This window comes from Eleutherodactylus coqui, chromosome 1 (assembly GCF_035609145.1).
Source record: "Eleutherodactylus coqui strain aEleCoq1 chromosome 1, aEleCoq1.hap1, whole genome shotgun sequence".
Lineage (NCBI taxonomy): Eukaryota > Metazoa > Chordata > Amphibia > Anura > Eleutherodactylidae > Eleutherodactylus > Eleutherodactylus coqui.
In genome coordinates, this window is record NC_089837.1 from 456,443,555 (window position 1) to 456,515,643 (window position 72,089).

At 43.6% G+C, this 72,089-nt stretch overlaps 2 protein-coding genes across 2 annotated transcripts; both read right to left on the reverse strand.

Moving 5' to 3' along the window:
- Positions 1 to 1,452: 1,452 nt before the first annotated feature.
- Positions 1,453 to 32,412, reverse strand: LOC136582846 (aquaporin-2-like). The gene is made up of 4 exons (XM_066584114.1): positions 31,913 to 32,412; positions 11,753 to 11,917; positions 4,689 to 4,769; positions 1,453 to 2,934 (listed from the first exon to the last, which is right to left on the reverse strand). The coding sequence occupies exons 1-4, from the start codon at positions 32,273 to 32,275 to the stop codon at positions 2,737 to 2,739; spliced, it is 807 nt and encodes a 268-aa protein (XP_066440211.1). The 5' UTR covers positions 32,276 to 32,412; the 3' UTR covers positions 1,453 to 2,736.
- A 17,274-nt stretch (positions 32,413 to 49,686) lies between these two features.
- Positions 49,687 to 55,073, reverse strand: LOC136612937 (aquaporin-2-like). The gene is made up of 4 exons (XM_066593711.1): positions 54,705 to 55,073; positions 53,319 to 53,483; positions 52,100 to 52,180; positions 49,687 to 49,908 (listed from the first exon to the last, which is right to left on the reverse strand). Exons 1-4 carry the CDS (start codon positions 55,071 to 55,073, stop codon positions 49,687 to 49,689), a joined length of 837 nt encoding a protein of 278 aa, XP_066449808.1.
- Between the last annotated feature and the right edge of the window lie 17,016 nt (positions 55,074 to 72,089).

The window sequence follows — 72,089 nt, forward strand, 5'->3', positions numbered from 1 at the left end:
GACGAGGTGATATTCCCAGAGACGTGCAGCATCTTTACATAAAAACCACAAGAATGGTGGAATTAAGAATGTCTCAAAGAATTGTTGTTGCAGATTTCTAACATACAGAGGGCTCAGTCACATGGGCGCCGATCCTCTCGTGTTCCTGCATGATTAAGACCGCTGCATTGCAGGTGCGGACAACACATGGCCGGCAATGGAGCCGGTCATGCAGAGAGTTGCGGCTGTCTTATCGAGCAGGAACACGGGCGGATCGGCGCCCGTGTGACTGAGCCCAGAAGATGTAATTTCGAAATTAAGGTCTTCAGTTAAAAAATGCAAGAAATGCTGTCCAGAACTTGCACTCTTTCGGTTCTGAATCTCGTCCAAACATTCTGCAGTTAAGAAGACAACAAAATCCACATTATTTGACAATATCTTGCAACTAAATTGTGTGAAAGAATCTGAAGAAGCTTGACCACATACCCACCAGTTTCTATAGAGGTCTAAAAAACAATGCTACATGAAGAATAATCTTGTCCAGATTCGAAATACGTTGTTTCCTGTACTTTAATAAAACAAATATATGACTGCCAGGCCTGATTGATCCTGTCCAGACTTGCGCCATTCAGTGCTCTGTTCTTCTACAGCATCTATATGATCACCTTCTGCACAGCCTGTGCTGGGAATCCATGCACTTGATGGCACTTTAACAGTATTATGTGAGATACAGCTATATCAGATAACCAGTGATGAGCAAACTTTTGAAAAGTTCGGTTTGACTGGTTTGTTGTGCTTTTGCAAAAAGTTTGGTTCAGTCCAAATTAGTTCAAACCCAACTGGAAGTTCACCAGAAGCCCTAAAACGTTTAGGGTTTCTATGGCTCTTAAACAGTGTTATACACCAGTGTTCAGGACTAGTGTTGAGCAAATTGAACCAGTAGAACCCTGTTTTGGGTAGAACATTGCTAAAGCCTTGCTTCAGGTTTCTACCGAACCAAACTTTTAGCGAGGTTTTAACCAAAATAGGAACTGGTTCAGTTTGCTCAACATCACTCATAACATTTACCTTACTAGTGGTTCCTTGGGACTCTTTACATCATCTGCTTGTCTCTTTCTCTTATAGGAAAGCTTGTTATCGTTCATGGAGCTAAGAAACCTGTATTTTTCAAATTCTACAACTTTGGATTGAATTAGAATGTTGGGCAGATGTCCATCAACATAAGCTCGAAAGAAGTTGCGTCTTGCAGGAGAGCACACGCAAAAGAACAGAGAGAACTTCAAGCCAAAGAATCATTAGTATTATAAAATGTGGGACACTGTTCCAAATAAACATTGGTATAAAAATAGTTTAAAAAATGCATGCTTAAGAAAGGACATTAAGGAGTAGTGACCTTGAATTACAGTTTATCAAGTGTGTAATTTCACCAGTTTCATTCCAGACAATGTCAGACGATTAAGTTTCCAATGTTAATTAAGGAATTGCAGTTTTATTACAACACATCAAGCTCCCATTGTTCCTAGTGACAGAATTTTCTTGTGTTTTTAACTTTTTCTACCATTGTATATTGTTCTCCGTTTGAGAAAGTATGTAAAAAATCAGACATGGCATAAAATATGGCAAAAACGTAATTGTGTTAAGTAGATAGTCTACTTACATTCCTAATTGCCTAATACCTAAGGAGAGGGCCAGTGACCTGGGACATAAGTTAAAGGGCCCCTATTAAACATAGACAGAAATGGGAACCCCTTCTGACTGACAATAAATTGAACTAAAGTAATGCAAACATCAGCATAACTACCCTGTTTCCCTGAAAATAAGCCATACCCTGAAAATAAGACATAGCATGATTTTCCAGAATTTTTGAGGATGCTTGAAATATAAGCCCTACTCTAAAATTAAGCCTTGCTAACAGTTAATTAAAAAAGTCAATTTAAATAGTGTCCAGGCCGCTGTACATGTAAAAAAGTTAAACCTCTTTGAACAAAAATTAATATAAGACACTGTCTTATTTTCAGGGAAACATGGTATTTCAAGGGATGGATAGTAGTGTCATATAGCAGATCTTCTGCACCAAGAGAAACCATATAATAGAGCTGTATACCAGAAAACCCCCGGCTTGTATTTGTCCTCACAGATCTGTACAGTGTTCCTACACCTCAGTGGCCACAGTACAGTCATGGAAGATTAATAAAATGGCAATTTTAATGACACCATTTATATTAGAGACTGATTCACACTGATATACATTTTCACGATTATGTCTGTTCACCAGTTTAATCTAAAAATGAGGCAACTTTGCAATTTTTACTTCTTACTGTCAAACATTTGGAAGGTGAACAAGAAACGGAACAGATGGAAGTGAATGTAGCTGCAGGATCAGACAACACAAGGTTTGTTTGTAGTCTGTTGCCATGGACACACTTAGATTTGCATAACAGCTATAGACACAAACCAGGATTATTTGCAGAGTTGCTTTGTCATTTTAAAAGCCTTAGAGCAATACAAAAGGTTGGTTGTGAAGGCAGACATAGCCTGTTTCTCACCGTAGGCACTGCATCAATGGCGCCCACTGTTAACATACTACCTTCACTAACTTTATACAATGTGCAGTGATATGGTACAAGTCTGTATTTTATGTCCTTCATCTTTTAAGATTTTCTAACCTATCCCACATCTCACACATCGTTTTCTATATGATATGACAAGTTAGAGTGACATCACAGTTCTTTTTGCACAAATCAAATGCAGTAGATGTTACAATGTCTGAAGTTCCATTGATTTCCTTCTGGGCTGTTCCTGTCTTTCTTCCCAATCTTCTTCATCTTGCATAGCTGGCATTCTGCCTAGGAGCATAGACAACTTCTCAGAGAAGCTTTGCTCCTGGGGACATAGTATGTAATTATAGATCAAGGAAGCTAGGATAGCTCCTACCAATGGTCCAATCCAGAAGATCTGCAGAGATAAATAAGATGTTAAGGTGAGGCCATTAACATGTAAGAAAGATGAGCATAAATATGCTGATACGAATAAGGGACAATTTACAATGAACTGTAAGCCTGAATACACAGATTGTCAGGTACATGAGAGTACTTTTACATGGGTTGACTATCGGCCAAAAACCTGTTCAAACCAACGGTAGCGTAAAAGCCGAACCCAACAGGATTGTGAGTGAGAAATCGCTCATTAGTCGCTAGTCACTTCGTTTCATTAAGCTGCAAAGAAGAAACTAGTGAGAGACTTCTTGCTCAGTATTAACAAGCAGTTGTTTATCTATGAGTGGGCAGCTGGGAGAGATCTCTGGCACGCTGCACCTCCATTCACTGAATGATTGATAGTCATTGAGATGGCTGTTGGGCGCTTAAGAAACCAACCGTCATCCTGTTTAAGAATATGTTTTGGCTCCACTCATCAAGTTGCCACACCTAAATCCATGCATGACTTTAAACTATTTTCCGCTCTTACAATATAAAGCAGAATATTGGAGCACACTTCTTACAACACCTAGGATCTTCTGCCATCTTCTCCTCGTCTATCAATGCACTATAAATGCATAATTAAAGGGGTTCTATGAATGCCACAAAATGGCTGTCATCCATGCACCATGTGGCAACCTGTCCTAGGATTGGGGGAATACATATTAGACCAGATGGAAAAGGAGGCAGGGCTGAGGGTGGATTCAGAATAGTGTAGCATTAGGCTCCCCATCTTACTAGTGCCCCACTCTCAACCCCACTCTTTCCCTTTCCAGTTGGCATATGTGTTCTCCTGTTCTAGAACAGGTTTCTATAGGCTGCACAAATGACAGACATTTTGTGTAATTCTTAGACAATTCCTTTAACTTAAAAATAAACATACTAATAAACATAATAATATGAATACAGCCCTTTCCTAGGACTGACTGTAGGGCACAGGCGTTCTGTGCCTATTGGTAAATGTGGCTCTCATTAAAGATGCCAAATTTGCTTTCATGTTTTACTATTTACCATGAAATATCGGTAAAACGCAGTAGTTCTTTTTCTCAAGCTGAGACCAGCATGTGATGCCATGTTAATATGATGCTACACCAACTGATGATACAATGCCGATGTTTATGAGCTGGTACCTTTTATATTCATAAATTTCCAACCTATCCAGTGTCGAACGAGCCGAACCAGAAGAACCCTGTTTTGGGTCAAACTCTCCTTAAAGTACAAACCCGAATCAAACTTTTAGCAAAGTTCCACCTGACACAGGGTTCTACTAGTTCGATTTGTTCAACACTAGTTCTGAACACTGGTATATAACACTGTCTAAGCCATAAAAGCCCTGTATAACACTCTCAAGTGTTATACAGGGCTTTCATGGCTCTTATACATTAATTTTGGGGGTTGTGGTGAACTTTCCGTTTGTTTTGAACTAATTTGGACTGAACCGAACTGGCCGAACTGAGCTTTTCTAAAGTTTGCTCAATACTAAATCCATTATTACCATAGTTCAATGGCATACTTCTGTGCCGATACAGAGTTGAAACACGTGGTGCAAGGAATAAAAAGTTATGCCCTTTACTTGATCATCTCCATCCATTTAGTGGAAATATCCAGCAACTTTGAGCAGCACACAGTATACAGTAGTTGCCTTTTTGTAGATCCAGGATCATAAATGGTAAGATAGTAATTGTCACACATCATTATATTGTTAAGGTCATTATATTTCTTCATTTGTCTTACCCAGTGTGTGTTAAAATTTCCAACTACCAGAGCTGGTCCAAATGAGCGAGCGGGATTCATTGAACAGCCAGTGAAATAAATCTAAATCCAAGGACAAAAGAACAGGTTATTTTCGGGATATTACATCATGGATTGAGAATGATATTGATGTTATTGTCTGCAACAGTGTTGGTGGCGATACAATCAATCCACACATATTGTTCATTACCATTATTCACAGAGATAACCATGAAGAGCAGGGCGTGATAATGTCTTACATGTACTGCAGATGACAAATTCCATCAAAGCCTGAATACTATTGAGTCTAACAAAATGAATAAAGGTACCAAACGTAAGTGGACACCTGAGCAAGAATCAACAGATATTAATACTTAGTGAGGCCTCATTTGGTCCTAATGATATTAAATACTGTCTGTGGCATACTTTGTATAAATGACTGATATGCCTCAGCTGGTATTTCTCTGTATTTATCCTGCAGATGTCTGGTGAGTTCTCCCAATGAAGACGCATTGGCCCATCTACCGTGGTGTAAGGAGAGTCATCACTGGATGGTTGAGCAATGAATGAATGTGCTATGGAGTGATGAATCACGCTGCTCCATCTTCAAATCAGATGGACATACCTGGATGTGGAGGAGGCCTGGGGAACGCCATTTGCCTGAGTGTGTTGTGCCAACAGTTAGGTAGGGCACAGATTCCATTATGGTCCAGAGATATTTTAGGTAGCATGGTCTTAGTCCACTGGATGTAGTCATAAGAACCATGAACATGGAGGTGTACCTTGACATTCTAGACAATAATATGCTGACAACAATCTGGCAATACTATGGAAACGGTCAACAATATTTCTGACAAGACAAAGCGCCGTGTCCATAAACCCAATGCTGTTTTAAGTTGGTTTGAGGATATGGATGTTTCACGATTGGACTGGCCTGCATAGAGTCCCAACCTGAACCCTACTGAACATCTTTGGGATGAACTGGAATGTCAGGTCAGGAAATATGAACAGCGTCCATCTTCCTTAAGAGAACTCGTCAGACATTAGTAAGCTGAATGGTGGGAAATACCAGCTGAAGTGGATCAGACATTAATAGAATGTATGCCATGGAGATTTTCCGATGTCATTAAGGCCAAAGGAGCCCCACTAAGTATTAACATATGTAAAAAAAAATATACTACATTTGATTCTTGCTTAGGTGTTCAGTTACTTTTGGTAGGATAGTGTATGTGCGGAACTGACAGAAAGTGTTCAATTTTCCTACAACTGTGCCCTAGGTGAAAAGAACAATTTCTTAGTTTGCAAACAAATCAGTGAACTGTCTGTGTGAAACATGGATATGTCAATGTCTGTATGATGCAATGATATGCCAAGTCCTCCAGAAAGAAGCCAGTCTCTGTTGTGGCTAACAGCTAATGGTCTTCAACGTGAAATTTCCCTCTATTAACTTAAAATTCCCCAATAGAGTTACTTAGAAGGGTTTTCCAAAATAATAAGCTCATTATTAACTTTTCTAAATATACATGTATTATAGGGTGTAATTGATCTTAATTTTAGCCAAAGGGAAGTATGAAGAGATGCAATGTGTAACATAACTCACTTCTAGAGTAGTCAACTATTAGCAAACTAAAGCCCCATTTACACTGGAGGAATGTCGGGCAAACGATGCCCGACACTCGTCCCTGTGTGTCCTCGTTCCCGTGCTGCTACACAGGAGCAAGTATCGCTGGCTTGCTCAGCAGGGGTCTGGGTCGGCTGGAGGAGATTTCACTCCTCGCTCTTCCCCACCCCTCTCCATTCACTTTAGCAGCGGCCGGTTCAGTACTGAATGGCTGCTGTTTACATTGAATAATCATCGTTCAGGATTTTATGCAGCTTGAAGGATGATCGTTCAGTGTAAACAGCAGCCATCAGTACTGAACGATCGCTATGTTAAGTAAATGAAGAGGGGTGTGGGAGAGTGAGGGGAGAAATCTCCTCCAGCCCCCCAGACCCCTGCTGGCCACTCTGTGAGCAAGCCAGCGATACTTGTTCCTGCGCAGCAGCATGGGAGCGAGGACACACAAGGACAAGTGTTGGCCATCATTTGCCCGCACAGTTGGATCAGACCCCACAAGTCCCATTGTTATCCCATCAGCTACTATGGTGGGAAATTCCCTTTACCCCTTAAGGAGCAGGGTGTTTCTATACTATAGGGTTAGCACTTTTTACCGATGTTATGTATGTGGTGGTTTTAGGGCTGCCAAAATGCTTTTTGCTGCTTTTTTTGTGACATATAGGGCTATTTTTTAATAGCTTTTTTCACTGATTCTTTTTCCTTCTTTTTTTATTCGGGGTTCTGTGTTTTTTTAATTAATAGTTTTTATATTTAAAATTAGTATATTTACTCTAAAATCAAGTACAGGAATCCGTTCCTCATTGTGTTTTGTACGTTTTGATATATGATTTATATATTTATGGGATATGGAAATGGCTTAGGTTAGAATGGGTGGTGAGTTTTTTCTTTTTTTTTATATACATTTATATTTTTTTAAAACCTTTTTGATGTAACTATTTTTTTACCATCTATGTCAAATAAGACCTCTGGGGGACATTCACAGTACCATTTTTTTTTCTTTTAATTTTACAGTTTTCCAATGTAACTGGGACATAATAATAATAATCTTTATTTATATAGCGCCAACATATTCCGTAGCGCTTACAAAACAGGGGAAATAACACAGGACAACAGTTACATGAAGTAATCAATTGATGGAAACAGTAGGGGTGAGGGTCCTGCTCCAACGAGCTTACATACTACAGGTAATGTGGTGATACAGAAGATAAAGGGGCTGGCGGTGTGCACAGTATGGCGAGGTGGAGAGTGAGGGATGCTATACACATAGACAATGGTTAGACTTGTGTGTCAGGGATTGCCCAGATAGTTTTTGGTAGCGCGTTCCAGAGGACTGGTGCTGCTCTGGAGAAGTCTTGGAGGTGGGAGAGAGGGGTTCGAATTAAAGGGGCACTTAATCTGATTTCATTAGTGGAGCAGAGGGTGCGGGCTGGATGGTGGATTGAGTTGAGGGAAGCAATGTAGGGAGGCGCGGTAGTATGGAGAGCTTTATGGATGAAGGTAGTGAGTTTGAATTTAATTCTATATTTGATTGGTAGTCAGTGCAGTGACAGACACAGGACAGAGGCATCTGAGGAACATCCCTCTTTGGTGACATTAATCACTGGCAGAACTGATCTGGGTCTGCTAAGACCCAGCAGCTCTGCCATGTCGGGAATCGCTGGTGATCATGTGATCACTGGGTCCAATAGAGGAAATGGCACTCCCACGTCCTCTATTCTCTAAATAGCACTTAGTGAATGTTATGCAGGTTGAATAAGAGAGGGCGGAAGTGGTTATAAACTACTTCTTCATTCCCCTCCAGGTCCTTTGCTGTCTCTGATAGCCAAGCACCCAACCTGGTCTTGCAAGATAGCAGGAGCTTTAAACTCATGCAGAATATTTACAATGGTGCAGGATTAAAGCCCAGGACTAAGCACCTTATATTTACAACACTTGGTCGTTATTGGGTCAATCACCTAATATAAGGTTGTTTTTGAGGTATAATCTAACATAACACCATGCAATTGCATTAGTATGAAGCAATAAATCACAAAAAGAGAATCAGAACTCTAGAAGGTCACTTTTGTAATTCATTGTGACTGCCAAGAGAGTTGGATGGACACTGTTAAAGGTTATCTGCTTTTCAATGCTCTTTGAAGGCTTGGAAACAAGCAGATCAGCAGCTCAGTATCAATATTATTAGCTACACGCTGACATTTTAAGTCTCACATTCATCACATAAAAATATAGTATCATTTATTAGAATTGGAACATCCATTGCAAGAAATATGGAACATAGTAATGTAAAGTTATGATGGGCTCTAAACCTTAATGGCAAATTCAAAGACGATCTGACAAGTAAATTCTCATCTCTCTTCCACGATTCCATATGTTTGGATCTCATACTGTGTGATGTATTGTGGGCAGAATAGTTTATATAGCCATCATTGACATGTGGGATTTATTACATGCTATTAATGGATGTTTAATAACATGCCTAAGGTCTCCAAGAACGTGTGTGATTTACCAATGCTGATGTCAGAACTCACTGCGATCATACAGTGAGCTATTAGCTTACACAATAGATGTAAGATTATAGTAGGACGTAGCACAATGCATTGCACAACTTTAGGAGTTTCTTGGGAACTGCCTGCAGAAAGACTTAAGCAACTGAAGGAGAAGTAAAGTTTTGAAAAGGATTCATCTCATGTCCCAAATGTGATTTATTAGTCACTATTAATATGACATTAAAATGTATGCATGGAAAAAAACAGCAAGTTTGCCATTACTTTTTAATTTTTTAGGTAATTCATACCTTGTTCCACTGTCCCACCACTTAGACATCAACTTTTGCAGAGAGGTAAGCCTTACCACCTTTTGCAAACTATGACTTTTGCATGTTGTAACGTTTTCTGTTGTTTCCCCTATATACTGGCTATAGAAATTGTTGCAGGCTGCCAGTAAACTCCCTAAGGGGTTAATGCTGCCACTGAAAGGCTTAGAGATGTGCTAATGCCTAGTGTGTGCTGGGCTTCCAAACTGAACTGAGCATACTCAGTAGACACTAGACAGAGAGGAACAGTAACTTCATAGACCTGGGTGAGTGGAGTGCAGCAGCTACAACAAGTCCCCCTATGTGGAGAGGAGCAGAGAGTAACGCTGTCAATCCTGGACAATCTTATGGAAGAGATCAAGTCAGGAGAAGCTGCAACTCTCACATATCAAACTGTAAGTGAGGCCAGTCTCAGCAGAGCCATTAGATGTGCACACCAATAGTGTTGAAATAGTACGTCAGCAGGCCTGATACAGGGATAGGCAGAGACTACACTGGTTAATTGTCTATGAGGACCTATGGAGGTGCAGAGCATAAACCCTTTGCAATCCAATATTGGTTTCAGGGTTTCCTAAGGGGCTTTCTCTTTCTGCCATTTTACAATGGCGCCATCTGTTGGCTAGAGCCAGTACTGTGGTATTGGACATGCTGGAGAGGCCCCCGACAACAGAGCAGCCAGTAACATACAGTAAGAATACCTTGTCGGACGTCTTCCGACATCAGAGCTGTACAGCTGTCAATCAGAATGTCTTCAGAGGTCAGACAGTGGATTGGAAAGGATAATATTCTACGGCTGCATATAGGCAAGGCAGGCTGTGGCAGAGCTTGGTACAGCAGGATGGGCAATAGCTGAGCAGTTTGCCTTTTTTAAGAGCGGAATATAAAATGAAAGCTGCTCTGTGATTGGTTGCTATGGGCAAGACAGTTTTTTATTTTTTTCTCCTAGACATTCGTCATTAATCTGCTCCATTAACAGCAGGACACAAAGTGTTGTGCCGGTCATGTGAGCTGGAGACCAGGAGAAAAGTACAGAATAAGCAGTCTGGAAGGGATGAGCTACAGAAGCTGTGATGGGGTTCTCAAATACAAAAATGAGTGCTTCTCTAATGTCTGTGCCATATATAGACTGGATGATCAGTAGGCCACAATTTGTTTGGAACCAATGTTAAAATTCCGAGGTCATCCTTGGAAAAATTACAGAGTGCTTCTCTCTAGGTTCTATGAGCAAACTCGTCACCGGGATACCAATTACTCTGGCGCCAAAAACTCATTATCGTAGTCTCTTATCGGCAATCTCTGAGATAGTAAAAAGACGGCAATTTCGTTCTGTGGTGATGGTGGTGGTGATGCACCTCATGTGCTACAGCTGCACAGTCTGAAAATTTGGTTTGCTTGCCCCTCATTATGATAGCAACCATTTGGGGAAAACTCCTTAAATTACATGTGATGTAATTGCATCTATTAAATGGCCCTGCATGTCAGTTAAGTATACCAGTGGAAGAGATGTCAAGGTTTAAGGCCATCCTGTACATACATGGTGCATATCGAGTGTTTGCATATGGACCTTGCTCATGAGCTGAGCCCGCTCCATACATGGAGAGTGTCAGCTATCTCTAACAGCCGACACCTGCCTACAACAACCACGATCGAATAGCACCAACCATGGCTATTAACCCTTTAAATGCCTGAAGTCCCGAACAGCCGCCCCATAATGAGATCATGGACAGGATGTCATAGCAGCCGGGTGGCTTGCGAAGGCCCCCAGGGCTGCCATGAATGATAGATTGCTGGTCAGAATACAGTATAACGCAATACTATGGTATTGCGTTATACTGTATGAGCGATCAAACAAACGCAAGTTCAAGTCCCATATGGGGACTAAAGGAAAATGTAAACATAAGAAGAATAAAGTGTTTTAATAAATATAAAAGATATAAAAAGTTTAAAAAAAAATTTGCAGTTGTCCCATTAAAAAAAACATAAAAAATGGTAATGCTGCATCTGTAAGAGTTCAAATTATTAAAATATCACATTATTAATCCTGCACAATGAATGCCATCAAAAAAATATGCTAGATTGGCAGTTTTGTGGTTTCCTGTATCCTAGAAAAAATGTAATAAAAAATCCTCAAAAAATCATACATAGCCCAAAATTGTATTAATAAACACTACTGGTCACCCAGCAAAAATTCAGCCCTCACGCAGCCCTACTGACGAAAAAATAAAAAACTTATTGTGTTTAATAGATGGCAACAAAAAGCAAGTGTTTGAAGGTATTTTATTTCTTTTAGCGTAGAAAATATCGCCAGTGGGTGGGAGCCCTTACTGTCCCCTACATGACATTGGTGACATTACCTCCCAGCTGCCGACAGGTTTCCTTTAACTTGTCAATGGTTTTCATGGAGATTTTGGCCCCAGCAGCGACATTTTCCTGCATTTTATAAAAACATTTCTGGCATGCAGTTTTTTGAATATCTTCTATGAGTTTTTTGGGTCCACTGATATGAGACTTGCAGAACTTTAAAGTATATGAGAATTTACTACTGTTATTATCTACAGCTTTTTGCTCTAGAAAGGACGTAATACAATACAGTGTATATAACACTTAGCAAGCCTAATAATATATAACAGCACTTACCCCAACTAAGTGACCCAACACAACAGAAAAACCAATAGAAAGTGCTGGAGACCCCACAATGTCATCCCGTCTGTCATCAGTAGAGGCATAAATGCAGAGCACTAGTTGGAGGGTCAAGATGATTTCCACAGTCACAGCTTGTCCTTCTGTTGCATTATTAGCAGGCTGGAAAACAGACATATTAAAAGCTTAATCACATCTCCTATTACATTAAAATATGGTTAAATTCCTTGCTATTTACAGAGAGAAGGGCTTCATAGCAATAATAGTTTTTGACTCAATAACTTTCATTGAACTGTCCATGTCAAGCAGCCTTCACACGGACCAATTCATAAATCCCGCCTCCACAACACAATGGCTGTTGATTGGTTGTTTGAGTGCCATGGCTCAGCCAATCAATGGATGAACGAATGCAATGGCTGTGATTGGTTCATCGGGTGCTGCATTGATTGGCTGAGCATGGCGCTCGAGAACAAATCACAGCCATCACTTCCTGGAGGCGGGATTTATGAATCCTGTCACCAGGAAATGATGATGTACAAGTGGCTAGGACTGCGGGAACAGTACAGAGCTCCAAGGAATGGCGTAAGGGACCCAGACCATGCCTGCTAGGTAATGTATTCCTGAAAAATCAGAGTAGGGCTTATTTTCCAGATAGGTCTTATTCTTAGTAAGGGAAACAATGTATGACTGCTTTCACATCTGCGTCGGCAGTTCCATTGTCCCATTCTGTTGGGGAATCCCTGTGGTCGTACATCTCCGTTTCTGGACAAAACAAAACAGCAGCTAAATGACCCTATAAACTGTAGTGGGGTACGTTTAGTTTCCGCTCAGCTGTCCGGCATTTTCTGGACAAAAAAGGGCTGCATGCAGCGTTTTTACTTCTGTTATTTTGTACCAGATCTGCGGCAAAACCTCCGAGCCAGCGCAGATGTAAAGGCGATCAATCTTAGGCTTCTTTCACACTTGCATTTTGCCTCAGTTGTGCCTTTCTATCTCTGTTCCGGAAATGGAATTAAAACTGAAATAAAGGTTTCCATTTTTCCCTATTAATTTCAATTGGTTTTCACGAAAACAGAACGGTTACGGTTCGCTTCAGTTCTTTTACTGGAACAAACAGCGCAGCAGACTGGGTGCACAAGAGCGGTCATACACATTATTAGATACCTATATGGACAAGCGTTTAGGTGAGAAGAGATAAAAGGAAAGCCCAGTCATTTTACTGATGGCAATCACTATGTCAATACTTTCATATGGACTTGTATCCTCAGAATGTATCCACCTATTATTTTTAAACCTGGTACTGATACATTTTCTTTTTTTTAATCAGTTTTTATGTTCTGATTGTAGATTTTTTATTCCATTTTCTCTCCATGATTATGGGGCAGCCATCTTGTCCGTGCTTCAGTTAACATTCGGATATACAATATGCTTTACAGCAGCCGCATGGCCATAGGAATCTATAGGTTGCAGATGTTTACTGATTTCTATAATAGAGTGTTGTGGGCATGCTCTGTGACCTGTGCAGAGGTCATTGTGCAGGGAGGGGGAAGATGTGAGCTGTGACCATCAACTGAAGTGAATGATGGATCCTGAGTTATTTCGATATACTAAAGGTGTTAACTTTCATAGCAATCCTGCCTGGAATGATAATAAGATGAACAATGAAAAAAAGAAAATTAAAAACTATTTAAAAAAAAAGCTTAACATAAAAACTTGATTTATACAATAGGCTATTTTCTCATGACACATATTCTTTAAGACTATCATTCCAAGGGTAATTACTCTCAACTCCAACTAATTATCATGTAGGTGTTAGTCAATGGGAGTTGTTGCAATAAGCTAAGTTAAAGATATAATTGAAAGCCAGACATCAGCCCGTTAGGATCTATAATTAATAGCCTACATGTAACTTCTCAACCATATGAGGTCATGAATGATGCAAACCTGAAATTTCACCTTAAATTAAGGAAGCACTGAAGAAATATATCAAAGATGAACATGGGTAACAGTAAATTCTTTCTGACATACCTACAGGTACAACATTGTGATCCATCATTACAGCCTCATTTTGTGAGGTCTCCCATGGGTCAGGGGTGAGTTACAACACTGGCCTCTCAGAATCTTCACTGTGTAGAACAAAGTTATATCATTTTTGCCTTCTGTTAAGCTGTCTATGGACAGGGGTGTAATGATCGCAGTCACAGGGGGTGCAAGCCTGACCAGGTCTGGAGCGGTAGGAGGTCTGTGCTGCCCCACAGCAATCCAGAAAACGCATTGGCACCCTGGAGTCCTGCTTTGCACGTTGCATTGAAGCCCCCGGTAGCTCCGTACATGATAGCAAAGAGGCTGTTCAATTGGGAGGGGGCCTGAAGCACCTGTTTGGTATAAAGTATGGTGCTGCCTGAGCCATCTGGGTAACTGTATCTGGAGGGTGCCGGGTGGTACAGTAGAAAAGTATGAGGAGAGTGGGCCAGCTGGATAGGGGTGGTAGTGTGAGCAGAAGACTGATTGGCAGGGATAGAGTGCCGTAGACTCCGAAGGGAACATTATCTCCCAGGCTCCTTTAGCATAGGGTATATGAAAGGAAGTGGAAAGTGGTGATAGGGCACTATGGTCTTCACTACATGACCCTGGGTTATCCTTCAAAACACTTAATTACAAAGTTCAACCTTGAATGTAGGAAGGCAGAAATGTGTGATGCGTTTTGTTTGTTGGCATAAGAGAAATGACCTGATGTCAGTAATAGACACTGCTCCTTCCTATACCAGGTGTAGCTACAATTACGGACACCCACAACATCTTCCTTTAGCTTACCCTAGCAGCATTCTTCCTCTTCAACTCTCCTACACCACAATTGAAGAAAAAAGCCATATAAACTTCCTTATCTATCCTGACTAGAGATGAGCGAACACCAAAATGTTCGGGTGTTCGTTATTCGTAACGAACTTCCCGTGATGCTCGAGGGTTCGTTTCGAACAACGAACCCCATTGAAGTCAATGGGCGACCAGAACATTTTTGTATTTCGCCGATGCTCGCTAAGGTTTTCATGTGTGAAAATCTGGGCAATTCAGGAAAGTGATGGGAATGACACAGTGACGGATAGGGCAGGCGAGGGGCTACATGTTGGGCTGCATCTCAAGTTCCCAGGTCCCACTATTAAGCCACAATACCGGCAAGAGTGGGCCCCCCCCCTCCCAACAACTTTTACTTCTGAAAAGCCCTCATTAGCATGGCATACCTTTGCTAAGCACCACACTACCTCCAACAAAGCACAATCACTGCCTGCATGACACTCCACTGACACTTCTCCTGGGTTACATGCTGCCCAACCGCCCCCCCTCCCCCCCACAGCGCACACCAAAGTGTCCCTGCGCAGCCTTCAGCTGCCCTCATGCCACACCACGCTCATGTCTATTTAGAATTGCGTCTGCCATGACGAGGGACCGCAGGCACACACTGCAGAGGTTGGCACGGCTAGGCAGCGACCCTCTTTAAAAGTGGCGGAGCGATAGCCCACAATGCTGTACAGAAGCAATGAGAAATAGAATCCTGTGCCACCGCCATCAGGAGCTGCACACGTGGGCATAGCAATGGGGAACCTATGTGCCACACACTATTCATTCTGTCAAGGTGTCTGCATGCCCCAGTCAGACCGGGCTTTTTAATTCATAGACACAGGCAGGTACAACTCCCTATTGTGAAGTCCCTGTCGACCCACAGCATGGGTGGCTCCCTGGAACCCACTGGCGGTACACAGAAATATCCCATTGCATTGCCCAACACAGCTGAGGTAGTAATGTCGTGCTTAATGCAGGTGGGCTTCGGCCCACACTGCATGCCCCAGTCTGACTGGGGTTCTTTATAAGTGTACAGATGTAGTAAAAACTCCGTGTGCACCTACAGCATGGGTGGGTGCCAGGAAGCCACCGGCGGTACATAGAAATATCCCATTGCATTGCCCAACACAGCTGAGGTAGTAATGTTGTGCTTAACCCTTTCCAATCCAATTTGTATATGGTTTTCCTAGGGGGCTTACTCTTTTTCTGCTGTTATACAACGGCGCTATATGCTGGCTAAAGCCAGTACTGCATGAGCTGACACGTAGGATAGGCTCCGACAGCAGAGAGGCTGGCAATATACAGTAAGAGAACCCCGACGGACGTCTACCAACAACGGAGCTGTACAGCCTTAAACCCTAATGTCTTCACAGGTCACACAGTGGACTGGAAAGGGTTAATGCAGGTGGGCTTCGGCCCACACTGCATGCCCCAGTCAGACTGGGGTTCTTTACAAGTGGACACATGTAGGTTTAACTCCCTGTGGACCCACTGCCTGGGTGGGTGCCAGGAAGCCACCGGCGGTACATAGAAATATCCCATTGCATTGCCCAACACAGCTGAGGTAGTAATGTCGTGCGTAATACAGGTGGGCTTCGGCCCACACTGCATGCCCCAGTCAGACGGGTTCTTTAGAAGTGTACAGAAGTATTAAAAACTCAGTGTGCACCTACAGCATGGGTGGCTCCCTGGAACCCACCGGCGGTACACAAAAATATCCCATTGCATTGCCCAACACAGCTGAGGTAGTAATGTCGTGCGTAATGCAGGTGGGCTTCGGCCCACACTGCATGCCCCAGTCAGACTGGGGTTCTTTACAAGTGGACACATGTAGGTTTAACTCCCTGTGGACCCACTGCCTGGGTGGGTGCCAGGAAGCCACCGGCGGTACATAGAAATATCCCATTGCATTGCCCAACACAGCTGAGGTAGTAATGTCGTGCGTAATACAGGTGGGCTTCGGCCCACACTGCATGCCCCAGTCAGACGGGTTCTTTAGAAGTGTACAGAAGTATTAAAAACTCAGTGTGCACCTACAGCATGGGTGGCTCCCTGGAACCCACCGGCGGTACACAAAAATATCCCATTGCATTGCCCAACACAGCTGAGGTAGTAATGTCGTGCGTAATGCAGGTGGGCTTCGGCCCACACTGCATGCCCCAGTCAGACTGGGGTTCTTTACAAGTGGACACATGTAGGTTTAACTCCCTGTGGACCCACTGCCTGGGTGGGTGCCAGGAAGCCACCGGCGGTACATAGAAATATCCCATTGCATTGCCCAACACAGCTGAGGTAGTAATGTCGTGCGTAATACAGGTGGGCTTCGGCCCACACTGCATGCCCCAGTCAGACGGGTTCTTTAGAAGTGTACAGAAGTATTAAAAACTCAGTGTGCACCTACAGCATGGGTGGCTCCCTGGAACCCACCGGCGGTACACAAAAATATCCCATTGCATTGCCCAACACAGCTGAGGTAACGTCAGCTGTAATGCAGGTGGGCTAAAAATTAATTTGATTACACTGTAGGCGAGGGCCCACAAAAATTGCTGTATCAACAGTACTAATGTACATCCCAAAAATTGGCCATGGCCAGCCAAGAGGGCAGGTGAAACCCATTAATCGCTTTGGTTAATGTGGCTTAAGTGGTAACTAGGCCTGGAGGCAGCCCAGTGTAACGAAAAATTGGTTCAAGTTAAAGTTCCAATGCTTTTAAGCGCATTGAAACTTATAAAAATTGTTCAGAAAAATTATTTGAGTGAGCCTTGTGGCCCTAAGAAAAATTGCCCGTTCAGCGTGATTACGTGAGGTTTCAGGAGGAGGAGCAGGAGGAGGAGGAGGAGGAATATTAGACACAGATTGATGAAGCAGAAATGTCCCCGTTTTGGATGGTGAGAGAGAACGTAGCTTCCATCCGCGGGTGCAGCCTACGTATTGCTTACGTATCGCTGCTGTCCGCTGGTGGAGAACAGAAGTCTGGCGAAATCCAGCCTTTGTTCATCTTGATGAGTGTTAGCCTGTCGGCACTGTCGGTTGACAAGCGGCTACGCTTATCTGTGATGATTCCCCCAGCCGCACTAAACACCCTCTCCGACAACACGCTAGCCGCAGGACAAGCAAGCACCTCAAGGGCATACAGGGCTAGTTCAGGCCACGTGTCCAGCTTCGACACCCAGTAGTTGTAGGGGGCAGAGGCGTCACCAAGGATGGTCGTGCGATCCGCTACGTACTCCCTCACCATCCTTTTGCAGTGCTCCCGCCGACTCAGCCGTGACTGGGGAGCGGTGACACAGTCTTGGTGGGGAGCCATAAAGCTGGCCAGGCCCTTAAAGACTGTTGCACTGCCTGGGATGTACATGCTGCTCGATCTACGCACATCCCCTGCAACATGGCCCTCGGAACTGCGCCTTCTGCCACTAGCGCTGTCGGCTGGGAATTTTACCATCAGCTTGTCCGCAAGGGTCCTGTGGTATAGCAACACTCTCGAACCCCTTTCCTCTTCGGGAATGAGAGTGGGCAGGTTCTCCTTATACCGTGGATCGAGCAGTGTGTACACCCAGTAATCCGTAGTGGCCAGAATGCGTGCAACGCGAGGGTCACGAGAAAGGCATCCTAACATGAAGTCAGCCATGTGTGCCAGGGTACCTGTACGCAACACATGGCTGTCTTCACTAGGAAGATCACTTTCAGGATCCTCCTCCTCCTCCTCCTCCTCAGGCCATACACGCTGAAAGGATGACAGGCAATCAGCCGGTGTACCGTCAGCAGCGGGCCAAGCTGTCTCTTCCCCCTCCTCCTCATGCTCCTCCTCCTCCTCCTGTACGCGCTGAGAAATAGACAGGAGGGTGCCCTGACTATCCAGCGGCATACTGTCTTCCCCCGCCCCCGTTTCCGAGCGCAAAGCAGCTGCCTTTATGGTTTGCAGGGAATTTCTCAAGATGCATAGCAGAGGAATGGTGACGCTAATGATTGTAGCATCGCCGCTCACCACCTGGGTAGACTCCTCAAAATTACCAAGGACATGGCAGATGTCTGCCAACCAGGCCCACTCTTCTGAAAGGAATTGAGGAGGCTGACTCCCACTGCGCCGCCCATGTTGGAGTTGGTATTCGACTATAGCTCTCCGTTGTTCATAGAGCCTGGCCAACATGTGGAGCGTAGAGTTCCACCGTGTGGGCACGTCGCACAGCAGTCGGTGCACTGGCAGCTTAAAGTGATGTTGCAGGGTGCGCAGGGTGGCAGCGTCCGTGTGGGACTTGCGGAAATGTGCGCAGAGCCGGCGCGCCTTTACGAGCAGGTCTGACAAGCGTGGGTAGCTTTTCAGAAACCGCTGAACCACCAAATTAAAGACGTGGGCCAGGCATGGCACGTGCGTGAGGCTGCCAAGCTGCAGAGCCGCCACCAGGTTACGGCCGTTGTCACACACGACCATGCCCGGTTGGAGGCTCAGCGGCGCAAGCCAGCGGTCGGTCTGCTGTGTCAGACCCTGCAGCAGTTCGTGGGCCGTGTGCCTCTTATCGCCTAAGCTGAGTAGTTTCAGCACGGCCTGCTGACGCTTGCCCACCGCTGTGCTGCCACACCGCGCGACACCGACTGCTGGCGACATGCTGCTGCTAACACATCTTGATTGTGAGACAGAGGAGGAGGAGGAGGAGGAGGGTGCTTTAGTGGAGGAAGCATACACCTCCGCAGATACCAGCACCGAGCTGGGGCCCGCAATTCTGGGGGTGGGTAGGACGTGAGCGGTCCCAGGCTCTGACTCTGTCCCAGCCTCCACTAAATTCACCCAATGTGCCGTCAGGGAGATGTAGTGGCCCTGCCCGCCTGTGCTTGTCCACGTGTCCGTAGTTAAGTGGACCGTGGCAGTAACCGCGTTGGTGAGGGCGCGCACAATGTTGCGGGAGACGTGGTCGTGCAGGGCTGGGACGGCACATCGGGAAAAGTAGTGGCGACTGGGAACTGAGTAGCGCGGGGCCGCCGCCTCCATGATACTTTTGAAGGACTCCGTTTCCACAACCCTATACGGCAGCATCTCAAGGCTGATGAATTTTGCGATGCGGACGGTTAACGTTTGAGCGTGCGGGTGCGTGGCGGCGTACTTGCGCTTGCGCTCGAACACTTGCGCAAGCGACGGCTGAACGGTGCGCTGAACTACACTGCTGGATGGGGCCGAGGACAGCGGAGATGAGGGTGTGGGTGCAGGCCATGAGGCGGTAGTGCCTGTGTCCTGAGAGGGGGGTTGCATCTCAGTGGCAGGTTGGGGCACAGGGGGAGAGGCAGGGGTGCAAACCGGAGACGGTGAACGGCCTTTGTCCCACCTTGCGGGGTGCTTGGCCATCATATGTCTGCGCATGGTGGTGGTGGTGAGGCTGTTGGTGTTGGCTCCCCGGCTGAGCTTTGCGCGACAAAGGTTGCACACCACTGTTCGTCGGTCGTCAGGCGTCTCTGTGAAAAACTGCCAGACCTTAGAGCACCTCGGCCTACGCAGGGTGGCATGGCGCGAGGGGGCGCTTTGGGAAACACTTGGTGGATTATTCGGTCTGGCCCTGCCTCTACCCCTGGCCACCGCACTGCCTCTTGCAACCTGCCCTGCTGATGCCCTTGACTCCCCCTCTGAAGACCTGTCCTCCTGAGTAAGCGTTGCACACCAGGTGGGGTCAGTCACCTCATCGTCCTGCTGCTCTTCCTCCGAATCCTCTGTGCGCTGCTCCCTGGGACTTACTGCCCTTACTACTACCTCACTGCAAGACAACTGTGTCTGATCGTCATCGTCCTCCTCACCCACAGAAAGTTGTTGAGACAGTTGGCGGAAGTCCCCAGCCTCTTCCCCCGGACCCCGGGAACTTTCGAATGGTTGGGCATCAGTGACGATAAACTCCTCTGGTGGGAGAGGAACCGCTGCTGCCCAATCTAAGCAGGGGCCCGAGAACAGTTCCTGGGAGTGTTCCCGCTCCTGAGCAGGTGTCATTGTAGTGGACTGAGGAGGCTGGGAGGAAGGAGGAGCAGCAGACAGAGGATTCGGATTGGCAGCAGTGGACGGCGCAGAACTGCGGGTAGACGATAGGTTGCTCGAAGCACTTTCTGCCATCCAGGACAGGACCTGCTCACACTGCTCATTTTCTAATAACCGTCTCCCGCGTGGACCCATTAATTGGGCGATGAATGTGGGGACGCCAGAAACGTGCCTCTCTCCTAATCGCGCAGCAGACAGCTGCGACACACCTGGATCAGGAGCTTGGCCTGTGCCCACACCCTCACTTGGCCCTCCGCGTCCTCGGCCACGTCCACGTCCACGTCCTCTAGGCTTACCCCTACCCCTCAGCATGCTGTATTACCAGTGATTAGATTTCCCAGGCAGGAAATAAATTGGCGCAAGACTGCAGGCCAAATATAATTTTTGCCCTTTTTGGAAAACGAAAGGCCCCACTGCCTCTAGTGAATGAATTATCTAAGTTTAATAACTGTGCTGTGTCCCTGCTTATGTGTCACAGAACGTGAGGGTAGCAGAGTTATTATAACTCTTGGAGAGCAGGTATTTTTTTTTCCCAATTAAGGAAAGCAAATGGCGAACCCAGCAGTAAAGCGTAGCTGGCTGCGTATGATTTAGCAATGTTTTTCACGCAGCTCACACGTCTACACAGGCGTAAGGACGGACACAGGCTGGACAAATAGATTTCTTTTCAGTTTTTTCCCACCAACAGGCAGCACTGCGTATATTCAATGAACCTGCGAAGTTTAATAACTGCGCTGTGTCCCTGCTTATGTGTCACAGAACGTGAGGGTAGCAGAGTTATTATAACTCTTGGAGAGCAGGTATTTTTTTTCCCAATTAAGGAAAGCAAATGGCGAACCCAGCAGTAAAGCGTAGCTGGCTGCGTATGATTTAGCAATGTTTTTCACGCAGCTCACACGTCTCCACAGGCGTAAGGACGGACACAGGCTGGACAAATAGATTTGTTTTCAGTTTTTTCCCACCAACAGGCAGCACTGCGTATATTCAATGAACCTGCGAAGTTTAATAACTGCGCTGTGTCCCTGCTTATGTGTCACAGAACGTGAGGGTAGCAGAGTTATTATAACTCTTGGAGAGCAGGTATTTTTTTCCCCAATTAAGGAAAGCAAATGGCGAACCCAGCAGTAAAGCGTAGCTGGCTGCGTATGATTTAGCAATGTTTTTCACGCAGCTCACACGTCTACACAGGCGTAAGGACGGACACAGGCTGGACAAATAGATTTCTTTTCAGTTTTTTCCCACCAACAGGCAGCACTGCGTATATTCAATGAACCTGCGAAGTTTAATAACTGCGCTGTGTCCCTGCTTATGTGTCACAGAACGTGAGGGTAGCAGAGTTATTATAACTCTTGGAGAGCAGGTATTTTTTTTCCCAATTAAGGAAAGCAAATGGCGAACCCAGCAGTAAAGCGTAGCTGGCTGCGTATGATTTAGCAATGTTTTTCACGCAGCTCACACGTCTCCACAGGCGTAAGGACGGACACAGGCTGGACAAATAGATTTGTTTTCAGTTTTTTCCCACCAACAGGCAGCACTGCGTATATTCAATGAACCTGCGAAGTTTAATAACTGCGCTGTGTCCCTGCTTATGTGTCACAGAACGTGAGGGTAGCAGAGTTATTATAACTCTTGGAGAGCAGGTATTTTTTTCCCCAATTAAGGAAAGCAAATGGCGAACCCAGCAGTAAAGCGTAGCTGGCTGCGTATGATTTAGCAATGTTTTTCACGCAGCTCACACGTCTACACAGGCGTAAGGACGGACACAGGCTGGACAAATAGATTTCTTTTCAGTTTTTTCCCACCAACAGGCAGCACTGCGTATATTCAATGAACCTGCGAAGTTTAATAACTGCGCTGTGTCCCTGCTTATGTGTCACAGAACGTGAGGGTAGCAGAGTTATTATAACTCTTGGAGAGCAGGTATTTTTTTTCCCAATTAAGGAAAGCAAATGGCGAACCCAGCAGTAAAGCGTAGCTGGCTGCGTATGATTTAGCAATGTTTTTCACGCAGCTCACACGTCTACACAGGCGTAAGGACGGACACAGGCTGGACAAATAGATTTGTTTTCAGTTTTTTCCCACCAACAGGCAGCACTGCGTATATTCAATGAACCTGCGAAGTTTAATAACTGCGCTGTGTCCCTGCTTATGTGTCACAGAACGTGAGGGTAGCAGAGTTATTATAACTCTTGGAGAGCAGGTATTTTTTTCCCCAATTAAGGAAAGCAAATGGCGAACCCAGCAGTAAAGCGTAGCTGGCTGCGTATGATTTAGCAATGTTTTTCACGCAGCTCACACGTCTACACAGGCGTAAGGACGGACACAGGCTGGACAAATAGATTTCTTTTCAGTTTTTTCCCACCAACAGGCAGCACTGCGTATATTCAATGAACCTGCGAAGTTTAATAACTGCGCTGTGTCCCTGCTTATGTGTCACAGAACGTGAGGGTAGCAGAGTTATTATAACTCTTGGAGAGCAGGTATTTTTTTTCCCAATTAAGGAAAGCAAATGGCGAACCCAGCAGTAAAGCGTAGCTGGCTGCGTATGATTTAGCAATGTTTTTCACGCAGCTCACACGTCTCCACAGGCGTAAGGACGGACACAGGCTGGACAAATAGATTTGTTTTCAGTTTTTTCCCACCAACAGGCAGCACTGCGTATATTCAATGAACCTGCGAAGTTTAATAACTGCGCTGTGTCCCTGCTTATGTGTCACAGAACGTGAGGGTAGCAGAGTTATTATAACTCTTGGAGAGCAGGTATTTTTTTCCCCAATTAAGGAAAGCAAATGGCGAACCCAGCAGTAAAGCGTAGCTGGCTGCGTATGATTTAGCAATGTTTTTCACGCAGCTCACACGTCTCCACAGGCGTAAGGACGGACACAGGCTGGACAAATAGATTTCTTTTCAGTTTTTTCCCACCAACAGGCAGCACTGCGTATATTCTATGAATAATAACTGTGTTGTGGCCCTGCCTATACAATTCTTTCCCTGCAGTATCAATGGAGGGTGCAATGCTCTGCAGAGGCGATTTTGAGAAGCCCAAAAAAAATGCAGCACAGCCAACAGCAGCCTGGACAGTACTGCACACGGATAAATATGGCCCTAGAAAGGACCGTTGAGGTTCTTGAAGGCTACACTCACTCCTAACACTCTCCCTGCCTATGCAGCACTTCTGTCCCTAATGCCAGGTGCAACGGTCTGCAGAGGCGATTTTGAGAAAGAAAAAAAAATCCCACTGCTAACAGCAGCCAACACACAGCTATCAGTGGCCCTAATAAGGACCTTTGGGGGGTCTTGAAGCCTACACTAACTACCAATTCTTTCCCTACAGCAGCTCCGGTATAAACAGCACTGTCCCTCATCTAACTCACACCGCATCTGAGGCGAGCCGCGGGAGGGGCCGACTTTTATATTAGGCGAACACCTGATCTCGCCAGCCACTCACAGCAGGGGGGTGGTATAGGGCTTAAACGTTGCAGGGGGAAGTTGTAATGCCTTCCCTGTCTTTCAATTGGCCAGAAAAGCGCGCTAACGTCTCAGGGAAGGAAGTGAAAGTAACCAGAACACCGCATGGTGTTCGTCACGAATAACGAACATCCCGAACACCCTAATATTCGCACGAATATCAAGCTCGGACGAACGCGTTCGCTCATCTCTAATCCTGACCTGTCCTCTCATGAGAGTGAAGTGGTCACCGGGGCATCATTCATACTTAAAGCAGCCGTAGTCCACACACTAAACATAATAACCTTTAGCCTAACACAATATGCCAATACCTTCCTTATGACGTATGCTATTTGAGCTTGCAGTTTGCTGGCTGTAGGCTGTGTGTGTGTGGAGGGGGTGGTGTGGGGGGGCACAAAAGTGGGATCATTACTATTTTATGGACCCTTGCTATGAGTGGAAGAACTATAGCTATGTGAGGCACTAAGGGGTTGGGGCATTATTACCATTGTTATTTTGTGGAGATGAGTTATGGCTAGAAGCAATATCGAGAAAGATTTAGGCCAGATGTGGAAGAAAATGGAGAGTGAATGACTCCAATCACCTGCATCACTGAATGTAACTGTACTGTAGTCACTTATGTCATCTGCAGATTACCTGTGTAGAACTGGTAACTACCATTATATGGTCAGTGTATGGTGGTATGATTGGACACATTGTTTCTATTGAGTAATAGTATGGTGGTAATATTCAGTGGTACTACTGTATGGGGTCAGTCTTGGTGTGGTGCTATTATTTTGTCTTTTAATAGTAGTATTATTAGTAATATTAGCCTTACGATATTGTGGTTTTGTTCATTAACAGTATGGTGGTAATTGTTAGTTGTATACTTGTATAGTGGCATTACTTGGTAACTGTTTGACTGTATTATTTAGCTGCAAATCGCTACATTTGTATTGTTTTTAAGGGAGCATACATCATGATAGACCCTAGCAATGCCACTGGGGCTTCTACATGAAAAGAACAAGCTGGTGGAGGGATTGGACCTCATCCAAAATATTCACTGAGGCCCATAGGGCTCTAGTTATGCCCCTGTTCATGGAATCAATGAAAATGTAATAAACCTAGAGTCAAAGAACATCAAAGATAGAAGTCACAGACCACCTCTTCAAGCCATGCACAAAGCATTAACACAATGTATCGTTTTTTTCTAAGATGTTCTATAGACCCCCTTAAGAACCAATCCAGTTTCTTTGTAGGTTTTGTATTTTCCTCCCTGCTTTCAACAAAAAATCATGTTTTTCATTTTCCTGGCAACATAGCCAGATGAGGGCTTGTTTTTGGCAGGACAACTTGTATTTTTCAATACAACTTCCATTTAAAGTACCATATAATATATTGAAAAACTTTTTAAAAATGTCTAAGTAGGGTAAAATGGAAAAAAAATACAATCAGGCCTCATTCCGTCAACCATTTTTTTGCGCACAAATAGCCACGAAAAAAGATTGCCGCTCGCGTGTGGAAAAATCGCATGAACAAAGCTAAAGGCGCGATCTACATTCACCCATAATTTGCTTGTTCACACGATCCATGGTGCAGGCTGCGTGTCATACCAGCTCCCATAGGAGTCAATGGAAACTCCTGCGCATCGCGCACCAAAGATAGGTCAGGTCTTATCTTTTCACGCAGCACGGACCTTAGATGCGAGCATTGCAGTTGCGCATGTCCTATCTTTCGCAGGTGTAAGTATTTTTGCTCGTCTAAAAAATCGTTCATGCGAACGCTTCAATAGAAAACCATTGGTTCTAGTAGAAGTGATCTTTTTGCACGGCTGTTTATGTGCAAGAAAAACGCTCGTCTGAACGAGGCCTCGTGCCTTTTTTTACAATGTATGTGCTGCAGTAAAGATGACATGCTGACTTTATTCTGTGAGAGCTTATTCAGACGACCGTATATCGGCCGCTTATTCACGCCCGGCCGATATACGGTGTCCCTCTCTGCAGGGGGAGGAGGCTGGAAGAGCCGGGAGCACACTGAGCTCCACCTCCTCTCCGCCCCTCAGCACTATTTGCAATGGGAGGGGGCAAGACAGGGGCAGGGCTAAGTCCCGGAACTTATCTCCACCCTGCTTCGCCTCCTCTCATTGCAAATAGTGCGGAGGAGTAGATAGAGGGCGGGAGCTCAGAGCACTGCTCCCGGCTCTTCCAGCCTCCTCCCCCTGCAGAGAGAGATGCCGTATATCGGCCGGCGTGAATACCCGGCCGATATACGTTCGTCTGAATAAGCCCTCAGTCAGTATAATACCAAATGTATGTGGATTTTTGAACCTTTATTTACCTTTTCTTTACTTTTTTTTAGTCCCTGTAAGCGACTTGAACCTACGATCATTTGATTGCTGAATACTTCAGTATTCACTATATTATATTTTTGCATTACTTAAGACCATTTTTTGCTGTCAGTTGGCACCACTTTGTGCCATAGGAGATCATGACAGACAACAACCAAAAGCAGATATCAGTGGAAAAGTGAAGCTGATGTGTTTGATTTATTCGTCGTTGTTGAGTGCAAACCATGCATTCATTGGCATAACCGGTTCATGTAAAATGGCAGAGTTCAACCATTATTCTCCACAGCGCTACACAAATTGCCACATGTACACTCCATAACCTTCTTGCCAGGACTTCTCATTTGTCTTCTATATTTTCTGGAAATCCATATATCTTTTCCAACAAATTGATAATAATTATCAATTCAGCTAAAGACTCTTCTACCCTCTAAAAAAGTAACTAAGGGGGGTTTCACATCTGCCGCAGGGATTCCATTTTTCTGCTCTATTCAATTCGTCTTATAATGCAATTGAACAGTGCTCAATGGACCCATTGACTATAACGGGGTCCATTCCATTTCTGCCTGGCATTTTACTGGAAGAAAATTTCTGCCGGATCTGTGACTGAACCTCCGACCGAAGGTTCCAGCATAGATATGAAACCAACATAAAATTACAGTACCTAACCTGTTATTTTTTATAGATTGCAATTTTTTATGCACAGGGGACTCACCTAATATATCTATTTTCCTTATCTGTTATAAATGTATTTGTCTTATTGGACTCAGTATGAGTGCTGAATTCTCTTAAAAGAAGTATCCAGCTCCAGCATTGATGGACTCATTTATAAATAAATAAATCTTGGTATTTGTATAGCACCAACTTCCTCTGCAGTGCTTTAAGGGAATTATTATTTATTACCCCCCACCAAGCTGGGATCTCATTTTACCAACCTCGGAAGGATGGAAGGCTGAGTCAACCTTGAGCCGGCTATCTGAGTCATGCAGGGATTGAACTTGCAACCTTCTGGTCAAAGGTGAGAGCTTACACTCTGCACCACACAAGGCTCATTTATTTCATGATCATCCATTCATTTCCATGGACACTATGTAATGTAATTCCCGTAAGCCCTCCCTCCAACTTCCCGCTCTTCCACAGGCAAAAGCAGGCAGTTACCTGAATTTTTAGAAGCTGGATCCACATTGTTTAGCAGATCATTGGGAATTCTTGGGCATTCACAATGTATTACCATTTAACCAATAAAACCCATTATTTGTTTAATGCTGAACAAAAAGCCACCTCTGTTTTCTTGTAAAAATGGTGGCAAAAACTGCGGTGACCTACATGGACAGAAACCGGTGTTGTGTTTGTTTCTTTCGATTGACCATATTTCTACAGTAGACTGTATGGAAGACCTCAGTTTTTATATGTATTTTTATGCTCCGGGGAAAAATTTGATCTAAAAAATCACCAAAATGGGTGACAGACAAGACTTGGTCTGGATTTCCCCTTCATTTCCAAAAATCTGTCTAGTTTTTTAATGTGGCATTTCAGTGTGTCTTTAAAAACGCTAATTACTTCATTTCTTGTTCAGGTAAATACACCAAACCCTGAACCTGGAAATATCCATCTACGGCTCTGAAGTGTGCAATGAAATATATGCCCCAGACATGTGCAAATATATACTTATACATCTGCCTGTATCCGCCATTCACTCCCATCTAAAATATATATGTACTGTATGGTGCTGTATGCATTTTGTACGGATTATAGTGAAAAGGTACCACACTTGACTGCCTTTGCCAAAAAAGTTAAAAGGTATACATTTAACTAATAACGTCTTTCTGTATTTCAGCATATAATGTATGTCATGAAGTACTCCCATTATATACACGGTGAACTCATGCTGCAGACATGATAAAGCAATAAAAATGAATGTACAGTATAAGAAAATTAATTGATCAGTCAATTAATTAAGTAAAGGGGTTTTATAGGATAAGAAAACCAATGACCCATCCCTAGGATAAGCCATCAATATCAAATCGGTAGGGTTCCGACTTTTGGTCTGAAGGAGCCACAGCTCTACAGCTTCTTCATTCTTTACGTTGCTCCGAACCAGAAGCATAACTTGAAGCTTCTGGGCCCCAATGAAAAACCTGTAGCAGGGCCCCCAACTATAATGCTTTATTCATAGTGCTGGGCTCCCTATATGGAGAGGAGAGGCCTTATGGGCCCCCTAAGGCTCCTGGGACTGGGTGCAACCACATCCTCTGCACCCCCTATAGTTATGCTCCTGCTCTGTACACCTCACGCTGTACATTTAGTAGTGGCTCTACTGGGTACTACAATGTTATCTCGTGGGGAGAGCTGATCAGTGGTGGTGCCAAGAGTTGGACGCCCACCGCTCTTATATTGGTGGCCGATCCTAAGGACAGGTCATGAATATTGTAATCCCGGAAAATCCCTTTAATAATTTTCCAAGAATATTAATTAATTTAACCTGGGATGAACTAGATGAATCTCTAAAGCTACATTCACACGGGCGTGAGTGACATTGGGCTGAGAAACCTAGCCTGATATCGCACTTGCCAACGGGCATTATTCACACCAATGTAAGGCCTCTTTTATTCAAAAATGCCTCACATCACTTCTTTGAAATTGCAATCCTCCGACGCGTGTTTCACATTCGTCAGGGTCAAGAGTCGCAAGTGTTTCCCACTGATTTCAATAGGAAACATCATATTGCACTTCTGAGGTCACATTGAAACCAATGGGCGAAGTGTTTGGAGGGAACGCCAATAGATAGAGCATCCTCCGATTTTTATCTTCGCAGCATCTTTACAAGGGGAAAAGCTGTACATGTGAATGAGTCCATTCAAAGGAATGGAGTTCATGTTCACGCACTTTTCGTGCATCTCACAATGCGCAAAATTTGTGTGAGATGCTCACCCATGTGAATGTAGCCTAAGGCCTTATGCACACAGCCTTATATATGCAGCTTCAAAAAATTGCGGCCATCTGAAGCATTGGAGTCCAATGTATTCATTCAGTAAAACAATTTTTGAGCGCGGTAAAATTTTGTGCCGGGAAGAATAGCACATAACTTTCTCATTTTCTATGCGTCGTCAAAAGATACGTCTTGTCCTATCTTTTGCTGAGATACACAGGAAGCTCCCATAGACTTCAATGGAAAGTGGGGAAAAAAAGGTAGGGGAAGGAAATTCACCTGCGTCCAACGCTGGGAAAAGAAGACAGCCGGCTTTGTTAAACCATTAGCAGTCAATCCCAGGATTTCTGCTGATCGAGGGGTTTCCACGCTGCAGCGTATTTTTATGCCGACATGCAGCATCCGCCCGTGTGAACGGCAGAAAATATGCAGCTAAAGATTAAGACTCAATCACAGCAATTCTTCACCCATGTGATTTTATAGCGTGTACTGCTGACGGTAAAAACACGTACGGTCGTGTGAAGGAGCCCTGAGCGTGCTGAAATTTGCAATATTTTTGTTTTTCTTTAAAAATGTTTAAATCGCTCACATTTCATTTCGCCATTTAGCAAAATGGTCCTTCAGCTTCTGCAGCAACAGAAGATTTAATTGTGTTGTCTTACGGAGCTGTGAGATATAATCAGACTGCGCTCCTGGCAGAGCGTCTTTTCCATCTTTTATAGTGAAGCTTTTTATTATTTCTTTGTAGTTTAACAATATTTTCTCAGACTTTAAGTTCTGAAGCAAATCCCATTATTTCCAACCTCCAGACATGTTAGAGGAGGGACACCGACTCCGATTATTAGCTAGGCTGAAATACATTTGTTATCTCCTTGTAGCAGTGTACAATATATTATCCCTATACATGCAGGTTTACTGCTAAATATGAAAATGTAGCACTATTTTGTACTGGGAAATATGTTTTAATTGCTCTATTACATAGTCAGCTAGACTTCAAAGTTGGTAAGTGGATCTAAATACACACACCAGTAGTGGAATTGCTGGCAACTCCCTATTATAGGGTCGGATTGTGCTCATAAAAGTCTATGGAGGCTGAAATAGGGTTCTGTATAGGGGTTGGGGTTACACAGCGACAAGAAACAAGTCACATGACTGAAAAATGTATGTGACTTGCTGTCTTGTGACTATTTTGGAACTACAATTTTGCTGTTAGAAAAGCTACAAAATCATAGACATGTTGCAAGCAAGTCCCAGTTGCACGCACTTTACATTGTTGTCTGCAACTTGCAACTCATAACCAAAAATCCAACAGGTCTGGTTTTTCTTGGGACAATGTTTCGAAGTTATGGAAGGTCACATTTCGCAAAACGACCACATTGACAATCATTAGATAGAATGTCATAATGCGATATTGCGATACTCATGTCCCGTGTAGCACTAACCTTAATGCACATCAGCCTCTATTGTCTTATGCAAGGTAAACATGGCCCCATATTATATTATGCATTTTGCTCATTTATATAGCGCATACATATTTCATAGCCAGTCATTACTTACAATGGGTTCTGTCTCCATAGGGCCTTAATCTATAATGTCCTATTAGTATGTTTTTAGAATGTGGGAAGAATCTGGAGTATATGGCGGAAACCTACGCAAGCTCAGGGAGAATATACAGACTCTTTGCAGATGTTGCCCTTGGTTGGATTTCAGCCCAGGACCCAAGCACTGCAAGACAACAGTGCTAACCACTGAGCCACCGTGTTATCCATTGGCCAAGTGACAGCACAGCACATTTTTACAGATTCACTCTTCAATGTATGGCCAATCTACTGTTATGGGTAAAAAATGGGCCCAATCCTTACTTGCAAGGTATATGCAGTCTTATAAACATGCATCAAAAGAAGCTTTATCATCTTTCTAAAGGTGCAGATAATTAAACATGTTAAATACCAAGTATACTCTAATCTAGTCCTCACTATTGAGACTGTGGATATATGGGAGCTTATATATTTACATATTCCTCATCTATAAAGATTGTTCTAGATATTTGTACAGATGAGACATATATAACTGTACATGAACAACAGCACCCAAAGCCCATACAGCCACTCCGAGACTAAGTACTCTCCCTAAAATCTACTAATCTGGCCTTCCATTGTAACCTATGGCTCATGGGGGGGGGGGGGGGGTGTTCTATGTTTACATATAACTCAACCATATAGGTTGTTCTAGATGTAGAATGCATTCATGTATATCCATGTATGAATCTGCTCATTGGAACATCCCTTATAGATCAACTATATTTACACAAATAATAGCACCAAATGCCCCTACAGCGGACCAAATAATTAGCATATTATCACTATATATTAGAAAGTTAGTCTACTATACAAGTTCTGTTCATGTAATCTCATTTACTAAAGGTAGTAATGCCCCTAGAAAAGACCAACATTCATTTAAGATGTAACAAAAATAATTAGATATTATTAATAATCACAACATTTTGAAAGCCAAGTTCCGACGATGCCATATTTACAGCACCCAACCTTGGTTTTCCCCACATCTTACCCATCAATATAAAAGACTTACCATATTGACTCCAAAACCACCGTGAAATTCATCAGGAGTGAACTCATATAGTAGACCAGCTCCGATAACTGCCCCCAACAGCTGGGCGCAAATATAGCAAACGGCACGGAAGAGGGAGATTTGTGAAGACACCAGGAAGGCCACAGTCACAGCAGGATTGAGATGGGCACCACTAATGTGCCCTAAGGTTTGCACAATGGTCCCAATGCCTAGGCCAAAGGTGAAGGCAATCTGTAGAACTGTTGGAAGAGCTGAGGGCCAATTCAATGTAGACCCCAGGCCAAAAAGGACAAAAATCAAAGTACCGATGAGCTCTCCAGCGAATGCCCTTGTGAAGGGCCCAGTGCACATCTCCTTCATCATGAATGGTTACTGAACAAATGGGAGAAGATAACTTGGTTGTTCCTTTTTCAAATGTTTGTTTTCTTGTGATCTCAATAAATGATACGTGCAATAACCCTGCACAAATTATATACAAGGCAGGAAGATTGCAGTCTTACAAGGGGTGGCACCCATTCCTCACAAAATGATAGCTCCTATCCATTGCAGGCAGAAAAGTTTCCAGCTCCTGACTGCACTCGTCACTCCTCCTAGATTTATATGATCACAATAAGTCATCGGTTGCTCTGCTAGACATTAGAAGTGAATATTTGCATCCATGTGAGTTAATGACATCCTCCTCAGGTTTCTCAGTACATGACATATACAGTAAATGTTGTTAAATGACTGATCCATGTGCAGCATTTATATTATAAAATACTATGGATGAGGCACGAGCTGAGTGAGAGCAAATGCATGACAATTGCAGCCTATTAGAATACGGCTCTGCAGACTAATAAATGCTCAGTAAGCAATGAAGATTTTATACAACAGCTTCTATCAAATATTCTCATACGGTCTGTATTTGGAAATCATTTAATTGCACTTGAATACTATAATCCACTGAATACTTCAACCAACAACAGTTCTGCTCAGCTTCCATGGTGGTTTATCACTAAGAGCAAATAGCTATTGTGTACCATAGAATTCCCACAGTATCTATGTTAGTTCAGTTAAGTACTATTTTTGGTTGTAGGGAGTCTTATAGGCCATGCAATGCTCTCTGGGAAAAGCTATGCAAACGAGCGATGGAATAATTATTTTTTCCACCGTGGACACGCTAAAAATGCTTACTGTTGCCCTCATACACTCTCGGCTCAATTATTGCAACTCATTGTTGATCAGCCTCCCTCACATCAGACTCCACCCTCTCCAATCCATCTTGAATTAGGCAGCCAGGCTCCTGTCCAGCTGCTACTCGGACGCATCTGCCCTGTGCCGGTCACTGCACTGGCTGCCCGTCAAATATAGAATTCAATTCAACTCACTACATTCATCCACAAAGCCCTCCACAGCACTGCGCCGTCCTACATTACCTCCCTCATCTCAATCCACCATCCAGCCAGCGCCCTCAGCTCCACTAATGAAATCAGATTAAGCACCCCTTTAATTTGAACCTCTCATTCCCGCCTCCAAGACTTCTCCAGAGCAGCACCAATCCTCTGGAAAACTATCTTGGCAATCCATGACTCACAAAACTTCAGGCGGGCTTTAAAAACGGACCTCTACAGGGAGGCATACCATATCCCCTAAACCAAACCTATCCTACTGACTGCAATCCCTGCTAGCCGCCATCAACTGCCCCTGCAGTCGTACTGATTCCGCCACTATATGGCTTAAGTCGGACCATTGTCTGTGTGTATAGCATCCCTCACTCTCCATCCCCGCCATACTGTGCACATCTCCAGCTCCTTTACCTTCTGTATGACCCCATTACTTGCAGTATGTAAGCTCGTTGGAGCAGGACCCTCACCACTACTGTTTCCATCAATTGATTACTTCATGTAACCGTGGTCTTTGTATCATGTATCTGTTCTCCCCTGTTTTGTAAGTGCTGCGAAATATGCTGGCGCTATATAAATAAAGATTATTATTATTATTACTGGACCACCTATTAGAAGGTATGAACTCATTCCATCAGTCATTTGCATTGGTTCAGTTCTAAAACTATTTGATCATCAGGAATTAAACAATGGCTTGCCAAGTTAGAGGGGTTGTCCCGCGAAAGCAAGTGGGGTTAAGCACTTCTGTATGGCCATATTAATGCACTTTGTAATGTACATTGTGCATTAAATATGAGCCATACAGAAGTTATTCACTTACCTGTTCCGTTGCTAGCGTCCCCGTCTCCATGGTGCCGTCTAATTTTCAGCGTCTAATCGCCGGATTAGACGCGCTTGCGCAGTCCGGTCTTCTTCTTTTCTGAATGGGGCCGCTCGTGCCGGAGAGCGGCTCCTTGTAGCTCCGCCCCGTCACGTGCCGATTCCAGCCAATCAGGAGGCTGGAATCGGCAATGGACCGCACAGAAGACCTGCGGTCCACCGAGGGAGAAGATCCCGGTGGCCATCTTCACCAGGTAAGTAAGAAGTCACCGGAGCGCGGGGATTCAGGTAAGCACTATCCAGTTTTCTTTTTTAACCCCTGCATCGGGTTTGTCTCGCGCCGAACGGGGGGCTATTGAAAAAAAAACAAAACCATTTCGGCGCGGGACAACCCCTTTAAGAACTGACTCTAAGAACTAAACTCTGATTGTACCATATACACTGACTGTAGGGTTTACCCCCTAGGTGTTGTATGTAGGGTGGCTTCTTCACATGGACGTATTTTAGTCCCGTTATGCGGCCATGATAATCACAGCCATATAATAGGATGATACAAAACAATTGATTTCAATGGTTTTGTTTTCATTAGTGGTATTCTCACCCGTGGTATTAACTATGTGCGGCAAAGATACAGCAGGACCTATCTTGACGCTGCTATAGCGCAGAGTTTGAACACTCCGAGAAGAAAATAATTCTCATTCATGTACAAATACGGCCATATGTTTTTGCCCTTAGGCACTACTGTGAAGGCACTTGGACACTGGTCATGCTACTTTTGGTTGAATTGTTCATGTTCCACTAGAGATAGCTAAATGTAGGTTGGATATTATGGTCATTTGATACTACCAATGTTGTGTACAGTATTGAGGCATCATTTTCCTAAAGGGAAACTTTGGAAAAAAGCTGAATTTTCCATGTGAATTCATACTTGAAATTATGATGCATAATTAGATATCTGCTGGAAGCCTTGGCGATCTTGTAGTAACAGTCCATTCATACATTGGGTGATAATGGCAGATCCGTAACAGTCACCATAAGACAGCTGGCCCAGTGTGTGTAATACTTGGGGGTGGGCAAGTGGAGGCAGGTGCTCTTGGGGTACAGTGTTTTATTTGAGTGTTTTAATTCGGGGATAGCCAGTCTGTTCAAGTCTGGCAGCTAGTGATGGAGCGATGTTCATCTGCAGCCCCCTGCTACTGCAGCACATAGGTTTCCATAACTTATTAAATGCTGATGCATCAAAGAGCTGTGAAGAAATGTTTGCTCTTTACCTGTTAGTATGACTGGGGAAAGTTCGGATGCTGTGGTGCCATACAGGTGAGTGGGAACACTTGTCAAAGCATTCCGCTGCCCCAAGACTCCTTTCCAATCCAAATCTAGCAGTCAAAATAATCCCTGGATCAACAAAAATGACTGTAACATGTCATATTTTTACACTCAAGAGAGGCGTTCAGGCCCCTCTTAAACTCTTTGGTGAATTCGCCATCACCACAGCCTCAGGCAGAGAGTTCCATAGTCTCACTGCTCTTACAGTAAAGAAAAATCTTCTATGTCGGTGTAGAAACCTTCTTTCCTCTAGACGAAGAGGGCACCCTCTTGTTACAGTAACAGTCCTGGGTATAAATAGATGATAGGAGAGAGCTCTGTATTGACCACACAATATATAAATATATAATAATCCCAATTTTGATAACCTCTCTGGGTATTGTAGTCCACCCATTCCATTTATTAAGTTAGTTGCCCACCTTTGAACCCTTTGAAGCTCTGATATGTCCTTCTTGAGTATTGGTGCCCCAAACTGTACACAATATTCCATGTGTGGTCTGACCAGTGACTTGTAAAGAAGAAGAACAATGTTCTTGTCATGTGCCCCTATACATCTTTTGATGCACTCCATGTTCCTATTTGCCTTGCCAGTGTAGTGGCCCAGAGTTGGGCCCCACAGCACTTATCTAGCTACCTCACTTGGTGTGTGTGTGTATGTGTAGATGTATTGTCAATGATATTTACTTATGTGTATTTGCATAGACAGGTCACTTGAAGGTCAACGTCTGTTCCAACTAACATGTGCATGACTGAGCATAATCCACCCTAACCTGCTCTATGCCTTCTCAGTCACTGTTAACTAGCCCTGGGATTGGGTAGAGAGGATTCCCTCTAGCTCAGGATTGGATGGTGGGGAGATATAAAGGTCAGAGTTTAGATGTGGGGGGAGGGGGGGGGGGAGTCCAAGAAGTAGTGGTGAAGAGAGTCCAAGATGTGGTGGTGGAGAGCGTTCAAGATGTAAAGAGAGCTCAAGTCAAGTCTCAGCTCACGTCAAGTCCACTTAACCTAGTCTGGATCAAGTCACGTAAAGCCTGGGGAATTCAAGTCACAGAGCTGGCCACAGTAGAGTCTTTTTCCACCCTAAAAAAGGCATCTGAGTCAGGGCAGACGCCACGCCCCAGAAAGGAAATCAGTCCTTGTAACCGCGAGTTTACCGTATCTCTGCTTAGTTAGAAGTCAGTGCGTCCACAGGAGAGCGTGCATTACTCCCTCCATTCCTCCACAAATAACTATGCAAAGCAGCAGCCAGTTAATGCAGTCAGACAGTCTCATTACTAGACAGGTTGAAGGAATCGTTACTTGTGATTGAAAGTGGTCGAGAAGGAGTTAGAGTCGTTTACTATTGAATTGAACTTTTATACTGAATCCGTTATACTCAGTAAACTGTGTGCCTTCGGTATTACAGCAATCTGGTCTCTTTATTTCATCACGGCATTACACTCAAAGGCACTGCCGTCACACTAAATCTACACCATTGTCCTAGATAACAAACCTTGTGTAATTCATCTACTGCACAAGCCACTGTTCTAAGCGGGATAGCCACTGCTGTGACCAGGTTAACGTTAGAGCGCCCACTCTGGCTACTCCGGCCAACTCATGCCCGTTGCGCCAGCAGCTGCCTGACACTGGTTGCTCCAGTTTAGTTTACAGTTAACTGAAAGTTCTTTTTAAAGTCAGATTTGCACAGCATTTCCCCATTGAGTATGGACAGCTGTGTTCATACCCATGTGCACATTTTTTCCTTCAGGCCAAGCATTCTACCCAATAAAAACAAGCAGAAACCTGATAAACTTGTTCACTGTAATAAAAAGCAAAACTTTTCTTTTTAGCTCCTCAATACTCTTAAACAGATTGTACAGCCCAGAAAAGCTGATATTTTGCAGCTTGTCAAAATCTGCTAATAATATTTTAAGTACATTTACTGTTTTTTTGTTGTTTTTTTTAAGCAGAAAATCTGTAACAAACTTTTGCATCGCATAACAACAAATATCCGTAAGTGGCCAATATAGTTTTAGCCTGAATGTTACCTAATGCACATCAGATATATGGAAATTATATGTGATATGAAATGATATATTGCAGTGTTACCAGGGAGAAGCATTTACTGTAATCTGTTTTTTATCCTTAAAGCTGACAAATTAATGACACCTGCAATTTCTCTGATTAGCCATCATTTTACTATTACATTCGCTACGAAGTTTATGTAACTCTAATCAACTTTGCATAATTCTTGCAAAACATGTGGATAAATGTAAATGTTTCCAGAGACAGACCTGTCACATTAAGGCCTCTTTCACAAGTGTTGCAATTTTCGTCTGCCCGCAACGCAGTCAAAAATCACATGAACGAGAAAAAGCTGAGACCAAGTCTCGGCAAAATCTCAAGTTTTTTCGCTTATTCACACTTCATGGAATTTCTTTCGCCAGCATAAATCCTACAACTGGCTCAATAGAGCCTGCTGACATAGGTTAGCAGTGCTAGCCGCTCCTAAACTCCCTCCCCATTCCTTTGCTGGCAGCTCCCATAGAAGCCTATGGGAGCTGCCGGCTGATCGCGGCCGAAAAATAGGGCATGACCTATCTTTTCCGACTGTGTCAAACAATTTGGCTGCCGCTGTCCTATCTTCGCCGGCCAGGCATATTTTCGCAGCTAATAATTGCCCATGTGAATGAATACATTGGAATCCAATGCCTCACATGGTCACGCGGTTTTATTAGCCGTGTAAAAACGCTCTCGAGAATAAGGCCTAACAGAATCAGAATGAGTAGTGACTACTGAAGAGTAGGTAAATGTGTACTCTGACTATATATGTACATGGCAAGCATATATGCCTAGTAATGTAAAGGTTAACCTGAGGCACCCTTTACACGGGCATAAATGTGCACGTAAAATATGTGCACGCAATACGCACAGAATATAAGTTATTGATTTCAATGGATTCAGTCACATGCACATATTTCTCCTGAGCATTTTAGTAGTGCCTAAAAAAATGCAGCATGCTGTATTTTCCTTCGCATTTGCGCACCAAAAGTCACTATAGAAGTCAATGGCAATACGCAAATGCATGCAATACACTAGGAGATACATGAAACATTGCGCAATTGTTAGACGAATTAGCCATTTTAATTGATGAAAGACGCCGTTCCACGCACAAAAAAACATAGTTCATTCCACAAATGGACAGCACTCAGGTGCGTACAAATATGCATACGCTCATGTGAAGGCGGCCGTAGACACATAGTTGTCTTGATCCATGCACATAACAGTACTGAACTTGCACTGGAATACAACATTGTATTTAAAGGGGCTGTTTCATTTAAGTGGGGATCTTCAAGACCCTAGTTCTCAGGATTGATGGGGTTCCCAGTGGTCAGGCCTCCACCAATAAGAAAGGGTATAATGTTCTGTCTTGGCACAACCCTTAATGACTATTAGCTTGCAGGCAGTGTCTATGTGAATCCTTCCTTCCCTCCTCCCCCTTCCCTCTGTTCTCTATACATTTCAATGAACAGGATGATTCATCCCCTTCCCCCAAGTGTTCTAGCATTTCCCCATCTCCTGTCTATTAAATGAGAGCTGTAACAAACTGCATACCAGAAGGAAGGGAGACCCCTAGTTGTCATCAATTTAGAATGATTTTACAACACAAAAACAACATTTTAGATAAATAAAATAGCAGGTTTGCTTGTTATTACAATATCTCCACTTCTAAGGACGACTAGTAGCAAACACCATGCCTAGGAGGGTGAGAAAGCTGTCTCCGAAGAAATTAACAGATTTCTATGCCACAAGAAGCCGAGAAGAGGAGCCCAAAGATGGTGGACCTGAATTCCTGCGCGCAGCAAAAGGGGAGAAATCTCCAGACGCCACGACTGCACCCGCTGGAAAAGGCTTAAAAAGCAGCGGAGGACGGAGCCTTTCTGAGTTGGCTACAGGTGGGAGGATTTCCACCCCTACCCTGCCACATACAGCACCGCTGGCAACGGACGGTGAAGAGATATCACCTGACCGCTCGAGCCGCGGGCCGCGAGACCCCCCTGCCTCCGCCGCATCTCATTCACCGGAGAAATCTCACGCCGCCGATACGAAAAGCTGCTCAGATGGGAGACACGGAGCTCCCCCCACCACACCAGACTTACCTGCAGGATAGCCGGCTGCACCTTGGGAGGAGATGGGGGCCGGGGACTGGAGGCACGCTCGCCGCGGCTCTCCCGCCTCCCTGGGAGCCGCTCCAGAGCTCTCACCCTCACCGATGGCCGGGAACGCCGCTGACCGACCGGACTGGCCACATGGGTGGGTGAAGGGGTTCTCTCCGCGCCACAGCCCAGACACCAAAATAAAAGCCCTGAGGCAGTAGAAAACACCCACCATGAATCAGGGGCCAAAGCCCCAATTAAAACAAGAGATGTCCTCCAAGACAACTTAAGGGCTACTGCCAAACCATTAGGCACCTATAGGAGGAATGAAGGCAGCCCAGTCACTGGGGAAAGAACCCCTAAAAACGCAATTTCCCCTCCACGCACAACATCCATTGTAAGGTCCCCGACTAAAAGGTCCCTTATATACAAAAATCTCCCAGACTGGGCTCATGTAAATCCCTTTGAGACTTCCTCTGCGGCTTCAGGGATATCAAGCAGCAAAATAGGCTTTCAACACTCTCCACTTAATTCAGAAACGGCGAAGAATAATAAATCAAACGCTGCCAGCCTGTTGAAACAGCGAGCTCGCTACTCCCCTAGCTCTGATCAACCTACTGAACCATCGCTAGAAGATATACCAGCCCACAACCACGCAGCTTCTGAAAGGTTCATGAAGGAAGCAATGCTGGCACTACAAACCTCAATAAAAAAAGACATTGCCAAAAGCCTTGCAGGCATAAACGTGACAGTAGATGAACTAGAACGCGTGGACCACACACAGCGTAAAATGGGAGATTTTGCATCAGCCCCTAACTTACTAGTGGACTCCCATAAAAACCTAGAAGAAGAAGTGGAATCCCTGCGAAACAAATTGGCAGATATCGAGGATAGAAATCGCCGAAACAACATCAAATTTAGAGGCATTCCAGAATCGACACCTCCTTCCGAGCTTACTGCCTTCCTGCAAAGTTTAATCCGAGCGGTTATTCCATAATGCTCACCCTTGGACCTCACCATCGACAGGGCCCATAGACTTCCTAGAGCTCAGTCGATCCCAACAACTTACCCTCCAGACATAATCGCTCGGATACACTTCTTCCACATCAAAGACTAACTTATGAGAGTCTCAAGGCAATCACCCACTTACCAGCTCCTTTCCAGGAAATTGCACTCTATGCCGACCTCTCCCAAACCACAATAGCAGCAAGAAAGAAATTGACCCCCATAACCTCAGCCTTACGAAACCATGACATAAGATACAAATGGGGCTTTCCAACTAAAATTATTATCATAAAGAGTGGGAGAAACCATGTAATCTCTACATTGGATAAAGGTCTGGCACTACTGGAGAAGTGGAACATTCCCTGTACAACACGACCGAATCAAAACTAGACCAAGAGCAACAACTCTTCCCCCAAGATTGTACAGGAGTGGAGAGATGCAATCTAGAAGAACTGAGTCGCTGATTACTGGTTCCACAAGTACAGGTACTTGGAAATTAAAAGGTCGAAAGCAGAGGTGGTTTGCTTTCAGGAAACCCACCTCCAAAAAGCTGATACTACCAGGTTGATCAACAGGGACTTTCCTCGAATTTTCTACGCTAATGGTCCAAAGAAAAAAGCGGGCGTCTTTGTTGCAATCAAAAGAACAGTCGCCTTTCAGCTACTACAGGAGGTTCTGGACGAAAGAGGTAGATTTATCGCTTTGGTATGCAAGATCAATAATGTGACGCTCACCATAGTGAGTGTCTACGCCCCCAACACTGCACAGCTTGCCTTTCTAAATGCTGTCCTCAAACAGATCTCGCACATAATCAAAGGCAAGCTCCTAATATGTGGGGATTTTAATATGATCCAAAGTCCAGATTTGGACCCCACATCAAGAAGCGACAGGACTCCCCCTCACCTCTCCAAGTGGTTACGGAGAGAAGACCTATATGACGTGTGGAGATGTAAGCATGCATCCGAGAAAGACTATACGTTTTTCTCACACAGGCACAACACCTATTCTCGTATTGACATGTTTCTAACAACTAAATGGCTTTTACCATTGGTGGAAAAATGCGAAATAGCAGATATCACCTGGTCAGATCATGCCCCAATTACCTTGTCCTCTCCAGCCCCAAACACTTTCATCTGGAGAAACAACACTTATGTAATGTCCCTCAAAGATAGCACCACTACCAATGAAAAGATGCTCATCTAATTTTTTTCCTTCAACTCCTTCCCCTCCACCAGTCCATCTATCTGAGACTCCAAGCAACATTCGTCATATTTCACTCCTTAACTCAGATATCAAACTATATGCAAAACTCTTTGAAAGTAAGACTGGACTAATTACTCCAAAACGGTCAGTGATCCAGGGATTAGGGCTATTTCCCACGAGCGTATATGACTGTCGGCTGATATATGCTGTGATCTGATGCATTAGATTTCAATGCATCAGATCACATGGTCGTATTCCCGCGATGTAAATATAGTCTTAGAACTATCTCTTGGGCCAGCATACGTCGTCCGCTGCATGGGCTCCTATGGGAGCCAATGACAGCGGCCAGAGAAGGGAGGTGGGAGGAAGTTTAGCAGCATGACTGCTAAACTGCCTCCCTCTTCTCTCCTCCCCTCCGGCTGATTCCAATGGGAGGAGGCGGGATGGGGGCAGGGCTAAGCTCCCACCCCTTGCCTGCAGACAGCAAAAGGAGGAGGCGGGATCCCCCAAACATCGATCGGGGGTTAACAGCTCCAATGAGCGGCGAGGCTTATCCGAGCTGTTACGGGTGGTTGTCGGCTGTAAGAAACAGCTGGCACCCGCACTGTATGTATGGAGCGGGATCCACCTCTATTCACACTCCACACCTGCAAGACGTAACTGTACGTCCTGTAGCATCAAGGGGTTAAGAAATAACATTTTTTTTCTTTACTTCTATTTTTTTGAATGATATTTTATCCAGAAGGTCAGAAAAGACTTTTGAGAGGCACAATTCATTCATTTGTTTTTACACTACATATTTCCTTTGTATCTGTGGCTGTCATACATGCCAGTTGCCTTAAACAGAGACTAGCAGGGGACAATGTAAACATTACTGCTGGATTGGCAGGGATTTTACCCCCCTGGACTCAGGTTGATGGCTTCTCACCTAGCCAACCAGAATCCTAATGTAAACTAATGAGGGGCAGGAGCCCCAAAACAGCTGTATGGACATGGATCTTCTGGTTTGGCTTAAATCCAAAGTTTCAATGCTTATTACAAGGTCAGATATTTACTCATAGAGTAGATACCTTCCAATAGATGGCGCTGTGGAGGATTTTTTTCTCACTAATTTGCATAGCTTTTTCCCAGAGAGCATTGCATAGTATAAGATCCACTCTACCCCATTGTGCTCTCCACAAGAAGAAACATAACCCCCCTGGACTCAATATGTTTGTTATTTTACACCATATAACTGATGTAATTATAGGTCTCTTTTCATTAAAAAAAAAAATAATAATAAGTCTCTTGGGTTTTGCCGTGGTCATTTTTTGTTGCCTTTTTGTGGCATCAAATACCCCACAGTGTCCAGATGTTCGCTGTGTGCTGCAAACAGTGCTCTTTTTCTAACTTTTGTTGAATTTTTGGGGTCCACAGCATTTTTTCAAATGTGTATGACATTTTTTCAGGCGTCTTCCCATAGACTTCTCTATAGAAATAAACTCTATGTGTGATCAAAAATGTCACAAGAAAAGCTTGTTGAAAACTCATTCATTTCAAGCCATTTTTTACCAGCCACAAAATAGACCATGTGAGCCTAACTACATTTTTTACAACTGGAAAGAGCCGTTTAGATAAATAGAAGTAGATTTAGCTCTTGCTCACGACCTGAAGGTTGCGAGTTCAATCCTCGCATGCTTCAGGTAGCCAGCTCATGATTGACTCAGCCTTCCATCCTTCTGAGGTCAGTAAAATGAGAACCCAGCTTAGTGAGGGGTAATAAATAAATTACCTGAAAGCGCTGCGGAATAAGTTGGCGCTATACGAATAACGAGTTTTATTTATATACCCTGAGAAGTATTTTCCCAGGGGTTGTCCAAAATAACGAGCTCCCTATAAACGAACTGTTTTGGTACAATTACTAAAATGATTGGCAGTAGTATTCATTTGATAACTGAGCTGCTGCATGTGCAAGTCGGTGTTAAATAAATTCCGAATTGTACAACCTCCTAACATTAAGGGCAGCTTCAGACGGATGTATTTGTGTGTGTTTTTGCGTTTGTAAAATATGCGCAGATAATATAACCCATAACTCATTTCCAGATTCAGTCACGCAAAAAAAAAAAAAAAAAATAGAACATACTCTATCTTTCTGCATATTTGCCCACCAAAGGTCCCTATAGAGATCTATGGGAGGCGCGCATATGTGCAATACACTGTACAAGTCAGTGAAAAAAAGAACACATACTAATAGATCCTGATTGCCTTTAATGTCCAGTTTTAAGTATTTATCCATTTTAACCAAATTAGATTTATTTAACTACAAAGAAAAATATGGACGGCAGTCCTGCCTTTATACATCACACTGCAGAATGGAGATATGTCTGCTGTACCGAGCCAAGAATGATCTGGGGAAAGTACTTGGAGAATTATTAAAATACTTTGATAATAACTGAGAATTTAGACAACATATGTAGAACATCCAGAGAGAGCGGCTCCATTAAGTTGGTGATTGCAGCGAACACGCTGTATATATTTAAGAGAAATGCCCCATAGGGAAGGAACATTTACAGCTTGTTTGTGTGCGCATTTAAATAATAAGCGCAGAAGTCTTCATTTTAATTGCTAATTTAAAAGAGTGAATAATCCGTAGGATGGCTGAAAATAAGATGCAGAGTACCTTCTGGAACTGTATTTCTGGGATGCACAATGTGTAGTTAAAAACTGTAAAAGTAAAGCTTCATATGAGATAATTCAGAAGTATGACAGACCGTACAAGTAGGGATTAGAGATGAGCGAGTATACTCGCTAAGGCACATTCCTCGAGCGAGTAGTGCCTTAGACGAGTATCTCCCCGCTCGTCTCTAAACATTCGGTGGCCGGCGGGGGGCGGGGAGCGGCCAGGGAGGAAGGGAGAGGAGATCTCTCCCCCCCCCCGCTCCACCCCGCCGCAACTCACCTGTCACCCGCGCCGACCCCCGAATCTTTAGAGACGAGCGGGGAGATACTCGGCTAGGGCACTACTCACTCGAGTAATGTGCCTTAGCGAGTATACTCGCTCATCTCTAGTAGGGATCTTTCACATGGGACGGAATTACACCCCAAGATGCAGCTGCGAAATTCCACATCTAAATACGCAAGTCTAACTGCAGATCTTGATGCAGAATTGCAGGCAGGTTTCAAGCTATTTTCGATTCCGCATCAAAGTTCGCTGGTAGCCGGCAGATATAAGTGCGGAATTTACCTGTGTCCTATGACGTAATTCCGTCCCGCGTGAAAGGTCCCTGAATGTGCTGTCTGCAATACTACTAAATTGGCTCATATGGAGCTAAAACAAACTAAAATACCACAAAAAGGATGGGGTTCCACACCCCCAGGCACCCCATGTACTATGCACACACTTCATCATACCCTCCCGCTCTTCCCTTCATCAGAGTCCCCATGTACTTTCCCTTCCCCCCAGTCCTCACAGTCCAACTTTCCCCAACATCTTGCATACCCCAATTCTACCAGTCACAGGGGGCAGGAGTAATCTTGGTTTCAAAATTCTGACAAAATTAAAAATTGTGCATCAGTAACATGGCAATTAATTAAATTATTTTCCTAGCCTCAGTTCCTGGTCATATAAACTCCAATGCACCGCGGTCATGAAGGGAGTAGGATCCTTTTGCCTATCAGCCCTGATAGGTAGGCTAGGTGCACGCTAGCCATAATGCGAGTTATGCCCCAGAGACTCGAGTGCGATTTTCATCAGACAGCACTCGGCCATCCACCCCTGTGCTGCCTGATATACACGTACTCTGCACATTCACATAGATTGCTATGTCCTATTTTGTCAGACAAGAATAGGACATACCATAATTATAGCCCCATAGGCTATAATGGGGCAGTCTGTTGTCTAGTGCTCTGTCCTCCATGCCGGTCTCTGTTTACATTGGCTGCAGTGTTGACATGTTTGTATACTCGAGTGACTGGTGCAGCCGTAAGCCTCTAAATGTTAGTGACATCACATATACAAGGCTAAGAGTATCAGCTCTCACCTGTGTTTCTGGGTGTGGCACAACACATGGAGCAGGATCTGGAGGTGACATCACAGGTCACATGACATAACACCAAAGAAGCGACGCATCATCATAAGGGAAAGTATATACCATCTCACCAAGTAATTGGACATCTGAGCAAGAATCAAAAGTACTATTTATTTTCATATGGTAATACTTAGTGGGGTCTCCGTTGGCTTTCATGACATCCATTTCCTCAAATCAACATAAAACAGATTTGTGACAAGGCTCGTTGTCTTGTTGGAAATACAATATTTGCTGAATATTTCCAGGGTATTACTACAGTGTTGGCAGCACATTATTATCTCCATGGTCATGGTTCTTGCCACTATAACCAACGGGCTGAGACTATGCCACGTAAAACATCGCCAGACCATAACAGAACCTGTTGACACAACACACTCAGGCAAAAGGTATTCCCCTGCCTCCTCCATATCTAGGTATGTCCATCTGATTTGAGAAGATGGAGTTGCGAACTTTCTTCCATTGCTCAACTGTCCAATAAAGACACTCCTTGCACCACTGTAGACGGCCAATGCATCTTCTTGGAGAGAACTCACCAGACTTATGCAAGATGAATGGATGAAAACACCAGCTGAAGTGTATCAGACATTAGTAAAAAGTATACCACGGAGAGTATCCAACATCATTAGGGCCAAAGGAGCCCCACTTAATATTAACACATGCAAATAAATACTACTTGATTCTTGTTCGGTCGTCCAATTACTTTTGGTAGGATAGTGTATATGAAATGGATTGTGGGCAGTGGCGGGGGTGTAGTAATGGCCTCCAGACCTATCAAATATTAGACACAGGTAGGTATAGTATGCACTGTGCATAAGTCTGCCATATGATGCTTTGTTACCACATGACGGAGAGAAGAGAAATCCTCCTATAATATGGAGTGGGATTAGAGTTGAGCGAAACACTCTGCCGAGCTTGACGCTCGTTCGAGCATTAGTGTACTCGATGGTGCTCGTTACTCGAACGAGCAGCAAGCCATGTTCGACCCCGCCCCAGGTTTTGCCCCCCCCCCCACTGTGACACGCCTGTTTTGGCTCCTCCCCGCCGTGACGCAGTGCGCGTCAATGGCAAATTTTTGGGCTGGCAAGAGAGAGATAGAGAGAGAGAGAGAGAGAGAACGAACCTAGAAAAAAAAGAAGCTTGGCACCCGGCATCCCACATACAAAAATGCTCGAGTCTCCCATTGTAGTCAATGGGGTTCGTTACTCGAGTAGAGCTTTCGAATTTTATGAAAAGCTGGACTTGAATAACACGGACTCGAGCATTTGGGTGCTCGCTCATCTCTAAGTGGGATCTATCGAATTTCTAAAAAACACGACGCATACAGACACGCACTAAGACTCAAGGCCATGTATAGGTGGTTTAGTACAAAAACATACAACGGGCAACCGACATATGTCCACAATGCGTCAAGCCTTCCAGTTTTTCAATTTCGCATTCACTGCTTTTACTCCACGCCGGGGTGCGTTTCACCTTAGCGTGACGACTTCCGTATTCCTGCAATGCTTATAAACAAAATAAATATCAGATGATTTTGAGTTTAAGCAGCCTCATAAAATGTAAGATATAAAAACATAATCATGATAAGACATCTCTGTCTGTATTTTATCACCGCCGTGAATTTTGGACCGACTCCAAGAACATTCCATAGAGAGATGGCTTCTCTTCAGATAATTTTTATTAGCAGTTTATAATACACTGTGAAGATTTAGGAATATGATGTTTTGGCTGAACAGCAATATTATTACCACTATTTAATCTGCGATATAGACATAAAATATTGCATCTGTGATAAATCTGCCTCGCTACTTTGATTTAGGCTCCGCCGTATCCATCTCCTTCTCATCATTCCCTTGTGTCTCACCTGATAAAATTCATTTTAGCTCTATTTATTTTAGTGCTTCCTGAACCATCTCAAATAGATAATAATAAAATCCATGATGTTAGGCCACATTTTAATTCCTTCTGCATGGTAGCATGTGTAATTCATAAATGTTACTGTTTGCTCATAGAGCATAATTATATCTATGAAAGAGAATCTGTCACTGAGATAGAGATCTTTAACTGGATTCTCCAACACTTAAAAGCTGATGGTCTGTCCCTAGGGTAAGTATTCACTGCACCATTGCTGGGGCTCTGATACCTGGGACCCCGATGATCAGCAGAATTAGTGGCCCTTATATTCTTTAGACAGGCACAAGGCTCAATCGTATGGTAGGTTTCATCCAACCCCCCCCCCCCCTTCCCCCACAAAGGCCAACAGAATGTCTTGCTGACCTCCATCGGGCTGATATGCATTATCATTAGAGATGAGCGAGCATACTCGATAAGGGCAATTGCTCGAGTGAGCATTGCCCTTAGCGAGTTACTGCCCTCTCAAGACAAAAGGTTCAGGTGCCGGCGCGGGTGACAGGTGAGTTGCGGCAGTCAGCAGGGGGGAGTGAGGGGGAGAGAGGGAGAGAGAGATCTCCCCTCCGTTCCTCCCCGCAGCTCCCTGCCCGCCGCCGGCAGCCGAACCTTTTCTCTCGAGCGGGCAGGTACTCACTAAGGGCAATGCTCGCTCAAGCAATTCCCCCTAGCAAGTATGCTCACTCATCACTAATTATCATGCCTATTTTTTTAATTATATAAGCTTTTCTGTACAGTGAGCTATAACAAAAAAGCTATATCTGTACCATCTGGGATACGCTTTTTAACATTAGCGCCAGAGGCGTAACTTGAAGCTTCTGGATCCCAATGCCAAATCTGTAACAGGGCCCCCAGCTATATGCTTTATATGGAGAGGAGATGCCTTATGGACCCCCTAAGGCTGCTAGGCCTGGGCGCAATCACATCCCCTATAGTTACGCCCCTGATTAGAGCCTATGACCACAGCATGGCTATACAGTAGCATATGTTGGAGCTTTCCATTTCAGGTATACATTGGGTAATAGTTTCATGATGTGAATACAGCTTTAGGCAATTAATAGAAAAATGGTTTTTGCAACCATTCAGAAAATAACATTGCAAATTGGTCACTTTTAGGTAAACTCACTAAACATAAGTCATGTGACTTCTCCCCAGCAACAGAAATATTCTAGGGCAATAATGCCAAAACAAGTAGTGAGCAGTTATGTGGTCTACTCTGTGTAATATATGCGTGTATAGTCATGAAAAAAAGGGTGCAGATTAGTGATGAGCGAGCATACTCGCTAAGGGCAATTACTCGATCGAGCATTGCCCTTAGCGAGTACCTGCCCGCTCGGGAGCAAAGATTCGGCTGCCGGCGGCAGGGAGCTGCGGGGGAGAGCGGGGAGGAACGGAGGGGAGATCTCTCCCCCCTGCTCCCCCTGCTGACTGCCGCAACTCACCTCTCACCCGCACCGGCAACCGAACCTTTACTCCCGAGCGGGCAGGTACTCGCTAAGGACAATACTCGATCAAGCAATTGTCCTTAGCGAGTATGCTCGCTCATCTCTAGTGCAGATATACAAATAAGGGATTTGTTAGATTTTTGCATTTCTACATCCACTGTAAGGGTGCAATCACACACTGCAGATGCAAAATTCACTTTAAAATCTGCACCATCGGCGGATTTTTACACAGATCTACAGCAGACTTCACCCTTCAATTGAAAGCGTAAAATCTGCTCCGAGAAGGAAGTGTGAGGATTTACCAAATATTTCCTGTCTTTCATGCCTTTCCGTGCCAGACATGATTATGTATTATATGTGATGGCCATCCATTTAATCCAGCCAAGCATACAACACTTGTACCAGATGGCAAACTGATTCAGGTATCTCCCACTCAAGTACTATTACTGGTCACCTTATCTTTTTATCTCCCAGATTTACTCTAAGTCAGACTTTTTCAGTCATCCCACTTTTCGATATTGTGTGGGGTGAATGTAACTCTACTGATTGTCTTCTACGAATATCCCTCTCTTCCCAGTCTTCTTCAGGCTGCAGCTCCCCTCGCAGAATCGCTATTCTTTCTGAGAAGGTCTTGGTGTTTGGAATTAGTATAAAGTGGTACATCAAGGATCCTAAGGTGGCTCCACACATTGGTCCTAGCCAGAAGACCTGAGGATAATGTAAGTAAAAATTATAATTATTATTAATTGCACTACTAAAAATATATTACATCTCCAGTTGTGTAGCTACAAAGCAGAGAGTCCTACAGCAGAGTTAGAAATGGGCCAAACATCTTAGTGACACTAAATACAGTAATCATGGGAGGTCAAGTAGTGTCAGATAGCTGAACTTCTGCACAAAGGAGAACCCACTCCGGTGAGGAAGACCCCACAAACAGGAACAGTTTTTGCCTCTTGATGCCATAACAGACTCCGTGCCTCTTCTAGCTGTTGTTTTGTGCTGATCTCTAGACAAATCCACATGTTCAAAAGTTTGGTTTCCATTCATTATGAATATTATGAAGACTAACAAATGTCGAACATTTTGACCACATTAATAAATGAAATCAATTTCTACAGAACTTGCTATAGCTTTTTAATTTCTTAATGGCATACACTAAGCTACTTATCATACCTTCAGATGGATTGTCTAGAATTAAAAAGAAATGGTCTTATTCTACAAAACACTATGCGCTAAGAATGGAATGGGGGTGAATGCCAGAATCAGCCCATGAACAGACGTGGATCGTTTCTCAATAAACAAGGTGATTTTTTTTCAAATCCCAGACAATCCATTCAACATCTGTAGTTGATTTCTTCTCTAATCTTCACTAACTTCATTTGTGATCTTTTAGTAGGCTTATTTTTATTCCTAAAGGTGACCACACGTAATAGATGAATGTTGGCCGAACTAGCTGATTCTAGTAGGAACAGCTCAATTTCTAATAGCTATCCTGACTCTCCCTTGAGATTTCAGCATGCCCGATACCTTTGTTCGTGTACGCTAAGTGAGTTTGCTTATGTATGGGGGATTCAAAAGAAATAGCTGTCTATGAGCTGAGACCACCTTTAAGCCCACCTTAATTTCCCAGCTGGAGAAATACCCCACTGTTTACAGCAGGACATTTAAAATGTGCTGCCCAGAAGCACATTTTAAATGTCCTGTTGTAAATTTCTGTTAGTCCTCGCGGGATTAAGGGAACCCTCGGGGAGTCCCCTCATCCCCGCGGGAACTAACAGGAGTTTACAGTGGGACATTTAAAATGTGCTTCTGGGCAGCAGGTTTTAAATGTCCTGCTGTAAGCAGCAGGGTATTCCCTCGGTCGGCAAAAATCTTCTTTTCCTGCGCAGGAATTTCCATAGACTCCTGCTCCCATAGGAATCTATGGAAACTCCTGCGCAACTCCCACCAAAGATAGGTCAGGTCCTATCTCTTAACGCAGCACAGACCTTAGATGTGAGCATTGTAGCCATGAATGTCCTATCTTTGATTGGTGCAAGTATTTAGCATGTCTAAAATTCCTTCATGTGAACTCTTCTATAGGAAGCCTTTGGTTCTTATAGAAGCGCTCTTTTCACACACCTCTAATGTGCGAAAACAGTGCTCATGTGAACAAGGCCTTAAGGCGACACATACCAGATTTCCAAAATTTGGCTTGGTTATTAGGGCATAAACAAGCTTAGTCTTGAAGGGGTTAATGTGTAGTGGCATTGTATTACATGGTGCTTTATAGATATAGAATAATGACTGTTCTGAGACAGGGGATGCAAAACTTATGGAAGTTGTACAAAGTACAGCAAGTACAATACAAGAAGTAACTTAGAAAATAAAATAAGAAATATAAGAAAAGTTTTGTGATTTACTCCTCCCCAGGGTAGTTTTACTAGGACCGTTGAGTTGCGCTCAAACTCTTAAATGTAACCTGTCTGGCCAATGGTGTTCACAAAAGCTGCATTAAGAAGTAAACAACCAGACAGAGTCTTCATTTGGTGCCTTCCAAGACACAAAGCCTTGATAAACATAGAAATATAACCCACCATGAACATACATACAAAACGTGATTCCCATCGACATTCAAGCACTGCTCTTTAAATAAGCTTAGCAAGTATCACTGGTAGAACGAAGCACTAATCCAGAAGATAAGGCTTTTGGCCAACAGTCTTTTTACACAATCATTCAAAAGTGTAATATATGTAATTATGTAGTTACATAATCATTACTAAAATAATAACCTAACAATTATCTTATCAATTTGGATAAACCAACAACCCTGCCCATCCTATGTGTTCTTTATATCACGGCATGGAATCCACAAATCACTTTCGGTCACACAATGAGAAAGTCAGAAGGACAAACTTACCCAATGGGCATTGAATATCCCAGTCACTATGGCCGGTGCAAATGATCTGGCTGGATTCATGGAGCAACCTGTGTAATAGATCTAAACAGCAATGTTAACAATTAGTGAGGAATAAAACAGCAAACTAAAGAACACCTGATTGATCAACAGCATCATAAACAGCCAAGTAAAAAGTACAAACAACAGTCGGTATGTAGCCTCATACAAATTTATGTACCCTTTCACAATTTCTCTTGGTTTTTCCTGTGCCAAATTTCTATTTTGAATGAGGGCAAAACACCTTAAAATATATGTTTGCTTCTTACAGCCTTGTGCCTTGTTTTGTACAGGCATTACAGAATATAACAATCTTGCTTAGACACATCTGTAGACCTCTACTACAGCTTAAGGTCATCCATCTGAAACTGTAGGTAGATGTGCACATCGACGGATATAAAGGCCCATTTACACGCAACGATATCGCTCAAAATGAGCGATCATTGTTGCATGTAAATGCTGCCATCATTCACTTTTTCGGCTGAGCGATGATTTTCAGGTAAGCTTAAAATCCATCGTGCAACTGGAGAGAGATAACAGGGACCTCACTCAAGAACCTTGCGAGAACAATGGAGCTGTGTGCAGAGCTCAGACCACATGCTCAGCTTGCAAACAGCTTCCGAAGGCCCTGTTATACACATTTGAAGATGATAAAGTGCTAATGGACATTAGTCTCCATTAACACTTTATGCAAAATGATCGCTAAAACTGTCAATCTTTCAATTGTTTGAAAGATTGTCTTTGCATGTAAATGTGCAGTAACTCTTTCATGCCTCAATTCATTGGATAACGACCCAGGACCTCATGGTTCATATTCTTCTTCCTTGTTTCCGTTCTCCTACCCGCCTTGCCTTTTTTTCTCTTTCTGTCTTCCGTAAACTGCCTATATCTTTAGAAATTGTTAAATAAGAACCCAATTTAAAGATCTAGGAATAGAGAACAATTCTATCTCTTATCATTCATTTCTTGACATATCACTGTCCCTTGACAAGGGATCCATCAAAACGCAGAATTGGAGTACAAGAAGTAAGGATTTCATTTTCTACCTAGGTGGATTATGGGATTTCGTACTTGCAGACACATGGATACATTTTACACGTCTCACTGAGAGCAATATAAATGCTTTTTCTGTTATTTATAGAAATTCTTGCAATCTGCCTTGGGTAGCAGCTCTGATACTTACACCAAGGAGGTGTCCAAATGTCACTGACAGTCCAATAGACAAAGCTGGGGAACCAACACTATCTGTCCTCCGATCGTCAGTAGATGCAAATATACATAGGATTAGTTGAAGTGTTAGAAAAAGCTCAAGAACAAAAGCATTCCCGGCATCTGTGTGGTTGAATAACTGCAAAAAAAAAGAAGAAACACATATATAACAGACTAATTTAGTTTTGCTAAATCACTTTCTGAAAAGGCAAAATGGTAAAGCTTACAACTGGGGTATTTTGTGTATTGCTATGGAAAAGCTTTGCACTTTGCATCTTCATAACACTGCTGATTGTGGGCGCGGGGGAGAGAAATTTATACCTTATGTATAGGAAAAAACTATTCACACCATTAGAGTCCATTTGGGTCACATTACCTATCTAAATATCTTCTCTAGACTGGATGAAGCCAATGAATTACAATCTAATATTGCTATGTATAATTAAAGGGGTTTTCGAGGGAAATACTATTAATGACCTATCACCAGCATAGGTCATCAATAGTTGATCTGCTGGGGACCATCACTCGGGACCCCAACCAATCAGCTAAGCGGGTGCATGCTGTCAGCACCGCAATAACACAGAGGTCGGAGCTGAAGCAATGGAAGTCTCCACGCCGACCTCTTTGTAGTGGCCGGCACTTGTAACTGCAGGCATGGCTCTCATGGAAATCAATGGGAGCTGTGCCTGCAGTTACAAGCATTGGTCACTATAAGAAGGTCGGCGTGGAGGCTTCCACTCCGACCTTTGTGCATTTGAAGCAGATGTCTTCCATGTAGTGGCCAGTGCTTGTAACTGCAGACACGGCTCTCATTGATGTCAATGAGAGCCGTGCCTGCAGTTACAAGTGCTGGCCACTACACAGAGGTTGGTGTGGACGCTTCTGCTCTGGACCTCTGTGTTATTGCAGGGCTGACAGTATGCGCCCGCTCAGCTGATCGGTCGTGGTCCCGAGCGACAGACCCCGGCCAATCGACTATTGATAACCTATTCTGAGGATAGGTCATCAATAGTATTTCACTGGAAAACCCCTTTAAGACTTTCATCATTAATAAGAAAGGAGCTGCACATTGAGTAAGAATACTCAAGAAAAACACTGGAGATGGACACCAATTATTCACAAAAACTTTTAACATGTTAAGTATCATTTGTCATCTATCATTTATGAGTAAATATATGTAGTTGGGCTTGTGTAATAGGTTTTACATTGTGTCATTAATAAGTGTGACAAGCCATCATAATACACATATTATCCATTCTCATGGTGGTTATCGATAACAATAAAGTATCTCTTTTGTAATTGTTGCCCTCTATACTCATGGTCCTGCCACAAATCAAAGACGTAGAATAAAATATCTTACCCCATTTACTGATAAGTTCCCTCTGACTTCAAAGGGAGTAAGCCCTTGAATTATGGCCGCTCCAGACACAGCTCCCAATAACTGAGCTCCTACATAAAAAACTGCTCGGAGGAAGGAAATATGAGATCCCACCATGAATGCTAGAGTTACAGCTGGGTTGATGTGGGCACCACTTACATGACCAAAAGCCTGAACTAAAGTGCCTATGCCAAGGCCAAAAGCTAAGGCAACATGCAGGACACTTGGAGGTGCTCCAGGCCAGTTTAAGGATGAGCCTATACCAAACATAACAAATAAAAGGGTTGCAAAAAATTCCACAAAAACTGCCCTTGTAAAGGCCACGGAACGAAGCTCCCATAGTCTAATCATTTCGTAGGAAGAGTAAAAATGTCTGATGTTTCCTTCTTTGCTTCTTAAACGGAACTGGATCTCATATTGTAACTTATATACTATAGGCAAGTCATGAAAAGGGGAAGGAGGAGCCACACAGTTTGCTTCTATTTAAGTAAGAGTAAATTCAAGAAAAAAAATGAAACCCTGGCAATTTGCTTCGCCCTTTGTTTGGAGTCAGGTTGAGGGTAGATACTTATCAAATATCAGAAATGCTACAATTTGCATAGGTGAAGGCAGTTTCCTAGTCATTAGTAAGTAAAGTCATTATATCTGTTGCGTCTGTTACTTCAAGCATAAAACTACAGTAATCATTTAATCTAGGAAACATTATGTTTTACATCATCCTTGGAATTTGCATATATTGTCTTATTCTTGGCCTACATGTAATTGTGATTTTCAATATCAACGAGCGTTTCAATTATTTTTGTACTAATGTGGGTTCTCTGTCCTAATGTAACTTAAAGGGGTTTTCCTATGATCAAGTCAAGATTTTGTCCCCCCAGGACATAATAAACTTTACTTGACACAAATGTTGTTAACATAAATTAAAGGGGTTGTCCCGCGAAAGAAAGTTGGGGTATACACTTCTGTATGGCCATATTAGTGCACTTTGTAATGTACATTGTGCATTAATTATGAGCCATACAGAAGTTATTCCACTTACCTGTTCCGTTGCTGGCGTCCTCGTCTCCATGGTGCCGTCTAATTTTCAGCGTCTAATCGCCCGATTAGACGCGCTTGCGCAGTCCGGTCTTCTCCCTTCTGAATGGGGCCGCTCGTGCTGGAGAGCTGCTCCTCGTAGCTCCGCCCCGTCACGTGTGCCGATTCCAGTCAATCAGGAGGCTGGAATCGGCAATGGACCGCACAGAAGACCTGCGGTCCACCGAGGGTGAAGATCCCGGCAGCCATCTTCGCAAGGTAAGTAAGAAGTCACCGGAGCGCGGGGATTCGGGTAAGTACTATCCGTTTTTTTTTTTTATCCCTGCATCGGGTTTGTCTCGCGCCGAACGGGGGGGCTATTGAAAAAAAAAAACCCGTTTCGGCGCGGGACAACCCCTTTAAGTAATGAAGATCATGTTCCTCTAGGACATTCCAAAACTTTTACTATATTCTTCTTTAAAGGGGTTGTCCCGCGGCAGCAAGTGGGTCTATACACTTCTGTATGGCCATATTAATGCACTTTGTAATGTACATTGTGCATTAATTATGAGCCATACAGAAGTTATAAAAAGTTTTATACTTACCTGCTCCATTGCTGGCGTCCTCGTCTCCATGGTGCCGACTAATTTTCGCCCTCCGATGGCCAAATTAGCCGCGCTTGCGCAGTCCGGGTCTTCTCCTGTTCTCTATGGGGCTTCGTGTAGCTCCGTGTAGCTCCGCCCCGTCACGTGCCGATTCCAGCCAATCAGGAGGCTAGAATCGGCAATGGACCGCATAGAAGCCCTGCGGTCCACGGAGACAGAGGATCCCGGCGGCCATCTTCAGCAGGTGAGTATGAAGACGCCGGACCGCCGGGATTCAGGTAAGCGCTGTGCGGGTTGTTTTTTTAACCCCTGCATCGGGGTTGTCTCGCGCCGAACGGGGGGGGGGGTTAAAAAAAAAAAAAAAAACGTTTCGGCGCGGGACAACCCCTTTAACCATTTTCTGTAGAGCGACTTGTGTGCTTTGCACTGTCTTGTGGATGACTCATGTTCTCTGGAGATTCAGGTCACAGACTGGTGCCTTTACTTTTTTCGTTTGGAATTTGTTGGTATAACAAATTGTTCAATCAATGATGGCCAGGCATCCTCACCCCGATGCCGAAAAGCAGGCCCAAACCATAATACTACCTTTACCAAGTTTCACAGATGGTTTCAGGTTATTATGCTGTAATGTAGAGTTCCTCTTTCTCCAAACATAACGCCTCTCATTTAAGCCAAAAAGCTCTTTTTTGGTCTCACTTCAAAACATTGTTCCAATGGCCTTGTGGCTTGTCCAGGTGATCTCTAGCAAACAGCAGACTGGCAGCAATGTACTATATTGAATTTTGGATACTTTTTCTCAAAAATGACCAAGTCTACTATTTTAGACTCATTTGTGTGCTTTGGCTCTCTGTGTCTACTTTTAGTACAAGTGTGAACATCTGATGAAGTCTTAGATCACATATAAGCAGAAATATGAAAAATTCTAAAGGGTTAACAAACTTTCAAGCACCAATGTAGATAACACAGGATCCATCATTCACAATAAGTAATGACGACAGCTTATCTACTCTCCCTCCCTGCACAATGACCTGTGCACAGAGCATGACTAGAACACTCTCCCATAGACGTCAATGGGTCAGCCAACTTCACTTCAATAGGAGCTGTGACTGTATTACCTTGCTGAGCCACTGCATAATGTATGGAGCTGTCTGCTTCCTGCTCTGTACACTGTGACAGTGGCCTGCTGAACAGCTGATTGGGCAGGATCCCAGGTAGTGGAGCCACACTGATCATCTCTTGATGAGCCATCAGTCTCTCAGAACTGGACATTCCCTTTAACATTTTAAAGTTGATGCCCACTTTCACACCTATTTTATTGCTATATCTAAAATAAAAAATGAAGCAACTTTGCAATTAGTCTTAATAAAAGATCTCCAACGGGCCTCGTGTGGTGCAGAGTGTTAAGGCAGCAGAATACAGAATGCAGTCCTAAGCTCTCACTCACGACCTGAAGGTTGCGGGTTCAGGTAGCCGGCTCAAGCCTTCCATCCATCTGAGGTTGGTAAAATGAGTACCCAGTTTGCTAGGGGGTAATAAACAAAGGTGGCGCTATACAAATAACAAGTCCTTTCCCCTTCCAACTATATTCCAACCATTTTGTGTCTAGAGGTTCTATGCAGACCTATGTGTCTCCATGGTAACAGACTACAAACTCTGGGTACCTTGATGCTGCAGTCATACTGTCTTCCATCTATCATCTATTTCTTGCCAACCTAAAAAAATAGGGGGTAGATAAAAGTGAGTATGATGAATGTACACTGTAGTCTAGAACTATGGAGACACATGGGGTCTGTAGACAGAAAATCATAGTAGTTTTTAAAATTAAAATTATTTATAAAGTTCCTTTATTTTCGATGTAGGGACAATAAAATATAATACAGGTGTTCGCTATATACATGGGATTGATAGGGTAGCGGGCATAGTGTATAAATACAATGTGCTGTGCATTTCATCATTTGCTATGACTGTCTATTGGCATCGAATATGTTAGATCTTATCTGCTGTGAAATGTCAAGTTGATACCTAGTAATGTGCTGTATTTAACACCACAGAACATGAAAACTTTAGTTTTGGAACGCTAGCATTGACCTCAGGCCACTAAAGGGTTGCAAATCATATGCCTTGAAGCATACACATTATAGTTTTCTACATGAAGAGAAACAAAGTCCCTAATAAAAAGGAAATTAAATTACAGAGTAATTGTTTTCCTCAGTTCGCACCAGTCGTTTAACAAGCTTGCTATGATAATCAGGCCACCCAAGTCTCTGAAGTTGGCACAAGCAGCTGATTAGAAAATCACGATTAATACCATAAGATATTTGAGTAATTAAGTATTATTAGCGATTAGATCTTTTTTATCCATATAAATATTCAATGATTAATACTGAATATGTTGGCCCTTTAACCCCTTAAGGACATGGCCTATTATGGCCCAAAGGAGGCGATGGTTTTCGGGGGATTTTCACCTCCACTTTTCAATTGCCATAACTTTTTTATTTTTTCATCGACATGGCCGTATGAGGGCTTGTTTTTTGTGTGGCGAACTGTATTTTGTAATGGTAGCATTTTTTGGTATGTATAATGTATTGTAAAACTTTTATCAACTTTTTTCTTTGAGGAGAGAAAACACATCAATTCTGCCATAGGTTTTTTTCTGCAGCATTTAGGGTGGCTTCACACGAGCGTGTTTTTGTGCATATGTAGGTGCACACCTATGTACGCACAGAAACACGCGTGTATGATGGTCCGTGCATTGCCTTCAATGGAGCCGCGGCTGCTGCCTGCGGCTCCATTGAAGGCAATGGTCTGCCGGCACCGTTGAATTGTTTTTCAGGGAAGAGCTTTACATATAAGCTCTTCCCTGAAAAACAAGAATTTTAGTGTAAAAAATATAAAAAAAGAAAAAAAAAATACTTACCTGTCCGCCATCGCCGTGTCCTTGCGGGGATGAAGAACACATCTGTCGCATGCGACAGATGTTTCCTTCCTCCCCGCGTGGAAAAAGAATTCCCTGCTGCACCTGCCACATCTGTGACAGATGCAGCAAAGGAATTTTTCATCCCTGTGGGGAATGAAGAATTCCCTACCACAGCTGTCACAGATGACAGCTGCGGTAGGGGATCCAGCTGCCGGCATCCTGTGATTGTTTTTCAGGGAAGGGCTTTAAATATAAGCCCTTCCCTGAAAAACAAGAAAAAATGGTGATAAAAAAAAAAATAAGTAAATACTCACCTTTCTTTAGCTGCCGGGGCTCAGCTGCGTCCAGCCGGCTCTTCTCCTGCACTGCTCTGAGGAGTATTTAGCAGGCGAGAATTTAAAATCAGAGCTTGAGTGGGTTCAAAGGTGGGCAACTAAAGTAATAAACGGAATGGGCGGACTACAATACCCAGAGGGATTATAAAAGTTGGGGTTAGAAAAATAAGGAGACTGAGGGGCGACCTAATAACTATGTATAAATATATCACGGTACAATACAGAGATCTCTCCCATCATCTGTTTATACCCAGGACTGTAATGTAACAAGGGGGCATCATCTACGTCTAGAGGAAAGAACGTTTCCACACTGACAACAAAGGGGTTCTTTACTGTAAAAGCAGTGAGACTATTGAAATCTCTGTCCAAGGACATGGTAATGACAAATTCGAGAAAAGAGTTTAAGAGGAGCCTGGACGTCTTTTTTGAGCATTACAATATTACATGGTATGGTCACTGATTACTTCTGAAGGGTTGGTGATCAGGGGATTATTCTGATTGCCAGATTTGGAGTAGAGAAGGATTTTTTTTCCTTAAATGAAAAAAATTGGCTTCTACCTCATTGGAGCTTTTTGCTCTCCTCTGAATCAACAATAATAGGGGGTAATAGGCTAAACTGCATGGACCTATGTCTTTATTTCAGCCTAACATACTATGTTATTATATAAAGGTTGAATATTTGATTTATACAGTGTGTTGTTGATATATCAGTTATATTAGTGTCCTTAAACTGCAATTAAGATTTTCATGAAACAATATGATATATATAAGATCAGGTCCAATGCTGAAGATTGGAATACAATGTTTAGAACTCTATGCTCCGTTTCAGCAGATTCCTCACATATTCGTAGTAGAAAGCAAAAAGAATTACCTGAAAGGGAACGGAGAGCTCTCAGTATTAACCTTACTATGTGAAGAGTATGTTCAGAAATAACAAAGTTTAACTGAAGTTTGATAACTTTCCTCAATGTGTTATCTTATCTTAAGCCACTGAGAAGCTATTGTTATCTTAACACAACAAAAACCATTGAAAAGCGATTGAAATGGCAAATGAACTGAGTTTAAAAAGTTATCTTAGCACATTGTTTAGTCAAGTTAAACTCTGCAACATCTGTCATGGGCAGAGCTGGAAGTCTGTGAGGCGCAATTTCAGCCAATAGCTGCAGAGCAGGAAGTGATGCCAGGAAAGGAGGAATGTCTGTACAGCCCAATAACATGCAACTATTTTTTCTGTGGTGTTGATCTGTTGGGTACAAATTACATTGAAAACTTGCATTTAGGAGACTAAAGCATCAGAATGAATGGACTGGATATGTTGTTTGACCTTAATAGGTACATTTATTTAGTTATAAAAACTGGTCTGTAGTTTCACTTTCAGAGATGTTCTGAAAAATCAGAAATTGCCCACTGTTTTGTGACATTTTCATTGTCTTATACAGCCATACCTCTACTTTCGTTGCTTTCTTCTTTTGCCAGTTTCCAGTTTCGCTGATTTTTCCAGGCAGAATTTTGCCTCTACTTTTGCCCAGCTGCTACTAGTTTCACCAACGCCCGCCCGCCCACAAAGCCTCATTGTCCATTCACAGCCATTTATGGATTGCTCCAATCACGGCTATTCATGGATGAATGGCTGTGATTGGATCATCCAGCACCTGCTGTGATTGGCTGAGCGGGCTGTCACTCAGCCAATCAGAGCAATCTCTTACTGGAGGTGGGGGATTTCAATACCCGTCACTAGAAAGATGCTTTGCCAGCCTGACAAGTGCCCAGCAGCCTGCATTTAGGTCCGGAGAGCGGTCCTCGGGACACCGACAGCACCTGCTAAGTGAGTATTGATTTTTTTTCTCTCAGGCAGGACGTTTGGCGCTGCCAAAAATGCAGTACCAAGTTGTGCCTTGTTTTCGGCAGTGCTGAAAATGCTGCCAATTCATGGGCAATGCAGGGCTGAAAACGCTTGTTTGAACAGCCCCATTGAAATGAATGGAAGAGTTGTACAGCATTTAGCGCTGCGCTGAAAAAGCAGGGCTAAAGCTGTACAAAAATGTGGTTTAGTGTGTTTTTTGGAATGTCTAGAACAAATTAATTGGATTTACATTGATTCCTATGGAAATAATTGCCTCGAGTTTCATTGGTTTCAAGTTTAGCCTATTGCTTTCGGACATATTACTAACGAAACTAGAGGTATGACTGTATATTAAACTGAAAGGTATTAAGGACTGTGTTCTTTGTAAATAAGATAACTTTGTTCTTTTAAGCAAACAAAAATGACCTAATTTTATTTGCACTTTTACTGTCTGACCATTGGTCAACATTCTCTTATTATATACTACAGTACTTTGTCTTGGGAGTATTAAGATAAACTATGACTGAGGAAATTCAGTTAGATGCAGCAAAGTCCTAAAAAGAGCTCTATTTTTTTTAACATTGCTGTAGAGCTTATAGAGACACCCATACAGAACTTTCACCAATTGCAACTGCTAAGGCCTCATTTACATGGCAGTTGTGTGTAGCAGTATTTGTAAGCCAAAACCGGGAATAGAGTCCATAAATGGAAAGAATTGCAGCTCTTCTGTGTTTTGCACCCACATCTGGTTTTGGTTTACAAATATTAATGCAAAATCAGAGGTATAACTTGTAGGTGTCCCAGTGCAAAATCTGTAGCCCCCCTCAACTATAATCTCCTTATATTAAGAAAGTAATCTATACGGACCACCTAAGGCTCCAAGGTCCAGGTGCGATCACATCCTCTGCTCCAATTCTAGTTGTGCCCCTGTGCAAAATGCTGAACAAAAAGTGTGAAATTAGCTATAACAATGCTTGTGAGATATTCCTGAAGACCGGTCTGCTGTTAGCAACCGAGATGGAGACAATGGAGACTTAAAAAATAGCCTTTAAGCTGCCATTGCCTTAAATGGGGCAATGTTGTTTAAAATGTGAAAGTTACAAAAAGGAAAATCAAACAGCAAATCACCATTTAAAAGAAAGTTAAAAACCAATCAGCCGTAACATTAGAATATTGTATAGGTACTCTGTATGCCGAAAAAACAGTCCTGACTCAATAGATGCAGATCCCTAAAGTAAGGTATACCCTCCATGGTTTGGACTTCCTTTTCCAGCACATCCCACAGATGCTCTATTGGACTGAGATCCGGGAATCTGGCAGCCAACCAACACCTTGACGTCTCTGTCATGTTCCTCAAGCCATTCTGGAACAATTTTTGCAGTGCAGCACAGTGGATCATCCTGCTGCAAGAAGCCACTGCTATTCGGGAATACCGCTGCCATGATAGGGTATACTTGGTCTGTACAATGTTTAGATAGGCAGGTGGTGATACATATCAAAGTAACATCCACATGAATGCCAGGAACCAAGGTTTCCCAGCAGTACATTGACAAAGACATCACAATGACTCTGCCAGTTTGCCTTCTTCCCAGAGTACATCCTGGTGTAACTCTTCCTCAAGTGATGCACACACCTGACCATACACATCATATCCTCATGGCTGTATACAATGGACTCTAAGAATGTTGGGCATCAGCATAATCTGTAACAAAGCCCAAATCTATATTGTGCCATTTATAATACTGGTGTATTCTTATATGGTATAGGAGCCTTTTGGACCCCTCAGGCACTGAGGCCCAGTTGCGATTACTAACTCTTGACCCACTTTAGCTTTGTCCTGCCTGTTTTGAGAAACAATTTGTATAAGCACATATTTTATATAGAAAGTCTTATTTAACATTTTTCCTTTACTTTTCTAAAGGCTTAGTCCTGGAAAAGTAATTATTTTTATTATTAAGGCTTTTACCGGCACAGTATTAAGGTTCCAAGTCACAGAAGCTAATTAATGGCTTTGGGATTACTGGTATTGAGTGTAAGAAGGCCTTTTTTGTTGTGTAGGCAACTTAGCTAGTTTAGCAGTTTTAACGTTCAATATTCTGCTTGTGTTCTCTCCTAAAATGATATTTTTCAGATTTTCTTCTGTGACTAGATCATTTTCAGTAAAACCTGAGGCCATCACCTTCTACACAAGACAGTGTTTGTGCTTTTATTTGGGTTAAGTGCATGGTTAAGAAGGAAAGAAAGCCTCTGGGATTTCTTCCTTGCCCTTGCGATATATCAAAGTTCATCTAAGGCTCCGTGAATTAGAGTAATGTTAGTAAAGTTAGCATTCAAGCGCTTGTAAGCAAGATAGTAATTAAAACAAATGAAAAGGCGAGAGCTGGAGAGTTTACTCTTTCCTGTTTAGGCCTACAACTATGCCTTAGGTTCCCTTCAAATTTGTTTGGTGTTCAGAGGAAGACTCTTTTGCACGATACTTAAGTTAATTAGCAAATGTATTCCTCAGATAGAATAAGAAATATATCCCCGCCGGTGTATAACTCTCATGTTGAATGTCATGGTATTTGTATTTTGCATCACGGAGAAAAGAATATGTGGGAGTTAAAAGGGTTGTGTTAATACGGACTGTTTCTCTTATATGGCAATACCATGGAGGGGGGGGGGGGGCAGATGAAACTCATATTTTATTATGAAGGAGCCCATTAATTACACATTAGTTTACATTATGGACACATTAAAGAATATAACTAAGATTGGATAAGATCTCCAAGACTAAAAGTTCAGAAGACAACTGCTGTAATGTGACCAGATGTGTCTGCTGTTTGCACAACTTGTAGAAATGTAGCAAGTTTAACTTGACATTAGAGATGAGCGAGCATACTCGCTAAGGGCAATTACTCGAGCGAGCATTGTTCTTAGCGAGTACCTGCCCGCTCGGAAGAAAAGATTCGGGTGCTGGCGGGGGAGAGCAGGGAGGAACGGAGGGGAGATCTCTCTCTCCCTCTCTCCCTCCCCCCCCCCCCCCGCTCCTCCCTGCTCACTGCCGCAACTCACCTCTCACCCGCACCGGCACCCGAATCTTTTCTTCCGAGCAGGCAGGTACTCACTAAGGACAATGCTCGATCGAGTAATTGTCCTTAGCGAGTATAACTTTAACTCGATAAATAAACTGTGGAACACCCAACTGCTTTTTGGCTTGTCAATGGCTTTTCAATAGCTTTCACTGTGTAAAGATAAAATAACTTGTTACGGCAGATTCTCAATGTTGGGTTAAACTTTGCTACATCTGTTTAAATGGGACAATAAATAAAGTGCACAACTCTCTTAAGAATTTAAAAAAATAGTACAATTATAAAATGAATTTTGATGCTTATGATAAACTCTCAACGTGAAATAATTCCTAAAAGGAAACCTGTCATCGAAAAAAATCACATTTTATAGAAATCAAGTTTTTATGTTAAAGGGGTTGTCCCGAGGCAGCAAGTGGGTCTATACACTTCTGCATGGCCATAATAATGCACTTTGTAATGTACATTGTGCATTAATTATGAGCCATACAGAAGTTATAAAAAGTTTTATACTTACCTGCTCCGTTGCTGGCGTCCTCGTCTCCATGGTGCCGACTAATTTTCGCCCTCCGATGGCCAAATTAGCCGCGCTTGCGCAGTCCGGGTCTTCTTCTTTTCTGAATGGGGCTCCGTGTAGCTCCGTGTAGCTCCGCCCCGTCACGTGCCGATTCCAGCCAATCAGGAGGCTGGAATCGGCAATGGACCGCACAGAAGCCCTGCGGTCCATGAAGACAGAGGATCCCGGCGGCCATCTTCAGCAGGTGAGTATGAAGACGCCGGACCGCCGGGATTCAGGTAAGCGCTGTGCGGGTGGTTTTTTTAACCCCTGCATCGGGGTTGTCTCGCGCCGAACGGGGGGGGGGGGGTTTAAAAAAAAAAAAAACCCGTTTCGGCACGGGACAACCCCTTTAAAGCCTTAAAGGTTTTTTTTCGAGTTGTGGGTTTTAGCTAAAAGGACTTTCCCACTCAGTAAAATAATTAACAGGAATGTATTCACCTCCTCTCGCTCCCACTGTGTTCAGTAGCAATGCTTGATCCTGTGCCTGAGTTTGCTTACAAGCTGCAGTTCCGCCCGATTTGTGGGGTGTCATCGGCACTGCATCCAATAACAAAGCTCATTGATTGATCGCCTGTGATGTTCTGTAAATAGGCTGGTGCTGCCTGTAAATCACAAGGGAGATCTGGAGCGCAGCACGGGAGCGGGGAGAGGTGAGTATATTCTTGTTATTTTACTGCATTGCAAAGCCTTTTTAGTTAAAACCCACAACTCCGCACAACTTGGACAACCCCTCCTAATGTTGTGGCCTACTTAAAAAAATATATATTTTTTTACTCCCTACTTAAAAAAAAAAAAATCATAACCTTTATATTTATCTATCAACATAGCTATTTGGGGGCTTGTTTTTGCCGGACAAGTTGTATTTTTCAATGGTACTATTTAATGTACCACATAATGTACTGAAAACCTCTTAAAAAATTCTGAGTGTGGTGAAATGGAAAAAAAATGACATCAATGTATTTTATTGGTCAGCACAATTACAACGATACCAAATTTATATATATATACAGTATATATATATATATATATATATATATATATATATATATATATGCGTTTTTTTAAATAAATAATTTTTTTTTTACTGTACTACTTTTAAAAAATCAAACATTTTTGCAAGAAAATAAAATTCTGCCGCCATCTTCTGACAGCCATAAATTTTTTATTTTTCCGTTGCGTGAAGGCTCGTTTTTCATGGTAAATCCTGTTGATTCTATTGGTACCATTTTAGAAGTTCATATGACTTTTAGATCGCTTTCTATTAAATGTTTTCCTGGATCCAGTGTGACCAAAAAAGTGCAATTCTGACATTGTATTTGTTTTTTCTGACGACGTTCGCCATACGGGATAAATAATGCATTACTTTAATAGATTGGAGTTTTATGAACACAGAGATAACAAATGTGTTTTTGTTTTTTATTTTTTTAAATATTTTTACTTCTAATAAATATGGGAAAAGGTGAGGTAAACTTTTATTACCTTTATTTTTTCTAATAGTTAATAAAAAAAAATTTAATCATTTTTACATTTTTTTTAGTCCCAATAAGGGACTTGAACTTACTATTGTTTGATCATTCATACAGTATAATGCAATAGCATAGTATTGCATTATGCTGCATTCTGACGATAGTCAATGAGTCATGGCAACCCTTCGGACCTTCAGAAGGCTTTAGACTGCCAAGACAACTGAACAGCACCTCGTTATCTAATTCAGGGAAAGGAGGTGTTCAGGACCTAATGATGCCATTAGAGATGAGCGAACATACTCGCTAAGGGGAATTACTCGAGCGAGCATTGTCCTTAGCGAGTACCTGCCCGCTCAGAAGAAAAGATTTGGGTGCCGGCGTGGGTTAGCGGTGAGTTGCGGGAGTGAGCAGGGGTGAGTGGGGGGGGGAGAGAGATCTCCCCTCCATTCTCCCCCGCTCTCCCCCCCCCCCCCGCTCCCCGCCCCCCGCCGGCACCCAAATCTTTTCTTCCGAGCGGGCAGGTACTCGCTAAGGACAATGCTCGCTCGAGTAATTGCCCTTAGCAAGTATGCTCGCTCATCTCTAGATACCATCTTTGGGCCCCTCATACAGTGAGGATGTCTATTTTGTGCCCCATAGAGTAATAATGTGCCTTTAATGCCCCTTACACCGTATTAATCTCCCCACACAGTAAGGATGCCCCCTTAATGCCCCCACGCCCATAGTAAAAATGCTCCCAAAGTTCCCCCTACACAATAAAGATGCCAGCTTAGAGACCCCACATAGAAATAGTTTCCCTACCGATGCCCCTTAGTGCCTCCCACATTGTATAATGCCCCTATAGTGCATATAAAAGTGAAAATGAATATATACTTAGCCCCATTCCCCCGATGAACAGAGCGCATCACTTTGCAGGTCTCCTCCGGTGGCTGCGGCTCAGTTGACCGCTGCCTGCTCCACTGTTGAATTCAACTGTATCTCCTGATGTCCTGATGAGGTTGAGACAGTTGAAATTGGTAGTGACTTCATGGAACAGCGGGGCAGGATATGGGGCAGTTGGAGGGCATCATATAGATGATGTCATCTAATATAAAGTAGCAAGACTGTATTTTACAATAAAGAGAACTGTACACTGAAGAATGGAAATCACTGATGTACTATTTTGAAAAAGACAAATGTAAATCATCCAAGGGTAAAGAAAGCCTACAGAACATCCACCTATGAAAAACTACCTTGTACGACTCTCTGAAATAGCATTTCTGTAGACGACAGGAAACATCTTCTTAAAAATGACCTTGTTAGTAACAAAGGCCTAAAAGAAACATATTCATTTACAAAGTGACCTAGTGGGAAAATGTCAGAGCCGCGCCACATTAGGATGATTGCTGACTCCATAGTAAAACGTGTTGTGACAGACGGTAACAGGCTGCCCAATGACTCCTATGTTACATTTTTCCGAGGTAATGATGTGCAGCGGTTTCCATGTGCTCTAAGGCTTCATTCAGTATATATCAGCTTTCAGCCTTGGAATTACAATGTTGACACATAATATATACTGAGAATAATCACCCAATCGTTACCCATCCTTATATACGGGATCACAATGGTGAACGTCCCCCTAGCCATGTACTATGTACGATGTTTATAGGACTATGTTTATCCGATCAGGTGCTGTAGATGGGTCTTTTACCTCCTATCACATTTAAATTAGTGAAATGGAGGTTGATTGCTCAACCCAAAGCTCCATTAACGATAACTGTTCTGTTTACACACAGGGAGATAATTATAATACTATTTGGGACAGCAATAGTCATTAACATTTAATTATTCACAATTACTGCATTGCAAGTTGAGAAACTTTTCTATCAGCTCAGTAATTTTTTATGGTTTGACTATACAGGCAATTGAGCTTTTATTTTAACGGCTTTCTTCCAGTCTATGGCACGCTCGTCACCAGTGTAGAGTCATCTGTATACAGACATTCATGTAATGCTGTATACAGTTTTACAGGTTACAGCAGAGTGCTCCATCACAACAAAGTTACCATAATCTGAGGCAAGCAGACAGGAGGAACTCAATGGTTTCCACATTGCAATAATTCAATTTTATGCTACGGAGACAAAAGGTCCCTTACTTATGCTTATGTCGATCTGTGCAGCAGCTTTTAAGAACTTACATGTGACAGTGTGCAGCATGTGTCCAGCAGTGCTAGAGAAGAGTCTGATGATATTCACGTATTTGTGCCCATCCCGCCATCCAGCCACTGATTGACAGGTCTCTATGTATAAACAGAGACCTATCAATCCATAGCTGTAAGGGTGCAGAGGATGCATACATGAATATCATCGGACTCATCTATAACACAGTTGGTTGCATGCTGCACACTTTCAAAAGTACGTTTTTAGGGGCGGAGCCTGGACGCCGAGCGTGATGGCTGACTGAGAGCCGCGCTCCTGCATGCAGTGACCCACGGAGCCTCACAGCAACGGCAAACAGCTTCAAAAATGGGCAAAACTTCAAGGGAAAGAAGCACAGACCTGCAGGGAACCCCTCGACCGGCCAAAGTGCAGGCAGACGTCCAGCGCTTCTTCAGAGAACGGCAGGCCCGGTCCCCGCGACCCCCATCCAAGATGGCGCCGGCACGTGAGCTCATCCCTGCATCCAGCCGAGAGGAAGAAAAAGAGATGCCCTCGGACGGAGAGGAGGGTGAGTCTGTCTCCAGAGGGTTTATGAAAAGCTTACTCTCCCAAGCACTGCTCCCCATCAGCTCAGACTTGTCTGAGATAAAGAACGATCTGAAACAGCTGGGTCACAGAGTGGAGGACTTAGAGACTTCCTCCGCTGCCATAGTGTCACACTCCCTGCAACTGGAGCAAGCTGTTAAAGATCAGCACTTACACCTTAACAGAGTGCTCCTACTCCAAGAAGATCTGGAGAATAGAAATAGGCGCAACAACTTGCGCCTAAAGGGAATCCCCGAATCTTGTGCGAGCGAAAGTTTAGCGAAAGTTGCCAAAGAAATATTCGCCATTCTGCTGGGTGAAGAAAGGGCTTCCGTCATTAATATCGAGAGAATCCACAGAGCTCTCAGATCCCCACCTGGCGCTGCGGAACCCCCCAGGGACATAATTTGCAAACTGCTTGCATTTCCAGACACGACCGCAGTGCTGAGGGCAGCCAGAATGCACGGAGACCTGAAATATTCAGACTCGCTGATTCGGATTTTCCAGGACTTGGCACCGTCTACCCTTGCTAAACGCCGAGCTTTACGCCCGTTACTAGAGATCCTTAAATCCAGGGAGCTACGCTACGCTTGGTTGTTCCCGTTCGGAATCAGCATCACTATCCAGGGCAAGCGAGTCAACATCCGCACCCAGGAGGAAATGCATAATTTATGGGAGCTTCTGGATATCGAGCCTATAGCCCTCCCAAACTGGCAATCAATTCCAGATCCGATTCAGTTCCAACCGCTTGAGGACCCTGGGGACTGGCTGGTAGCTAATAACTCCAAATCCCCTAAGGGGAGGAAGAAGAAGCCACGTCAGGACCCGTGATCTTAAAGACCGTGTTCATTCGTACCACTTACCATGGTTGCCCGGAGGCGTTGCATACCCCAGAGGCAGACCTAGTTCCATCCACAGTGTCTGCTTACTGAAGGGGTTTTGCTACTGCCCTGCTGCTGGTCTTGCATTCACCGACCTGTTGCCGGTTGTTTTTTATTACGTTCTTACTACGTTCTTTCTTCAGATTTCTGCAGCATCTTTTTCCTACGGCCGGGTCGGAGAGTAAAGAACTGATCCTGATGGACGCTGAAGGCCTTTACCCCCCTGATACCCCCCTCCACGGCTCAGGACATGGGATTGGTGACTGTGACCTTTGAGTTTTGTCCGTTTAGTTGTATTAGTATTAGTCCTATTGTTGCCACTAATGCTACCTTTGCTAATATTTCACAAGATTCATGCTTGTACTAGAATGTAATCTATAAGTGCTTATGCCGTTGCATAATTCTTACTTGTCTTTCTTTTATTTTTTTTCAGCGGGTGTCATCCCACCCGCTCTTTTCTTTTCCAGAGGAGACGTTGGGTGACTGCTTGTAATGTCCAGGCAGTAATTTTTATTCCGTACTCCCGTCAGAGTTTGTGACTCCCCGGGACTTCGGAACTCCGTCCTCAAATATTGAGCACATTTCTGCTCAATCACTATCTTGTCTACTAGTTACACTCGAAACCAAGTTTCCCTGGATAGGGAACCTAGCGTGTATTTCTAACAAGTGTGACTGGTGCACACCCTTCCCCATCCCCCGCCCCCCCTCCTCCTCCTCATCCTCATCTCCCCTCCTTTCTACCCCCCCCCCCTCAATCCGACTTGTCACCCTTCCTTCATTTAAGGGGGTGCTCTCGCAGAGGAGCCCCGAGTGGGTCCCTTTGGCCTAACACCTGCAAATAAGTGGGTCCTATAACTGACAGTAATTTTTGGTCCTTCTCTCTTTCAGAACAGGAGCCCTACGATGAGCGGTTTGCGCCTTACCTCCTTCAACGTCAGGGGCCTCAACTCGCCACAAAAACGCCACGACCTGGAGTTGCTTCTGAAAAGGTACGATACAAAGATTCTCTTCCTCCAAGAGACCCACTACAAGGGTACCAAATCCTTCTCCCTTCCGGGGAAGTCCTTCCCTATCACATACCACAGCACTCACCCCTCGTCGGCCTCGAAGGGAGTCTCCATACTTCTACACAATTCGGTTAATTTTGTGGAGGAGGCTCAATTCCGGGACGAGGAGGGCAGAGTCCTTTACCTGAGAGGCACCTTGAATAACACTAAGATTACCCTTGCGAACATTTACGCCCCCAATACAGATCAGATACCCTGGTTGCTAAAGCAGCTAGAAATTTTGAAAAACTTTAGCGCAGGACAGGTCATCTTAGCGGGAGACTTTAACGTTACCTTTAACCCGGTGCTGGATTCGTCCTCGGGCCGGTCCCAGATCTCGCAGGGAAAACTGAGGAAGCTGGGTAGACGGATTCGGGAACTTGATTTAGTAGACGCATGGCGCTTCCTAAACCCCACCACGAGGGATTTTTCGTACCTATCCGCGGTACACTCAACATACCAAAGGCTGGACTACGTCCTGGTCTCTTCCGCCCTTCTCGCGACCTTGATCAGAGCCGATATAGATACTATGACGATCTCGGACCATGCCCCCGTGCATGTGACGATCCGCCCACCACACTCAAGTGTCAAGGAATGGAGATGGTCCTTGAACACCTCCCTTCTTGACCAAATTGAGGACAGGGAATACCTGTCTAAGCAGCTCGAGGAGTACTTCCTCCTTAACTCAGTAGAGGAGACCAGTTCCCCGTTGGTGTGGGAGGCCCATAAGGCCTACATGCGAGGCCTGCTGATTGACCTGGGCTCCCGGGTCAAAAAGCGTATACAGAAAGCCGTTGATGATAAACTTTCTCAAATTGCTAAACTTGAGCTCTCTGCGAAACTGTCCCAAACAAAACAAAACCTGAGTAAGCTAGCGGAGGTCAGAGCTGACTTGAAACTATTATTAAAC

What these genes read in the sequence shown, in the direction of transcription:
- LOC136612937 (XM_066593711.1), bottom strand. Translation starts at nt 55,073, where the DNA reads ATGATTAGACTATGGGAGCTTCGTTCCGTGGCCTTTACAAGGGCAGTT. An exon ending in GGAACTTATCAGTAAATGGG is followed by an intron (nt 53,484 to 54,704) that starts GTAAGATATTTT and finishes TTTTTTTTGCAG; the next exon opens with TTATTCAACCACACAGATGC. An exon ending in GGATATTCAATGCCCATTGG is followed by an intron (nt 49,909 to 52,099) that starts GTAAGTTTGTCC and finishes CATTATCCTCAG; the next exon opens with GTCTTCTGGCTAGGACCAAT.
- LOC136582846 (XM_066584114.1), bottom strand. Translation starts at nt 32,275, where the DNA reads ATGATGAAGGAGATGTGCACTGGGCCCTTCACAAGGGCATTCGCTGGA. An exon ending in GTGGTTTTGGAGTCAATATG is followed by an intron (nt 11,918 to 31,912) that starts GTAAGTCTTTTA and finishes TCTGTTTTCCAG; the next exon opens with CCTGCTAATAATGCAACAGA. An exon ending in GAAATTTTAACACACACTGG is followed by an intron (nt 2,935 to 4,688) that starts GTAAGACAAATG and finishes TTATCTCTGCAG; the next exon opens with ATCTTCTGGATTGGACCATT.